The sequence below is a fragment of the Salvia splendens genome, chromosome 14 (assembly GCF_004379255.2).
Source record: "Salvia splendens isolate huo1 chromosome 14, SspV2, whole genome shotgun sequence".
NCBI lineage: Eukaryota > Viridiplantae > Streptophyta > Magnoliopsida > Lamiales > Lamiaceae > Salvia > Salvia splendens.
In genome coordinates, this window is record NC_056045.1 from 25,387,813 (window position 1) to 25,456,428 (window position 68,616).

General features: G+C 39.6%; 7 protein-coding genes and 2 pseudogenes across 13 annotated transcripts; 4 read left to right on the forward strand and 5 right to left on the reverse strand.

The window, feature by feature from the left end:
* Positions 1-4,035: 4,035 nt before the first annotated feature.
* On the reverse strand, positions 4,036-7,032 carry LOC121763909 (HIPL1 protein-like). 2 transcript variants are annotated; one of them, XM_042160001.1, is made up of 7 exons: positions 6,668-7,032; positions 6,436-6,593; positions 5,469-6,257; positions 5,189-5,399; positions 4,908-5,086; positions 4,575-4,801; positions 4,036-4,508 (listed from the first exon to the last, which is right to left on the reverse strand). In XM_042160001.1, exons 1-7 carry the CDS (start codon positions 6,765-6,767, stop codon positions 4,109-4,111), a joined length of 2,064 nt encoding a protein of 687 aa, XP_042015935.1. In that variant the 5' UTR covers positions 6,768-7,032; the 3' UTR covers positions 4,036-4,108. The 2 variants fall into 2 exon arrangements, with proteins under 2 accessions (XP_042015935.1, XP_042015936.1); XM_042160002.1 differs by having other exon boundaries at positions 4,250-4,508; positions 4,579-4,801.
* Positions 7,033-7,469: 437 nt separating this feature from the next.
* On the reverse strand, positions 7,470-11,895 carry LOC121763570 (protein EARLY FLOWERING 5-like). 2 transcript variants are annotated; one of them, XM_042159613.1, is made up of 9 exons: positions 11,617-11,895; positions 11,313-11,406; positions 10,162-10,247; positions 9,879-9,928; positions 9,708-9,777; positions 9,536-9,617; positions 9,021-9,406; positions 8,340-8,864; positions 7,470-8,000 (listed from the first exon to the last, which is right to left on the reverse strand). In XM_042159613.1, exons 1-9 carry the CDS (start codon positions 11,698-11,700, stop codon positions 7,779-7,781), a joined length of 1,599 nt encoding a protein of 532 aa, XP_042015547.1. In that variant the 5' UTR covers positions 11,701-11,895; the 3' UTR covers positions 7,470-7,778. The 2 variants fall into 2 exon arrangements, with proteins under 2 accessions (XP_042015547.1, XP_042015548.1); XM_042159614.1 differs by having other exon boundaries at positions 10,137-10,247; positions 11,617-11,661.
* Positions 11,896-24,141: 12,246 nt separating this feature from the next.
* On the forward strand, positions 24,142-31,807 carry LOC121765253 (zinc finger protein BRUTUS-like At1g74770). 3 transcript variants are annotated; one of them, XM_042161328.1, is made up of 13 exons: positions 24,142-24,520; positions 25,063-25,281; positions 26,708-26,902; positions 26,970-27,316; positions 27,387-27,615; positions 27,982-28,914; positions 29,089-29,552; positions 29,647-29,862; positions 29,945-30,082; positions 30,291-30,525; positions 30,622-30,681; positions 31,320-31,388; positions 31,473-31,807. In XM_042161328.1, the coding sequence occupies exons 1-13, from the start codon at positions 24,281-24,283 to the stop codon at positions 31,572-31,574; spliced, it is 3,447 nt and encodes a 1,148-aa protein (XP_042017262.1). In that variant the 5' UTR covers positions 24,142-24,280; the 3' UTR covers positions 31,575-31,807. The 3 variants fall into 3 exon arrangements, with proteins under 3 accessions (XP_042017262.1, XP_042017261.1, XP_042017263.1); XM_042161327.1 differs by having other exon boundaries at positions 27,982-29,552; XM_042161329.1 differs by having other exon boundaries at positions 24,385-24,520; positions 25,012-25,281; positions 27,982-29,552.
* Positions 31,808-32,595: 788 nt separating this feature from the next.
* LOC121765021 lies at positions 32,596-33,523 on the reverse strand (annotated as a pseudogene).
* Positions 33,524-35,416: 1,893 nt separating this feature from the next.
* On the reverse strand, positions 35,417-38,422 carry LOC121764649 (annotated as a pseudogene).
* Positions 38,423-39,136: 714 nt separating this feature from the next.
* Positions 39,137-40,133, reverse strand: LOC121763834 (putative germin-like protein 2-1). The gene is made up of 2 exons (XM_042159920.1): positions 39,982-40,133; positions 39,137-39,884 (listed from the first exon to the last, which is right to left on the reverse strand). The coding sequence occupies exons 1-2, from the start codon at positions 40,100-40,102 to the stop codon at positions 39,319-39,321; spliced, it is 687 nt and encodes a 228-aa protein (XP_042015854.1). The 5' UTR covers positions 40,103-40,133; the 3' UTR covers positions 39,137-39,318.
* Positions 40,134-46,819: 6,686 nt separating this feature from the next.
* On the forward strand, positions 46,820-52,176 carry LOC121764753 (altered inheritance rate of mitochondria protein 25-like). Of its 3 annotated transcripts, XM_042160773.1 has the most exons (13): positions 46,820-47,100; positions 48,069-48,593; positions 48,795-48,881; positions 49,484-49,525; positions 49,641-49,685; positions 50,418-50,483; positions 50,590-50,646; positions 50,774-50,835; positions 50,927-51,047; positions 51,247-51,318; positions 51,394-51,500; positions 51,680-51,746; positions 51,910-52,176. In XM_042160773.1, the coding sequence occupies exons 2-12, from the start codon at positions 48,078-48,080 to the stop codon at positions 51,708-51,710; spliced, it is 1,206 nt and encodes a 401-aa protein (XP_042016707.1). In that variant the 5' UTR covers positions 46,820-47,100; positions 48,069-48,077; the 3' UTR covers positions 51,711-51,746; positions 51,910-52,176. The 3 variants fall into 3 exon arrangements, with proteins under 3 accessions (XP_042016707.1, XP_042016706.1, XP_042016708.1); XM_042160772.1 differs by having other exon boundaries at positions 51,680-52,176; XM_042160774.1 differs by having other exon boundaries at positions 48,078-48,593; positions 51,680-52,176.
* Positions 52,177-55,774: 3,598 nt separating this feature from the next.
* On the forward strand, positions 55,775-59,524 carry LOC121764752 (calcium-dependent protein kinase 10-like). Its single transcript, XM_042160771.1, has 7 exons — positions 55,775-56,564; positions 56,913-57,056; positions 57,133-57,285; positions 58,276-58,391; positions 58,506-58,673; positions 58,748-58,978; positions 59,063-59,524. Exons 1-7 carry the CDS (start codon positions 55,922-55,924, stop codon positions 59,234-59,236), a joined length of 1,629 nt encoding a protein of 542 aa, XP_042016705.1. The 5' UTR covers positions 55,775-55,921; the 3' UTR covers positions 59,237-59,524.
* Positions 59,525-60,363: 839 nt separating this feature from the next.
* LOC121763681 (dnaJ homolog subfamily B member 1-like) lies at positions 60,364-63,682 on the forward strand. The gene is made up of 2 exons (XM_042159739.1): positions 60,364-61,194; positions 62,875-63,682. The coding sequence occupies exons 1-2, from the start codon at positions 60,596-60,598 to the stop codon at positions 63,317-63,319; spliced, it is 1,044 nt and encodes a 347-aa protein (XP_042015673.1). The 5' UTR covers positions 60,364-60,595; the 3' UTR covers positions 63,320-63,682.
* The last annotated feature ends 4,934 nt before the right edge of the window (positions 63,683-68,616 follow it).

Below are 68,616 nucleotides of genomic sequence, written 5' to 3' on the forward strand. Positions count from 1 at the left end.
GTGTGTGGTGTCTCAAATTCTCTAAAACCAATTAAACGCTTGTTCAAAGTCCAACTATTGTCCACAAAGTGAACCGTAATACCCATGTATGAATGCCGGTTAAAACAATCAGTCCATACATCTGAGCAAATGTTCACTTTGTGGCCCAAGTTAAGTAAATAATGTGATAATTCAATTTTTTTTCTCTAAACATTGTCTAACGGTAGATCGTTGAATGGTCATTCGACCTACTCTTTTGATAGCTACGTTTAAACCTCTTTGCATAGTAACCTCAAATTTTGTATCATCATAAACATTAAAAGGAAAATGCTTCATTGCAGTCCATATAGTCATAACGTCAGCAAAAAATTTGTGATCATATTTAAAAAGAGGCGTACCTGACGAACCTGAGCCACCGGGTTGGAAGTTTAGTTGGGTTTGGGTAGAGGTAGTGTCACATTCTACTGGATGCTTTGTCACCAAATGACGACGGAGGGTGTCATATCCCCCACCACTCGCAAATTTGTAGACTTTATCACAATAGTTACAATATGCATGAAACGCCGATGTCTCTTCTTGTGAGTGCGGATCATGAGGACTTGGAATCACCACCGGGACCTTCTTGTAGTGTTTAACAAAAATATCAGATTTCAAAGCTTTTGTAGTGTTAGTGGGTGGAAGGGGAGGAGGCATCTCCTCATTTCCGCCGGTGCTAGACGGAATACGAGAATGAGATCTATCATCATTATTGTCTGAGTCCGACGATATAGACACGTCGTACTCGTCATCTTGTTGTTGGGAACAACCGCCCCCGCCCCACCTTGATGCATTTCAGTGAGTAGCATGACCATCCTATGATCTTCTTCTATCTATAAATATTATATAAGTTGAAGTTATAAGTAGGAACACAAAAAAATTTAAAAAATCAATCTTATGAAATTATGAATTGTAAAAATAATTTTTTAGAACTTACTTGCATGCGTTCAGCCGTCACTCGGGAAACCTCTTCCATAACTTCTCGACGACTAGGTCGCCTTGATTTTGAGGGACGACTACTTTGATCTTGGGCAATTCCTTTGCCCCGATCACCACGTCCCGGTCTACCACGAGAAGAAGACATGGTGATAAATGAAAGTAGTATGGATAAAATATGGAGTATTGAATAAATGGTAAATTACGAACAAAAAAATAGTAGTAAGTAGTAACTAGTAAACAACTTGAGCAATTAGAGAGAATGATGAGAGAATAGATAAATGAAGATTAGAAGGAAATCCTTGTTAACACAAGAAAGAGGTGAGTAAAAATGATGGGGGAAGTGGAGTATTTATAGGAGTAAAATTGAAAGAAATAAAAAAAATCAAATTTCAAATTCAACCTGTTTACTGCCTGAACCGGCGGTTCAGTCCACAGTTTCTGACGGAAACCGGCAGTTTCTGGCCGAAAACTGGCGGTTTCTGGCCGGTTTTCAGGCCTATACACTACCACCTGAAAAAGCACCGGAACCGTCGAAAACCGGTAGATCAAACCGGCGATTTCTGACGAAAACCGGTGGTTTACGTCAGAAACTGCCGGTTTTTCAGCACACCTCGCCTGCAACCCTACGCCCTAGCCGGAATCTGCCCGTTGGGACCGTTGAACAGCTGGTTACGGTTCGTCATATTCCCGAACCTGAACCGGCCCGCTTGAACCGCCGAACCGCCAGCCGGTTCCGGTGGATCCGAACCACCGTGCCAGTTTGATTTGTGCATGCTTAGATATATATGTCACATCTAGGGATCCTACTAACAATCATTTCTACAGATTGAAGGAATCCAACAATTGTGCGTGAGAACCTCGGCAAGTGGACAACCATACAACCACGCGCTGTGGAAGGATCAAAGCTAAGAGCATCCCCATCTGTGCTCTTGCCAAAGAGCACGGATGTGGGCCCGGAACTACTTTTATTACTTTTTTACTCCCTGCTCTTAGACAAGAGCACAACGCCCACATCCATACTCTTCCGCAAAGACATGTTCAAGGGTCCCACCATTCTATTATTCAATTTAAATAAAAACATTTTCACAATATTAAAATGCATTAAAAATACTCAGAATACTATTACAAATTACAAAAAAAATTAAAAATTACATAATTAAAATCCTAAAAATTAAAAAGTACATAATTAAATTCATAAAATTAAAAAAATCCACTACTCGTGGCCGAATTTCGCCCAAATGTGTTTGATTAGGTCTTCTTGTAGCTCAGTGTGGGTTCGGGTATCGCGCATTGTGTTTCTTATTTCGATCCTCTGGCCCATCGTCGTATGCATACATCGGCGTGGGGGAGACCTCGCGGTTGAGCTTCCGGCTTCATCCTCGTCGTAAAAGTTAGCCGTCCTCGGTCCTTCGTCAACTATAATCATGTTGTGCAAGATAATACACGTGTACATGATGTCGGCGATATTCTTAACGTACCACAGCCGAGACGGGGCATTCACAATGTTGAATCGGCCTTGAAGGACCCCAAAAGCTCTTTCGACGTCTTTCCGAGCAGACTCTTGACGCTGCGTAAAAAGAACATGTCTCGGGTCTTGCGGATTGCTGAACGTCTTCACGAAAGTCGACCACCTTGGGTAGATACCATCGGCGAGATAGTAACCCATGTGGTATGCATTTCCGTTGATGGTGAAGTCGATCGTCGGTGCTACCCCATTCAAAACATCATTGAAGAGTGGTGAAGAATAGGGCACGTTCAAGTCGTTGTTGGATCCAGCAATACTGAAATATGCATGCCAAATCCATAGGCGGTAGTCGGCGACCGCTTCAAGGATAAGTGTTGGGCCGCCGCCTTTGTGGCCGCTTAAGTGTTGCCCCCTCCAAGCAGTCGGGCAATTCTTCCACTTCCATTACATGCAGTCAATGCTGCCAAGCATACCGGGAAAACCGTGGACTGTTTCGTGAAGACGAAGCAACCGTTGACAATCATCGGTGGTGGGTGCCCGAAGGAATTCCTCACCGAAAGCAGAACGAACGTTGTCGCAAAAATTTTTAAGGCATAGGATTCCAGTTGACTCACCGACATGCAAATACGCGTCGAAGAGGTGAGCTGTTTGCCCAGTAGCAAGTTGTCGGATGGCACAAGGACACTTCTGCAACGCCGAGAGACTTTGTCGACCGATTGCGTCTCTACTTGATTGACAGTATTCAACACGGGCGGCCAATGTGTTGACAATACGCATAAACAACCATTTTGACATGCAAAAACGGCTCCGAAAGTAATCTTCCGGAAACCGCGGCTGGTCAGAAAAATAGTCGGCAACGAGCCTTTCGTTGGCTCCCTCCCAGTCGCGAGGGATGTAGCGGCGAATTGATCTAGTTGGTCGAGGAGTAGGGGCAGGGGTAGTGGCGGCGACATAGGCTTCATAGGCAGGACGATATTGTTCATAGTATTCTTGTTCTTCACGCTCCGCTTCCGCCATGATATCGGTGAAATCCATTTGAGTGGGTTTGAGTGGGAGAGAAAGATGTAGATGAGTTGTATGAAGAAATATGAATGAGAGATGAATGGGAGATGATTTGATGTGAAAAATGGATGATGAATGTGTGTATTTATATATGATTTTGGAAATAAAAAAAATTATAAAAAATAAAAAAAAAATTAGAAAACGGTAATAAAACGACCATATTTTTGGGAATCTGAAAATATATATATATTTTTTTAATTTTTGGTATTATTTTTTATTTTTTTAAAAAAAAATTGAATTTCCAATGGATAATCCGTTGGCCAATAGAAACGCGCCACGTAGTCTGCTTAGCGGCACGGACGTGCTCAATGCATCGAGCAGTGCCGTGCTAGCGGCAGGAGTGCAGCAGCGGCGATAGCGGTGCCGCTCCAGCGACACGGACACCGTCCGTCCCAGCGAGTACCGCTGCGGATGCTCTAAGAAGAAAGAGACAAATACCAGCAAATTAAAAAATTGTGAAAGCGTACTTGCAGGGTACAAGGTTGCGGTATTTGAATAGAGAAAAAAGACAAGATGATGAGTAACACAGCCCAAACAATCAAAGGCCAAATGCATCCCAAATCCCATCATCCACCAATGATTTAAGAATGTTGATCAATTATACTGATTTTCTCCAGCAAATATTACTCAGAAAAATTCATGCAAAACCAAGCAAAACAAAAACAACATCATCGCCACCAAAATCCCAAAAGGAGCTCTCAAAAGACCTGCTCCGGAAGGCCGGGGCGAGGAGGCCGCAGGGGGTGGAGACGCAACAGTCTTCGCGCACGCATAGTTGCAACGGCTTGGACTAACAACACGGTACACGCCGCTCTGTGTGAGGAGGTAGACATCCTTGTCGTTGTCCTCGCCAAACGAGAAGATGTAGCCCAATTCAGGGACCAAGCTCCCAGGAGCCTCCGTGCATTTCATAGGCGAGTCACCCGCGCAGCTGAAGGCGATCTTGCTGCTCGTGAACTTGCCACTGTTGACAGGGCTCTCTGTTCCGGCCCATATAGCCCCTGCATACAGATCTCCAAACAAGTACCTGCACAAGTTGGCTTAGTTAGATTTAGATATAGGTTTCACTTTCATGGAGAAATGAGTTGGTTACCTTCCTTGCATACAAGGATTTGTGGTGGCTCGGTAGAAGTAGCCACCGGTGATGGATGCTGACCCCTCGTTCGTGTTCACATCGGAGTGGTTATACCCCATCACCGGGAAGATTGTTGAGCTTTGTGAGGTGTTTGCGATGGACGAGTTGAACTTGTACTGGCCCTCGTAGGCGCTCCACCCGTAGTTTCCACCTTTGGTGATCAAGTTCACTTCCTCATAATGATCCTGTTCAACACTTGAAGAAGCTCTAACTTCTAAGGGAGAATACGGATGTTTTGGAATTACATATTGATGCATTGGAATTGGGAGTTGCTGAGATGAATGCAGTTACCTGTCCTACATCTGCACAGGCGAAATAAGAAGGCCTAGCAGAGTCGAAGCTGCAGCGCCATGGATTTCTTAGTCCAAGTGTCCATATCTCCTTCTGTAGCTCCTTGTCTTGTGTGTAGGGATTGTCTTTAGGAATGGAATAGTTTCCCCACAGACCGAGCCGGCTAGCTTCCGTTGCACCTACAACGGTTATTGCGATTGTCTTAGCCTCTTAGGCATATCCTTTTGAAGTAGATTGACACATATGAGTGTTTACAAACAGTCTGATGTTCACAAACTCACTTGTTATGGTATCAACATCAAACCTCATGATCTTCCCAAGTAGGGATTTCTTGTTCTGAGCAAAGTTGTACGGATCGCCTCCTGCGCCGCCACCATCTCCCATCATGAAGTAGAGATGGCCGTCTTGAGGTCCGAAGAGGATCTGCCCTGCGTGGTGGGACGTAAAGGGAAGCCCCATGGTGAAGATCCTCCTCACTTCAGAAGGGTTTGCCTAATGAAAAAGATCCACTCACATTGTCACTGATGCTAAAAACAATTCAACCAACTCATGTAAAATTACCAATGAAGGCTGTGATGCAGTTCCATTAGCAGTGAACTCTGCTATTACACTCTGAAACTGGCAAGGACTTGCACCGTTCTCCGGGTTCAGTTTGGATGGATCACACTTCACATCCGAGTTGCACGCGCATCTCCCTGCGCACTCTGGCCACTTGGCCTTGTCACAGTTGAACGATGCAAAGAAGCGGCCGTTCTCCGTGAATTTGGGATGGAATGCAATTCCGAGAAGTCCAAACTCAGAATCAAAATGGACTTCATCGGTTAGGTCTAGGAAAGGAGTAGCCTCATCAAGCTCCATTACCCCTCCGGAGCCCTGACTAGGGATCGTTGCCAGCCAAATCTTGCCTTGCTGGTTTGAGAAGAAGGCGCGGTTTGAGCCATCGGGATGGCCTACCATGTTGAGGTAGGCTCCATTCCCGATTTTCTCAAGGCATAGACCACTTGGAGTGGCCGGAGCCCCCGTGTCGTTGAGGGTGACAGGCGTGCCATCAAAGCAGGGTAGGCCATCATCGGATACTCCACCGAGAGCACTACAGAAGTCTGCTTGAGACGGCCAGAGATCAGCCAGTTTGCTTGAATTTGACGCCGTTGGAGCTCCAGCTCGGCCTTGTAATGAAACTGCGAAGGGTGAATGGAGGATGGAGACATTCTGGCACGTGCTCCATGTTTTTGAACAGAAGTCGACCGAAGCTTGGTTCGTCTGTGTTGAGTTTGATGAGCTGCACAGCACAGGAACATGTCGAGGTGCAGAATCGATTCGGAATAGCTCAGCTGAGAACTGATCACACCTCTGTAGATGTTAAAGCAAACTAACTTAGAGAAAGCTAACGAGTGAATAACCAAACAAGAAAATCCCATAACTGCTGCATCATAAGACTGTGATGACATAACTATGAAAGAAGCAACAATTAAAGAAACACAGCAAAATTATGAATATTGATTTAACTAAGTAGTGAAGTTGACTTTACAGAGCAAAGGATAGATTTAACAAGAGAAGCGCAGGCAGGATGTGAGATGTTCATCGATGAAAACTGCTTCTTCAAAAGCAAATCATCATATGCATTGCAGCACACGGTGCCATTGTAGGGGCACAGCTGCAGACTTGAATTTGAACTAAAAGGAGCTCCTGTAATACAATACAATACAACCACCAAATGAGCTGTATCTTTCTCTCTTTAATGAATGAAAACAAAGACTTACTTGAATTGGTGCAGAGTGGCAGAGCGATACAAGAATCAAGAAACTGCAACAAGATGAAGAACTGAATAATCCTAATAACAAAGTGGTTGCCTCCCATCATTCCTAATTTTACACCAAAAACAAAATAGGCCGCAAAGAAAAGAACAAATTTTTTGTCACTATTTGAAAGATACTTGAGAGGGACAAACCCCACTTTTCAAGAATCAAACCATCAAAACTTAAATGAAGAAACAAAAACCAGAGATTATGTTCAGAAACACATAAAATGATAAAAACTTTTCTTGGTTTCAAACAATTAGCACCACATTATTCCTTTGATCGGTTTTTGGTCTCTCACCGAAAACTGATAATTAGTGAGAAGAAATTCAAACCCTATATTTGTTTGACTCAATATCTTTATAAAGTTTTTATCCTTTTGACATTGTGAACTATGATGAGATACCAATATACCATCAACTTGCAGCTTGATGTCTGCGTAGTTGACTTTAGCTCATTAATTTATGGAATAAAAGCTGAAAATTTGCGAAGAAATCCAACTCCTCATAAATAACCAATATACTAAATTTGTGATTTAAGAAAGGATGATGATAATAACTATATATTCTAATATTTTCCATAAATGAAATTTCAAAGGGAGCAAGCCAATTGAAATCTCAACTGATTGCGACTGTTTGACCGTGGGCGATGTTGATTCCGCAGTAATTTCAAAATACACATTCTGCGTTCACAATATTTGAATGATTTGCTTCACATGACAAAAATTAGAAAATTAACTGCAAACACTTTAGGAAGTGAGAGAGAGTAATTCAATGGAATAATAGATCAATATGGTTAATGTATGTCTATAGATACAGTTTAACTTTTCATTTAGCAGATGGATACTCGTTCAGAGAAATTAAGTCCACAATGATGAGAGAAAGAGAACACAGCAGTCAAAGCTGATAACAACAGTAGCAACGGAATGGCTATCACAGGGTGCAAAAATGCACAATGGGTATTAGAGCACAGTTAATTGGCCGTGTTGAAGATCGGAGCCATACCAAAAGCCTTGAATCGCGCTGCTTCCTCTCATCACAAAATCCTACATTCAAGCATTCATAATGTATCTGGTTCAACCATCAAGAGCACCCAGTGCTTTCATGTCCTCCAGGAACGCCATATACGAGTCATCAATGCTTTGTGGTTTTGATGCAGACGACGAGCCAGTGGATGCTTGCTTTGCAACTGGTGGAGCCACAATTGGCCTGTTGGATGTAGTAGGGGTAGTTGCCTTTGGCTTTGCTTTTGGAAGGGGAAGGGCAGACTCTCTCCTGACCCGTACCGATGCAGGAACCTGCAAAGCCACAATCTTGAGGTCAGAATTTCATGCGACTGCAGATACCAGACGAAGCATTCCTGTCGATGAGGATGTAATCGAAATGAACAACCAGAAGCACTACAAAATTATTCTCTAGCCAATGAACCTTATACAGAGTAGATAATCTTTTCATATATCAAAAGTTTCCACCGATAAAAAGGTGTAATTTTTATGTTACAGAGCAAAAAGGAGATTCTCGTTAAAGAGAAAGTGTGAAATTAAAGCTGGTAAGACTCCCCTAAATTCGCATATAAATGCCAAAGAAGGAAAAGAGGACACTATAAAAAAGATTATTGCAAAAGCAGATAAACTCACCATAGCTGTAAGCTCAGGAGTGTGCTGCGCCAGAGGCCTCTTTACAACGGTGGATGCAGCTGATTTGATGTATGATGGCTTCTGAGGAACAGCTTGTCGAGCAATAAAGTCGTCTTGTGGAATAGGAGGCGGGCCAGGTGGAAGCGGTGGTCTTATCATTGATGGATAGGCAAGGGGAGGTCCAAAAGGTGGTCTTGGCATTAGTGGAGTCATGAGGCCAACATGACCAGGTTGCCCAGGTATTCCAGGGGCGGAAAATGGGGGGCGCATATCAGCTGGTGGTGGCGGTGGAAAGCGTGCGATGCCTGGAGGAAGCATATCGAGCTGCAAACTTGACCCTATGCCAGCTCCAGGCATTTGAGGCTGTAGCCTTAATGGTGGTGGAGGAGGGGCCATTTTCAGAAGTTCTTTGGGATCAATTGTAGTTTTTGCTTCAGACTCAGAAGATGAGTCTTCAGGCTGAGCATCACCCAACCTCGGGGGCATCCCAGTCAGTTGAGGCTGTGGAGGAAGGCTAGTCGGCATCTGGCAAAAAATCAGCAAGAGAAAGCCATCAGCTAAAAAGTTGAAGGACAATAGACCAATTTTATGATGATGATGATGATTTATTAAAAACATAACAAAATATCCAGACATCTAGATTTTGAAGAGCCTTCATATAAATATGAATGCAGCAAATACCGGAACTGGATGCCTGGAAGTTGAATCTTCTGAATTTGCATTCTCGCCTCCAGGAGTACCAGGGGGAGGTGGTTGGGAGGATGGCTGCATTGGTGGAGGTGGAGGAAGTGGGGGACGAACAGCAAGTAACTCCTTAGGCGGTGGGCCAGGTGGAGGTGGTGGTGGAGGCAATGATGATATAATATCTCCCCCTGCTGCATGTGGAGGCATAGGTGGAGGAGGCGGCAAAGGCAAAGATACGGGCAAAGTAGCACCTTCTCCAGAATCTAAGCTCGCACCAGGAAGAGGAGGCGGAGGAGGAGGAACAGGTAAGGTGCCATCCTCTGTTTCTAGTTGTGATGATGATGCCACGTTACTCGAGCTTTCTGGTAAAGGTATCCTTGGTCCTGCATCCCCAATGAAGCGGCAAAAACTTAAAATTGATGTGAAAGTAAATGGTGTGCAAGTAAAAAATGCATCTAAAAAGAGAATCAAGATCATGTTCTTAGAGAAGTCAAATGAGACCTATGGCATACCAATTGATGATTTAAACATTGGAGGTTTTCCAGGCGGGGGCGCTCCAGAAGGATTCAGAGTCGGGTGATAATAAACTGAGTCCTGCATGAACAAATTGCTAAATGTCTCAACAAATCAGAACAAAGCAAAGGTACAATAGAAATAAAGTTGGGAAAATTCAAGTAAACTTACTTCAGGTCTGGGATGTTTGACTCTTTCTTCCTCTTCTGCAGTAGTACGCCTTCGAACAGGTCCCAAATGACTGCAAAAAAGATTTCCCAACCAAACTTATAAAGCACAAAGTTCATATGAACATCTATAACTAATAAGGAAATTTAATTAAATAAGGTTACGCTTCTTCACCTGAACATAACTGGCGTTTCACCTTTTTCCTTCATATTTTCTTCATATTCCTATACAGCAAAAGAAAGAACACTGTTAACACCAGTCTACTTTGAAAAGGGAAAGGGCAAAAAAAGAAACTAAGAAATCAATTGTGTTCATTATCTCTTCACACGGATTTATAGCTCTTCACAATGGAAATTCCAAGTATGGTATGCATTTCGCGTGTCTCATACGTAAACAACAAAAACAAAGTAACAAACAAAATATTAAGCATACAATGCAGCTTAAAACAAGGAATTGCCTTCCTCTTTTTGAGCACGAGATTGAGTGTGTCTTCAAGTTGTCTCTTTTTGTGTTTTCTAGCTTTGTCCAGAGCACCATCTGCCTCTGCAATAATAATAAATAATGATTAAGATACTACTAGTGGACAATGTTTCTCTCCCAAAAAATAAAGTGAAAGAAAAAGAAAAAGCATAACATTTTGCATGTTTGGCAAAATGTAAAATGTACTCACTAACAGATTTATTGGGATGAATCAGCAGAACAAAGGAACAAAGTGAATTGTACATAAAGTACATTCAGGAAAACGTCACCAGGACTTTACAAATTTCATCATTTGTGCAGAAAGAGTTGGATTTTTCTTGTGCATCATTAGATAACAAAAAGGTACAACTGCAGCATGATAATGAATAGTTATAGTAAGGCCTGCGAACAGCACCAAAGACTACCAAGCCAACTTCATATATCAAGAACAGCTAGAAGGCTTAAAAGCAAGAAGTATGATTTTCAATTTCTAAGAAGTAAGAACTAAGAACTGCAATATATAAAGGAAATTTTCTTCTTCCTGATAATTAGCAACAACAAGGGATTCCGTGAATACAGTTTTTTTCGGTGTGTTTTCACTTGCTATTTAAAACAAGCTAAGCGGAGAAATGTTAACCCACGAGAAAAGAATGGGCCAAGTGATAGTGGTTTCTTATACCAAAGAACAAGAGAATTGCTTCCTCTACATTTTGCAAGTTTGAAGCCATATGTCAAAAAGCGCCACCCAGAACTTAAGGCTTTGCAGATCTATTTCAAAACCGAAGGCAAAGCTACCTTAAATCCCCGAAATAAGCAGTGACTAATGAAGCAAAGTGTTGAACTAAAAGTTGCTTCACTTTCAAGAAGGTAAAAAGGACAGAAAATATAGCTACTGCCATAGTATAAGTAGTACTATATGTCTATATCAAAACTGATCTACCTATTACAGCATATGGGATGAGAAAACAAGGGTGCATAAGTTTGATATCAATCAAAATCCCATGTTACCAGCTTCCGCCATAACCTCTTTAATCATACTAAAGAAAGTGATAAATCAGGCGTTTTATCAAATAATTCACCTTTTCATCATGTTTGTAAGAAACTAAAGCACAACCTAAATAATTCATTGATGGATTCTAGGAAACTTACTCATTGCTTCCAATTTCTGAATCTGATCTTTCAGAGTGTCGGGATCCTTCTTCAAAATCCCAACTTCCCTTACCTTCTTCCTCTCCTTCTTGTTCTGTTCAGTAACATCAAAACAAACTTCGAAGCATCAGAACAAACATCTAGCGTCCGCATTACTTAATCATGTAGCAACCCATGAAGACAAAAGCAATAAAATCACAGGGTTTCCATGCCCAATATAGCTTTTCCCAGAATATCCACCAGATATTCAGACTCAACATATACATACGAGAATTGCGCGAGAACAAAGATTGATCAAACTTACCCGCTTCAATTCTTTCTTGCGCAGCTCCTTGCGGTATGAATCGGTAGGGTTCATGGTTTTGCCTCCCTTCGTGGTCTTCACCATTTTGACGGCTTTCTAGGTAGATAGAAATAAAGAAATCCTCAATCAGAATCTCTCCTTTCCCTTCGTTAGGGTTTGCAAATGGATAGTAGCTCGCTCAGAATCGAGTAATTTGCAGAAGGTTTTGCGATTTGGGGATGAAGGAGAAGGCCTCTGTCACGATTAAAATAATTATTTCGGCGTATTTACGGGCGGGCGGGTTATTTTGCCTTATTTATACACCAACATTTTTTCTTTTCATAATTCATGCAACGATGCATATTTTTGTGAGCAAATTTTAAAAAAAAATCATCATGTCTTTTGTTATATCATCATTAAATTTAAACTACAATTCTTATAATCTATACTTCTCAACATATCTCTACTCATTTATCAATTTAACTTCAACAATTTAATATATTTTCCAATTTTGAAATTATCATTCACTTTATAACTGTAAATAACAATTTTTTCTTAAATTTTAAAATAAATTTAAAGAAATTACAAATTCTTCGTTGCACATTCATGGCCCAATGCATTCATTCAACATCACTGTCTCCCATCAATGTTTATCCTTGGCTTGTTCCATGGTTTTTGGGATTTTCTCTTTTTTCGTGTATAATATTGCTTCAAAAGCACGAGTCATCTAGATAAGATTTTTCTTGGCTATATTTACAATGGAGTATCTTAACCATTTCCACGTTTTTGAGGTCTTATGTTTCGGTGGAACACCTTGAATGGTACGAACTTGTAAAACGCACTGCCATGTATTCCTACGTTTTGTCCTTCCATGTTAGTCTATCGCTAGAGCATCATTATTGTGAAACTCAATACAATCATCAAGTTCAAGTTCACGTTCGTGACTTCTTATTTTGGATATATATTGGGGTCTTGGGGAGAAGGAGTTCATCATTCTCCAAATATTATACCATATCCAAAAACAAACTCATTGATAGTGTATAATTGGGTCTTGTGAGTCTTTAAGAGCATCTCCAATAGAAATAGTCCAACTATAGTCTAGCCACGAACTCCTCTTGTCATATCAGCAGCATTAAAAACTCCTCCTGCCACATCATCAGGACAAGCAATAGGTCAGTCATAGCCTAGCCACAATAAACAAAATTATAAAAACAAATAATTAACAATCACACAAAATACAGAATTAAATTTACGACACAGATACGGGAAAACTCAATAATAATATTGAAATTTAAAAAAGTACATTAATTAAAAAAAAGTACATTAATTTTAAAAAATTACATTAATCTAAAAGAAAACTCCTCCGCCACACACGTGCCCCCGCCTCCGCCTCACTCCTCGCCGACGTTATCGCCGCTATCCGGGACCCCCAAATCTGCGGCATCTAAGCCCCCCACCTGTGTCGCGGCGAGATTCAAATCGGCCCGCATACTCACGAGCATTGCGTGAAGAAAACTCTTCTCCTCGGGGTCAGTTGTCGCCCTCCATTCAGCTAAGATCTTGTACATCTGAGCTCGCGTTTGTTGACGCGCGAAGAAGAGGAGCTCGGCTGTCGACCCGCCAACAGGGGGACATGCCGACTGGACCTCCTGGGAGGCCTGACGAGCCCGTAGCGCCCGCCTTTGACCAACCGGGCGAGTGCAGCGAGCAAACGCGGGAGGTGACGGGAACTCCTATACATCCTCGGGGAGGTCGTGGGAATCGCCGTTGCTGCCGCCGCTGTAATCACCGGTATAGTTCAGGCGCTGCTTCTTCGGCCAGCCAGCATCGATACCTGCCCGAAACTTCTCGGAGTCCATCAGCACCTCATAGCAGTTCCAGTAGGTGAACTCCTTATAAAGCTCGGGCACGGGGAAGGCTTTCTCCACTATCCTCCTACAGCCGTCCTCAGTTTGGCCATTGGTCTGCATGCGGAGGGCGTTGGTGTACAAGCCCGAAAATTGGGAGACCTCAGCCCTGATTCGGTCCCACCCCTTCCGGCACTCCTCCCCGCTGCGTGGCCTCCCCTCCGGGCAAAATGTCTTGTAGGCTGCTGCTATTTTAGCCCACAAGGTGACGATCCTCTGATTGCTCGAGGCGAGGGGGTCATCGCAAACACTCACCCACGCCTTGGACAGCGCGACTTTCTCCGCGTTCGTCCACTTCCTCCGTGCAGGGCTGTCGTCATCAGCCGGCTGCGACGACTCGCCGACCACCCTCTTGCCCTTCCCCTTCTTCTTCTTTGGCGCGCCCTGACCCCGCCCTAATAAAAGATTTGGAGTATCTTGTCATCTTGTCATCCAAGCTGGCTGCAGATGTTGAATTTCTAACTGAGTTTGAGAAGCGTTTTGATCTTCTGCGTACCATCTATCAAATCCATAGTGACGCAGAAGATGAAATCGCTTTTCGAGCTCTGGAATCAAAGGAAGCACTTCGAAACATAAGCCACCATCGACCATAAGTTGGAATTCAAATATTTCACAAAAACTTCCATAATCCTTGAGGAGATATCTGAATTGCATGATCAGCTCGGAAGCAATGAGACTAGAGCACGGCTGGACAAGTTGTTTCTGAAAATCCATCGTAATTGCCTGTCTATGTGTAAGGTACTGTGTGATCACATGTATCGTAAAGAAGTAGAGATTTTACCTTTGTTTAGAGAATGCTTCTCGGTTGACGAAGAAGAAAAGATCATAGGCCGTATGCTTGGAACTACGGGAGCAGAGATGCTGAAGAAAGTGATAACCTGGCTAATGGCACATCTAACTACTGTTGAGCAGTAGGCCATGGTCTCAATATGGCTCAAGGTTGCTAAAAACACGTATTTCGATGAATGGCTACGAGAATGGTGGGAAGGTATGGTGGAACATACTGTATCCACAGCGGAAGAGGGATTCAGACCTCCTTATGCCCCAATGGAAATTGTTTTGGCATATCACAATGGCGATATCCCAGGTCAAATTCCTCCTTATCGAGATCCTCTTGGAGAAATTTTTGGTTGCGAGCACTATAAGAAAAAATTGTAAGCTTCTTTCTCCATGTTGCAATAAGCTCTACACATGCATACGTTGCCCTGATGAACAAACAGACCATTCAGTGGACAGGTTAGTCTAGCATAAACCAGGGTACTGTTTGAATGATTTCTTTCGCTGACTGACATGCAAAGTCATTTTACTATTTCTTGCTGCAGAAAAGCTGTAACGGAAATGATGTGCATGAAATGTATGGTGATTCAACCAATTGGGCAGAAATGTATGAGCCAATTTTGCAATGGCTTCTCCATGGGAAGTTACTATTGCAAGATTTGAAAATTGTTTGATGATGAACGGTTTGTCATGGTTTGCCTTCATTATTATGGTTGTTTATTTATTTTTAAGCATATTATATTAATTGGGCAAACTAGTCTTTTCTTACAGTGTAGTCTAAACAATGGACATTTTTATCACAAAAGATCTATTTTTTCACACCGTTAATAAAATCAGATTTACAAACATGGATGGGACCATACTATCTATTGTGAAAAGTTGGGTCATACCAATATTTTTTACACTAGTATGGTGTAACATCAAATTGGATCCATATTGTATTAAATGCTTGCTTATAAGGCTGGAAGATAAATATTTTGAATCGATATAAATAATATTGAGCATAAAATATTAATTAATGGTATTTGAGTGACTAATTTTTTTTATATAAAATTGTGTCTTGGATAGAAGCACAGCTACTGACGTCGGCGACGATCTTCTTTATTATGTCATATCCCATAAATTTTATGTTTGTCACTGGGTTCCAAGTAGTATAGGAGTAATATTTTTTGAATCCCTTAGCCCGACCACATGTATCTGCTCTATCAACTCGCAATGCTTCAGGAAACAAATTAATATTGTTCAACTTGAAAAAAAAATCATTATTAATATGTTGATAAATGTTTCTCTCTAAGAACGATTATTTTTTAAATCAGTGTAAATATACGAGTGTTTTCTTACTTGTAGCCAAAAACTAACACCTCCAACAAAATGAACAAAACATTTCAGCTATTTATATATTAAAAAAAATCAATTTATCGTGGTTTTAAAAAACTTCTTAGCGTCAAAACCGATGGAATTTTGAATAGTACACATATATATCAATGAGTTGACTATGACGTAAAATATGGAAAGCTTTGTGTTAAACCATATGATAAGTCAAATTTTGTTATTTGGATAAAAAAATTGAACACTATAAAAAAATCCTGACCCAATTTATTGCCATACCCATTTCTTAATAAAATAACTCACATGTGCTCATTCATTTACCCTCACAATCCCCATTTCTTATGCATCTCATATCAAACATATGCAACTTTAAAAACTCCAGAATCATGCTGCTCTTGAATTTTTTTTTATATCCAAATTTCAAAAGTTTCACAAGCATATTCGCATCTAGTAAAAAACAACCTCAGTATAATCACGTATATATATGACTCATGCAAAGTAGACAAATTATATGAGGTAATGAAAACATTTGATGATAGTGATAAGTTGAAACCAAAACAACAACATTATGATAAGAGTGATCATAATCATGTATCAGTGTGTATCTTGTTGATGAGGTTGAGGTGGTGGAGCTCCTACCCCGCCCATTGAATTCCACTAACAATCCTTTCCAAAGATTGAAGGAATCCGGTTATTGTGAGGGAGAAACATCGGTAAGTAGACAACCATGCCAGTAGGAAATAGAGCCAGTACACACGTTGTGGGAGGATCAAAGCCAAGAAGAAAGAGATGAATACCAACAAATTAAAATTGTGGAAACGCACTTGCAGAATACGAGGTTGAGATAATCGAATAGAGAAAAAGGACAAGAGGAGCAACACAACACAACACAACACAAACTATCGAAAACCTAGGCCATGTGTTGAAGATACCAAAGGCATCCCAAATCTCATCATCTACCAATGATTTAAGAATGTTGATTACCAACATCAAACCAAACTTTATTTCCCACGAATAAATATTTTTTGTTTACTTCTTTCTATATGGATAATGCATGGGGTTTTTATGGAAAATTGGACAGCTTTGGTATTCAATTTATCAGACTTTTTGTTGCTAAGGGCATCAGTAACCCCGTCCCCATTTCCGGCCCCAAGTCCCCTCCACGTCATCATTCCTCTACAGTTGCGGCCCAGGCCACAACTGCTGTAACCCTGCAGGCCGCAACTCGGGCCGCAACTAATAAATGACACTATTCACAACTCCAACCTATTTAACTCGAAAACGCAATTCGTTGAACAATTGAAACCGGGAAAATGCATTGTTCATTCGAAATTAACATTACATTACTAGACGAAGCAAATTTAAAATACAAGAAACCCGGGCCACGACTACTACTTCTTCATTTGGGCGCGAAGGTAGCCGATCATCTCACGGTGCAACTCGAGCTCCTCGTCCGACATCTTCGATGTATCCCTCGCTGTCAACTCCGTCAGCTGGCTCATCCGCCATGTAATATTCATCTCCGACAAAGTGTCGGACATCTTATCCAGAGACGGATTGGTCGGCGGTGGCACCATAGCGGAGTTGCTCGCAGCTGCCTTCCCCTTTGCTTTCCTCTTGGCCGCCTTTGTTCCTGTCGGGCGGCTCTGAATGCTAGGAGATGAGTAGAAGACATCGTCGTCCGTCACGTTGAGGTCGATCGCCGGACCTCCTTCGCTCGAAGAGTAGTTTCCGGAGGCGGAAACTTTGGTTCTCTTCGCCGCCCCAGTTGCCGCCGGCTCAGCACCGCTGGTGTACTTCGGGCTCTTCTAGACGAGCTTCCAAACTTCGAAGTACTTGAAGGTCTTCTTCCCGTCAGTGAAGAACGCTTCCTTTGTCTTCTCGACGAGGTCCGCCTCGCTGTGCCCGCTCGGCCACATACGGACTACGTTGGCCCACTTTCCGTTCCACTTGCTCATATCCGCCTGGACCCGGCCCCAATGCTTGCGCAGCTTCACGTAGCTACGCTCGCTCGACCCTTCCGGACGGCCAGCGTTATATTTCTGCGCAATCCGCTCCCAAAAAGCCTTGCCGGTCTGCTGGTTGCCGCTGATAGGATCCTCGGAGACGTCGATGTAGTTCCTCGCAAGCCACATTGTCTCGGGCGGAGTGTACTTCTTCGGCCCATCCTCCTCCCCGACCTTCTCCTTTCCCCGCTCTTGAGCGGGCTCCATCTCACTGACCTCGAACTCGTCGGTGTTGACCGGCGATGTAATGTCGCCGTTGCTACCGACTTCCGGACTAGGCTGTGTCTGCGATGGTTGCGATGACGATATGTACCAATTGTTCAAGTTAACGAACTCCTCCATCTCACGTTGATCGCTGTTGAACCAATCCATTGGCGCCGAAACAAAGGGTAGAATAGAGTATTGAAATGGAACGCGAGATTGAAATGGATGGAACGCAAGCTCGTATTTATAGACATCGAATTTAAAAAAAATACAAAATTGGATTTGCGTCCCGGCCCGAAGACCGTGTAATGCTGTGCCGGGACGCGGGACTTGCGGCCCGTCACCGTGCAACCCCGTCCCGGGCCGGGACGCGGGACGCTCCCCAGGTCGGTCACGCGTCACCGGGACGGGCCTGAGCCGTGCCGCCCTTCCGTGTAATGCATGGGACGGGCCGGGACTCGCGAGATGCGGCCCGGCCCCTTGCGTTACGCATGCTCTAAAGTCCTCATGACAATACATACAGAAATTATGGGCTAATTTAATGTGTTGAGGGAGACTATAAGAGATAACGGTTGGTCCGCACCTTTTTACCTTTTCAAATTTAAGGAAAATTTGGACAGCAACATGAAGGAAACAAACATACATTTTCCTACTCACAAAGTTAGGATTTTGACATTGGAAGACTCAAACTAATATTGATAATTATAGTATATTTGTGGTTGCTGATTTTTTAAAATATAATATTAATTTCCAGAAGATATAAAACGACGCCCACTCGGGGGTGAGGGGCGTCACGTCCAGCCCACAGCGCTCCACGTGGGTTGGACGAGCAGCACTCTCTGTGGCGGATCAACCCGTGCAATGGCGTTCCGATGGATGGGACGAAACAGTTCGCCCCATCTGTAGCATTGGTGATGCTGTAAGTCACCGCTCCAGTGGGAACTCAGTATCCCTGTCAATTTGTTGCACCATTAATTATGACTATGGGAGGTTTACTAGGGCCATTTTGATTTAGTTATTGCAAAATAATGGAAGCCCAACTACCCAATTAATTACTGATTCAATGTGCTGGAGAAGTCAGCAAAATATAAAGAGATTCCAATAATAAATATTCTGCCATGTTCACTTATAGCAATTTGATTACTATGTATATTTGTGCAGCACTTTTGTTCAATATCTATGTTATCTTCTAAATATTATCGCGTATAGCTACTTTATTTCTACTCTTTCTTTAGATTTTTTTATTCGACTATTTATTTCACTGTGGTGAATATAATTATATTTATGAACACGATGGTTAATCATTTTTTTGAACCCGGTTGTTAATCAATAATAATAAATGTTGCTAGTGAGAGAGAAATATTTTACAAAATAGATAGTGAGAATTTTCTTCAACAGTTTCAAAACAGGATCCAATCGAAAATAATAAATTAAATTAAATTTTAATATAGGGACATTATCAGATTAATAAGTAAAATTCTGTCAAAAATTAAAGCAATCAATCATTGGATCTTGTGATGTAACCGTTAGACTAATGTCACGTGTCATCTAATAATGTAGATTATTAGTCTAATAATATAACTTAACCAAAAATATACTACTACTATTTTTGTAAAATAACGTGGCATTTTTGTCTAATAATGTAACATCTTAGTCTAATAATGTAGCTTATCACAACCATCCAATCTAAGGATCCAAGAGCTGAGATTTGCTTTGACTTGTGACAGAATTTCACTTAGGCCATCCACAATAGGAATAGCCCAGCCATAGCCTAGCCACAAACTCCTCCTGCTACATCATCAACACTAAAAATCCTCTTGCCACATCATCAACACTAAAAATCCTCCTGCCACATCATCAAAACAAGCAAATAGCCCTGCCATAGCCTAGCCACAACACTAATAACAATTATATAAAATTAAAATAATTAACAATCACACAATATACGGAATTTAATTTACGAGACATATACGGGAAACATTAATAATACTATTAAAATTTTAAAAAGTACAATAATTTAAAAAAATTACAATAATTAAAAAAAGTACAATAATTCACTCATCGCCTTCGTCGTCGTCTCCTCCGTCGTTGTCGCCACCCTGGCCTCCGCCTCCGTCGCCACCATCGTCGCCGCCGCCTCTACTCCCGCCGGTCTCCCTCCGTGCCGCCTCCAACTCGTCCTGCATGCTCATGAGAAGAGTTTGAAGCAAACTCTTCTCCACGGGGTCCACCGCCGCCCGCCATTCGGCCATCGTCTTGACCATCTGATTGCGTGTTTGTTGACGCGCGAAGAATTTGAGATCCGCTGTGGATTGGCCAAGGGGAGATGCCGACTGGACCTCCTGTGAACCCCCGACTGCCCCCCTCGCCTCCCGTTGAGCCCGCTTGTGCCCAACCGGGCGAGTTCGGCGAGGGAACGAACGAGGGGTCGGGACCTCCTGGGCCGTCTCGGGGAGGTCATGGGAACCACAGCTGCTGCCGCTGTAATCACCGGTATAGTTCAGTCGTTGCTTCTTCGGCCAGCCAGCGTCGACACCTACTCGGAACTTCTCGGAGTCGTTCAGCACAACATAGCAGTTCCAGTAGGTGAAATCCTTATACAACCCTTTCTGAGGGAAGGCTTTCTCCGCTATCCTCCTGCAGTCTTCCTCCGTTTGGCCACTGCTCTGCATACGGAGGGCGTTGGCATACAACCCCGAAAATCGGGAGACGGCAGCCCTGATTCGGTCCCACCCCTTCCGGTAATCCTCACCGGTGCGTGGCCTCCCCTTCGGGCAAAATGTCTGGTAGGCTGCTGCTATCTTGCCCCACAAGTTGACGATCCTCTGGTTGTTCGAAACGAGAGGATCGTCGCAAACACTCACCCACGCCTTGGACAGCGCGACGTTCTCCGCATCTGTCCACCTCCTCCGTACCGAGCAGTCATCCTCACCCGGCTGCGACGACTCGCCGACCTTCTTCCCCTTGCCTTTCTTCTTTGGGGTGCCACGACCCTGCACTGCTCCCACCATTTGAATGGGCGTATTCGGAACTCCGAGAATATCAAACCCCAACTCCTCTAAGGAAAAAGCATCAAATTGCGTGAACTGCGCATCCGTTGGGGTCGATGTGTGCGAAGAAGCAGTCGAAAAATCAAAACTGGGTCGATAAACGTCCCCCTCCCCCGGCGTCCCCTGCGTCGCCGGTACCCCCCCGTCGGGTGTTGTATCGCCGTCCCCCCTCCCCCTGTCGGGGACTGCATCGCCGTTCCCCCTCCCCCCGCGGCATCATCTGCATCCCGGGCACCCCCCGGCATCATCTGCATCCCGGGCACCCACCCCGGCATCATCTGTATATCGGGTTGCATCCCCGGTACCCCCTGCCACGCCGGTATACTCCCCCTAGCTGCCATCCCGGGCATATTCCCCCCGGCTGCCATCCCGGGCATCATGCCCTGCCACGGGTACATGTTGTAGTACCCTGGCATCGGACCCCATCCACCTCCCACGGGTACCGGGGGAGTTTGAGACCCGCTCGTCACTGGAATACCTTAGTTGGTGTTCTCCATTTCTCGGTGTTGATCTTGTGCAGAAAGTAAGATAGAGAGAGTACTCGTTAAAACAAGTGGTGCGAATGAAAATGACGTGCAAACCGCGTATATATAGTGTTTCGAAAAAAAAATCCGCTCGGCGGTGCGCTAGGCGATCCGGCCGCTGCAATAGCGCCGAGCGGATCGCCCAGCGCACCGCCTAGCGCCGAGAAACCGCCGAGCGCTCGACAGTTTTTAATTCCGAAATCTGCTGGGCGGTTGCAATGGACCGCCTAGCGCCGGCGCTCGGCTAGGCGGTGCGCTAGGCGCCATTGCGAATGGCCTTATTGACCATAGTGCGCCTCCTTTAATATATTGTTTTAAAATTTCAACATCTATTTATCTAATTTCTGCTTTCGCAACTGACTAAACATGAAATTAACATGTTATAATATACTCCTTCTGTTCCTTGTTAATGGAGACAATTTCTTTTCGACACGGAGTTTAAGAATAGTGTGTTAAATGAATGGTGGAAAAAGTAAGAGAAAATAAAGTAAGAGAGATGAAGAGAGAATAAAGTAAAAGTGAGAATTACTTTTTGCCAAAAATATAAATGACTCAATTAACTTGAAACTTCCCAAAATAAAAAAATGACTCTATTAACATGGAATGGAATGAGTAACATCTTAATCAAGTAAATAACTTGTTATTAGGGATGTATTTAGATTCATAAGTTAAATAGTGTTCAAAATGAAAACATTTTTAGTCCATTGGATCTTGTGATCTAACAGTTAGATTAATGTCACGTGTCATCTAATAATGTAGCTTGACTAATAATGTACTATTTTAGTAAAACAATGTAGCATTTTAGTCTAATAATGTAGATCGGCTAATAATGTAGCATCTTAGTCTAATAATATAGCTTATCCCAACCATCCAATCTAAAGATCTAATAACGGTAATTTATTTGATACTTAACACTAAAGAGGCAGTAGAACCATAATAGACCCCTTGTTATTATATACTTCCTATGTTATAATAACACATCATGTCAGTTATTTTATCATACAACTATAGAGCCTTGCACATCTGCGTCTCATTTCAAATAACAAAATTTGAAGAAATGTCTTATGTTTAATTAATCTTTCTAAAGTTTTCACTAAGAGCATTCACATTGGAGGATTTTGAGTGAGTCGCGACGCACATAGGGGCGTGGCAGGCATCCCCCTCTGTTATGTGAGGACGGTGATGGCAGGCAGTGGCGAATCCAGGATTACCGATCTGGGGGTGCGATAAATAGTTATAACGATTTAAAGTTTCAAATTCGACCGATGCTTTAATCATTTGATATCTTTTTTTTTAATAATAAACTTCATTATATATAAAAATGAGAATTTTTATAGTATTATATGAATGATTTAATTGGAGTTTAGCAATATATATTATTTTTATGAAGAAATCATATTTTGAATTATCTAAGCAAAATTTAGTCGTTTTTCAAAATAGAAAAACTAAAAATTTGAATGCATTAGAAAGAGTAAAATATTCAAAAATGCATTAAAATAAATAAATTGTTTTGCAAAGAATCAAGAAATAATAAAAATAAAATAAATGCATGATAAGAGAATCAAACAATGTTTATAAGAGAAAATTTAATAAATGAATTGGAAGTTTTAGAATGTACAATAACAAAAAAGATAAACAAAATTAAATGCATTCAAAAAATTAAAATACTTAACAAGACAAAAAATAGAAAACTTAATTAATTAGCAAAAACATCATACTCCCTCCGTCCACGAAAAATATGACTATTCCATTTTTATCTCTCGTTTTGAAAAAATGATAATAAATAGTTAAAGTAAATAGAAAGAAAGAGAATGATATAGTGAAGTTGTCGTCCATGGGATTCAAATCCTAGCCTACCGGATGGCAAGGTAATATGTTTACCACTGCACCACTACTAGCACTTTGGTTTAGGGGTACACTCGTACCCCTTTGTTCTCACTTAAATCAGCCACTGGTGGCAGGATGTGGCGACAGGCCTGGTGAGGGGCACGCTCGTGCAACTAGTTTTTTTTAGAAGAGGAAGAATAAAGTGAATTGTGTTTCCGTTAATTCTTTTAATCCATAAATAATATTTTCTTAATTAATTCTTGCATTTCTTAATTGTTGAAAAATAATTTTCCTAATTAATGATTTTCTTAATTAACGTTTCTTCAATTAATAAAAATCGGTGGAATTTTTTTGTGAAACAATTTTGTGTTATATAGCCAATGTGAATGCCCTAACGAGCATTACATTAAATTTTGTCAACTAGGAAAATCAACTTGTCTCTACAAAAGACGACACTTGGGGGAAGACGTCAAAATCATCTGGCTTAACTAATGCCATCACATTATATTAGGCACATGGATGCATCATTGCAATTAAATTAATAACGCGAATTTAGGATTCAAATTATTTAATTTTAGATGGCATATTTAAAATAGCGTACAAGCCCTAGCAATGCCCAAAGGGACGAAAGGTCAAATACGAAAGCGAAGCGTGTAAGCGTGAAGACGGCACGTGCCAATCGTGTGCCATACACACACACGTGTCACTGGAAATTGCGTGATCCTGCACAGCGGCGGCGTGAACTGCACCTGCTGATTTGTTATTTAATCCGCTGCGAGAGTGTGGAATGGAAGCTACTCGCCTGCACCTTTTCGACATACACGTGGCAGGGGCAGATTGGCCCCACCAACCCGCCAAAAGTTGTTAGTTAAAACGTCGTGGTCAATCGAATTTTTAAAAACTAAGCGATTTAAATAATACTCTTACAATGTGTCATCAAGGTTGAATCTTGGTGATGAAAGCCATTAAATTGCAGCTGAATCAGCCGGGCACAACTCCCCCTTTTGGTCAATTGATGAAAGGTGGTGGTCTCGGCGGCGGCGGCGGCGTATTGTCGTTAAATGGGCGGCGAGGAGGAATGGCCGGAGCCTTCGGTTGCCGGAATTAGATTAGTTGACGCGCCAATTCTTTTCTTTGTCGTCACTCACAAGGCTTTCCGCGCGGAGCTCGATGCCGTCCGCCGTGTGGCGGCGGAGGCCCCCGAGGGCGGCGCTGTCAGCGGCGAAGTCATCGTTGAGCTTAGCCGGAGGCTCGAGTTTTTGAAGCTTGTGTATGATTACCACAGTGTTGCCGAAGACGAGGTTTGACTCATTTTCTAACTGATTTTGATTTTACTAAATATTAGTAACATTAATGCTTTTGAATCGAGTTAGGAAATTTTCAGTTGTTGGATATTCTCGATTTCTAAGGTTAGCAATATTTAGTATTTTGACTAAATTGTGAAGAAGAAGAAGAAGAAGAGTGAGAAATTTTATGTGTATAAAACTTGAAGATTTGCATGTAATGAATCAAACTGAGACGATTTTGTTGTGGAAACTTGGCTGCATATAACTTGTATGACACATTGACACAAACGAAAGAACTATTAGGAAAACTTAGTGACGGATTGTGATAGCAGCATCGTCTAACTTGGGCTAGACGATCCTCTGTTTTACGTTGGAGGTTTGCCTCTATGTAGATCAAGGTAGCCCCGAATTCGTATACTCATTAGTACATTTTCTTGTTATTTCCCTTTTTGGTTAAATACCTTGAGAAACTTCAGCTTTGATATTATTTCTGCTGATTTTTGCAGATTCACCGTGTGTCAATGACTCAAAATTGCAAATCTAATTCTTAAAAACAGGTTATCTTTCTGGCGTTAGATTCTCAAGTAAAGAATGTAGTACGGACATATTCCCTTGAACATAGCTCTATTGATGATGGCTTCAGTTGCATATTCAACTACTTGGATCTCTTGATGAACAAAGAAGACGATGTATCTCAGATGTTTCAAGATCTTATTTCTTCGATTGGTACTGTGCAGACCATGATTTGTCATCACATGCATAAAGAAGAGGAGCAGGTACCTATCTATTGGCGATTGAAACTAAAATAATAGTAGTATATTACAACTATCCCACGTCGGTGTTCACATAGACTTGAAACCAGTGTATAATTCTAATGGACCACTCCTCCTAGCACTAATTGATTTTAGAATAGAACCAATGGATTTCTATCATGGTATCAGAACGGGTCGCAGATTGTGAGTCAAATTTAATTGATAAGTGGCCCATTTCTAATATGGTATCAGAGCAGACCCAAGTCGATGATGGATTTTAACTGATCAGTGGCCCATTTCTAATATGGTATCAGAGCAAACCCAAGTCGATGATGAATTTTATCTCTCTATCTCTTCTCTTGCCTATCCATGTGATGGAAGTCCGATTTGTCATTCCGGCCCACATGTGAGGGGGCGTGTTAAAACTCTTAAATCTTATCCCACACTCTTGCCTATCCATGTGATGGAAGTTCGATTTGTCATTCCGGCCCACACGGGGCGTGTTAAAACTCTTAAATTTTATCCCACATCGACTTGGTGATGATCCTAGCTCATCTATATAAGTGGATAACCCTCCCCCTTGTCATGATCCTAGCTCATCTATATTAGTGTGGATAACCCCCCCCCTTGTCATTCCGGCCCACACGTGGGGGGCGTGTTAAAACTCTTAAATCTTGTTCCACATCGACTTGATCGGACCTTTTAAGAGGTGAGTGGCTCATTTCTAATATGGTATCAGAGCGGACCCAAGTCGATGACGGATTTTCTTTATCTCTTATCTACCTCACGAGTGGAAGTCCGATGTTAATTCCGGCCCACATCGATGTTGGTTCTTATCTCTTGAATTGCCTACCCATGTGATGGAAGACCGATGTTCTTTCCGATCCACACGTGCGGGAGCGTGTTAAATCTCTAATCTATATAAGCGTGGATAACCCTCCCCCTTATACGGCCTTTTAAGGGGTGAGTGACACATTTCTAATGGGTCCAACTGATCAGAAAAAAATTGGACAAGTCATCCAATCGATCAGAAAAAAGTTCAACCCTTCCAAGGTTCACCTTGAAGGATTTGAAGGATTTGAGGGAGAGTGTTGACAATTGAAACTAAAATAATATATTACAACTATCCCACATCGATGTTCACATAGACTTGAAACCACTATATAATTCTAATGGGCCACTCCTCTTATCACCATGGAACCCATGGATTTCTATCACTATCAATTATTCAACTTTTATAAAGACATATTTATTCTAGTAGTCTTCTAGTAGCTTATTTGTTATTCAAATGACTTTACGTTAATTTTCTTTAATGAAAGTGATAAAGTCTTGAGCATTAGAGAACTGCTACTGCTGAAGGCCTAAAACAAAGAATTGAATTTATAATGTTGAATGAGTTGGTAAATCTGAGTATTCATTGTTTATTTGCCTATAACTGATCTGGATTCAGGTTTTTCCTTTGCTGATTGAGAAATGCTCGGCCGAAGAGCAGTCTCACCTCGTCTGGCAGTATATGTGCAGTGTTCCCACTATACTACTGGAGGAAATTTTACCATGGACTACTTTTTATCTTAGTTCAGATGAAAAACTAGATGTCCTACATTGCATAAAGCTTATTGTGCCTAATGAAAGACTACTTCAGGAGGTATATCCCAATCTAAAATTATCAAGCAATGTCGGTAAGTATCTGAAATTTATAATGAACTCCACAGGTAATCATTTCCTGGATTCAGCAGGAGAGTTCTTCGTCGGGTGCCAACAGCATATATGGAAAGAGGCATCAACTTCTAACTAGACTATCCAATAGGGACATACAAAAGCTATATCCACTTCAGATTTCCTCTGACCAAGAACAGCAATTCAAGAAAGCATGTTCGGTCAGTAAGAGTTATGTGGAGGAACCCGTCAAAGGTATTCATATTTGGCATGCTGCTCTGAGAAGAGATCTCAATCAAATTCTTGAAGAATTGTTCCATATAATAAGCTCAAACTGTTCCTCAAGTGTGCCTTCAGTTTTTGTCCAGCTCAAATTCATTGCAGATATCTTGATCTTCTATAGGTAATCATGATTGTTAACTTTAAAATTTTCGCTTCAAGTCTCCAACTTAATTTTAAATTGTTTGATGCAGCAATTCTTTGGACAAAATATTCTGTAATTTGTCAAATCTTGAGGCCGAGAATAGCAAATCTTCGTGCAATCCACTTATAGATGAATGCCAGATTAAAGTTCTCCGAAGGTTGCTGCTCTATGAATCTCAAGGTCCGACACAACTAGAAAACTCTGTGGAGATGCTTTATCAGGAACTGAAATCCCTTGTAAGAGGGCTGGGAAAAAACTTGTTGCTTCTTGAAACTGAGGTACAATTTACAGTATGTTAATTCTCAGTTCATTATTTTTAATGATTTCATAAATCTAGTCAAAACATCATGAATAACATTCTAGCAAATGCTGATAAGATTAATTTTTTGTGTAGCACCTCGAAAGTTTTTGTAGGGAATTGTGTGAATGTAAAAGTGAAGTAAAGCACAGATATTCATAAACAAGATAAGTCTATTTAAACAGTCAAAAAGTGTGACAGCAACCAGACTGCTACAGATTTAGTCCATTGACTAGAATACAAATCAACTCTTTTAATGGCTTCTTTTGGTGGTTTTCTTTTAAGTGTCTTCCTGTTTGGAAGTGAGTTTTGTTGCTTCAGTAACTTTATCTTCAGTTTTTTCCAGGTTTTCCCATCCATTACCACAAGTTGCACCATTGAAATGCAAATGTGGTTGCTCCAGGCATGCCTTTATATGATGCCACTCGGGCTGCTAAGGTGCACTGTTACTTGGTTCTCGTCTCATTTAACTGAGAACCAGTCAAAATCTATTATAAAGAGCGTAGAGCTTGGATGTCCAGCAATAAGTAAAACCTTTACTTCTCTACTATGTGAATGGGTCCGCATTGGTTATTCAGGTAAATTCTCAGCTGAAAAATTTAGGGAAAATCTGGAAGAAATGTTCAATGGCAGAAGCTTCTACTTGGCTGAGCAAAATAGACAGAAAACTGTATTCTCTGATTGGATGTTCAACACAAATTCAACAACAAAGATAAAGATGTGTGCTGACTTCCCGTCTTCTCCTGCCTCTGAGGATACAGGAGAGCATGACACATTTAATCCAAGTGAGATGAACATCCGCATATTCTTTTCTCAGAAGTTCAAAAGAATGCCACAACTTCACAGAACTCTTGTGGAAGCTGACCATGCTACTTCCTCGACTCTCAAATCTAGGCCCATGGATGCTGTTTTTTATTTCCATAGAGGTCTAATAAAAGATCTGGAGTACCTTGTCAGCTTATCAGCTAAGCTGGCTGCAGATGTCGGATTTCTCACTGAGTTTAAGAAGCGCCTCAAGCTTTTGCGTACCATCTATCAAATTCATAGTGACTCGGAAGATGGCATTGCTTTTCCGGCTCTGGAGTCAAAGGGAGCACTTCGAAACATAAGCCACTCCTACAGCATCGACCATAAGTTGGAATTCAAATATTTCACAAAAACTTCCATAATCCTGGAGGAGGTGTCTGAATTGCATGATCAGCTCGGAAGCAATGAGACTAGAGCGCGGCTGGACAAGTTGTTTCTGGAAATCCATCATACATGCCTGTCTATGTGTAAGGTACTATGTGATCACATGTATCGTGAAGAAGTTGAGATTTTTCCTTTGTTTAGTGAAAGCTTCTCCATTGATGAAGAAGAAAAGATCATAGGCCATATGCTAGGGAGGACGAGAGCAGAGATGCTGAAGACAGTAATAACCTGGCTAATGGCTCATCTAACTTCTGTTGAACAGCATGCCATGATGTCTATATGGCTCAAGGTTGCTAGAAACACGAAGTTCGATGAATGGCTACGAGAATGGTGGGAGGGTATGACGGAACATACTGTATCCACAGTAGAAGAGGGATCCAGACCTCCCGATGACCCCCTGGAAGTTGTCTCGATGTATCTGCTGAAAGATGGTGCTCAAATGAAAATAAATCATAACAGAGAGACCAGCGGGGGGAAGGATGAATTCCAGTCTCAAGATCTAAGCCTATATCAAGATGAGACTGACAAAAAGAAACTCAATGAAACGGACGCGATATGCCATGATGTAGCAGAGGTAACTAGTACAGAATGTCACAAATTGAGCCACAAGGAGCACCCTCTAAGCATGAATCAGGAGGAGCTGGATGCAGCGCTAAGAAGGGTATCTCAGGACCCTAATCTGGATTCTCAAAAGAAAACATATTTAATGCAGAATTTGCAAGTGAGGTAATGACAAAAAAAACAAACCCTATAGTTTTAGTCGCTCAGATGATTAACTTTGCTGTTATGTACTGGGGATCTCTTGTTTTTCTAATTTCAGCCAATGGACTATAATGCAAAAGATGCACAGCCAGGATTCTGTGGGGAATCATGAGGGAGATATCCCAGGTCAAAGTCCTTCTTATCGAGATCCTCTTGGAGCAATTTTTGGTTGCAAGCACTATAAGAGAAACTGTAAGCTTCTCGCTCCATGTTGCGATAAGCTCTACACGTGCATACGTTGCCATGATGACCTAACAGACCATTCAGTGGACAGGTTAGACTAGCATAAACCACGTTGCTGCTCGAATTGTTTCTTTCTCTGACGTGGAAACTCATTTTACTATTTCTTGCTGCAGGAAAGCTATAATGAAAATGATGTGCATGAAATGTATGGTAATTCAGCCAATTGGGCAGAAATGTATGAGCCAATCTTGCAATGGCTTCTCCATGGGAAGATACTATTGCAGGATTTGCAAATTGTTTGATGATGGACGGTTAGTAGATTATGCGTATCCAATTATGAGCTTCTGAGCTTCATAGTCCTCTCCCTTGTCTTAATAAAGTTCTAAGTCCACGATCACTGTTCTCATTAAAGATCATTGGGCTTTAAGTTACATAGTTAACAAAGATGCTCTGATTTCAGAATGAAATGCAATTTCTAGGCATATCTTACTGAGTAATGCTAATAGATATTTTGGACAGGCAAATATACCATTGCCCTTTCTGCAACTTGTGCCGGGTTGGGAGGGGACTGGGTGTTGATTATTTCCACTGTATGAAATGCAATGCTTGTATGGGGAAGGGTCTCGTTGTACATATATGTAGAGAGAAGTGCCTGGAGGATAACTGTCCGATTTGCCACGAGTACATCTTTACATCAAACTCTCCAGTCAAGGCACTTCAATGTGGTCATTTGATGCATTCATCGTGTTTTAAGGTATCCCCATCCTCTAGAATTTATCATGTATTAGGACTCTGTGATTTTTTTTCCTTGCAAATTGACCTCTTATTCCTTTTTTTTCCCTGCTGTTAGGACTACACTTGCTCTCACTATACTTGCCCTATCTGTAGCAAGTCACTTGGTGACATGCAGGTTAGTTTATACTTCATATTCCTTTCTTTTTATTGTTCCAGTCGTTCCCGTGATTCTGTGAAAGTACATATTAATGTGGAGTATATATTTGTAGTTGCAAATGCACAGTTAATAGAGTTTCTGCTCTAGCTATATCACTCCCCTAATTATAAGTAACAATATGTTAGAGAAAAGAAGCAAATAGAAATTTATATTGAACTCTTTGGAAGCGAAATGCAAAATACAATAACTATAAAGATAACTCCTTCTAAAGAAGGCCCTCTTCCCTTATCGGAAAGCCTCGGCAAAGCCGTACAATACTCCCTCCTTCTAACCTTAGGACACTATATATAATGGAACAATAATTAAGACGCAACAAATGATAATTAAGACTAATAAACTAGACAATAACTGACAACAACCACTCTGCCATCCACTTATTCTGTAACTGCCATCCACTAATTCTAAGGCTTCACAATATGCAGACTTTACTTTTTTGAATCTTCCGGATAAAAAAACCTTTTTCCAAACTAATCAGAAAGGCACCTGCGATTCTCAAGCAAAATTAAGACGAGTGCCTTGTTTCACTGTTCTTGTTGTTTGAACCTATGCAAAAAATTTAGTGGTGTCCAAAGAATCTTTATCAATCTCCTGTACAGGTGTACTTCCGGATGTTAGACGCTCTGTTATCAGAACACCAAATCCCAGAAGATTCTGGTCGGACTCAGGTGTGCTAATTTATTATTCTTAAATTTGAAATAAAGATTTGCAAGTAAAAATGATTAAAACATGTCTGCCCAACGAATATGCAGCTTATATTATGCAATGACTGTGAACAAAGAGGAACGACCTCATTTCATTGGCTTCACCACAAGTGCTCATATTGTGGTTCATACAACACGAGGATTATCTGAATTGAAAACCCGGAAAGTTTGTGTGTACACCGGACTAGATGTAGATATATTTCCTTTACTATTTATGCAACTGGTAAGAAGCAATTGCAATTTTCAGAAGGTGAAGTTATTTTAAGCTACTCCATCACCATGTTCCCTCTAGTAGAGAGGTTTTGGTAAAACAACTGATTGTAGGTTTCTGTACTTAAGCTCAATCATTGAATAAATGATGATTTCCAGATGCATTACTCTGATATTTTTCAGAAAGTAGAATATCATGAGTCAAGGACATTATCTGTTGATATTTTTACTTTTCTGGCAAATATTTCTCTGAAGCCTCGAAGGATACTGTGAGACTCATGGCCAGGTCAAATAGTTGGATGTGTATATTTTATGATATAATCACATTAAAGCACATTAATGTATCTCAGAATTCGAGGTTATAGTGTAATGACTCTGATGAGGCTAGTTTTCCAAAATTGTACACAAGTTGTCTAATTTCTGTTAGCTATAAGATCTCATATTTGTATGATGAAATTTTTTTCAAATCTCATCTTATAGTACACTTTGACCGATTTTGTCGATCTGTCTGTCAAAATTATCCAAGACAGATGAAGTATTGAAGTTACCTTGCACTTTTCTCTCTCTCTTTCATTAAGGTCGCCCGTTGCACCAATTATAACGGGCTGACATGATTTCTAACATATTTTGTTGAAATACAAATCACTGGGATTTTTACAGTCTTTTACTGTATTACAGTTTTTCATCTTGTAATCAGACTGAAAAGGGTAATTCATGAGGCAGGCTAATGAGGACGTACGAGGTTACGACTCAAATCCAATTGAGATGAGAAATTATTTTTCTTGAGGAAAACTGCTACTACTTCTTCATTGCATATGAAAATGTACAATTAAGAGAATAGAGAAAACAGTAAAATGTACTACTGATGCTTACTTTATGAAAGTTGTGTTTGATTGAGAAAATAAATATGGCTTCCAATCGGCCAAGCCTCTTTCCTTGAATATCCACCATTTTGATGTTATTAGTTGAAGCTTGTAAGGCTAAAGCATGCTGCAGCATTCTTCAGTTCATTCTCTGCCATGTGCTCGACAAACTGTGTGCAATCTCTAACCGATGAATCCAAACTGCATGTTAGGTTGAAGCTTCAGTATTAGTGATAGAATATGACCAAAAAACTAGTATCAAGCTTCAGAGAATATACTGTTGAAGGTAATGAGATATCTGAATAATATGCGTTTGTCTAGGGAATAAGGTACCTGGATTCGTATACTTCCTTGGGGCCAACGTAAGATTGCCTGTCATCAATATTATCAAAAAATGAATACATCTCATTGTAGTCTTGTGGGACAGTAGGCATAATTTGTGAAGTAGTCATTTGTGATTGCATCACAATCGAATCGATATTGTTGTGGTAGTCGTTGTTATTGCTATGGCTACACGTCTTCTGCACTGACAACGAATCAACATTGACATTGTTGGAACCAGAAGAGTCTTGTGTTGCCACAAGGTTATTATACTCTGATTGGCCGTCTTGCTGGACAAGCGTGTTCCCAGTCCTAACTGCAATTGTGAGAGGTAATCGTCTCCGGGCGACGTGTCTTGTTGTTGTTGTTGCTGTCGATAGTAAAATAATTGCTGCAGGACTGCATGGAGTTCCTCCTCAGCTAGCTGAACCTGAGAAGCGAGATTCTGAACTTCGACCAAGCATCCGTAGACGGGGTTCCTCTCACGCATTGCAGCGTGGAATTTGATGGACTTGATGGCCATGAGTCTCTGATCAGGGTGGAGCTCCTTGAGCAGTTTCTGTATGTGTTTGACGCCGAACAGCCTGTGGACACCTGAGGTTGATCGGCCGGGAAGAAGGGTGCAAGGAGGCATTGGGGGGTGCACCTTCGCCTCTGGAACTTGCACGCTGCGCAAGCCTGCCCACTGCCACTTCTCAGGGTCATCGGTCCTCAGAATCGAAGCATGATTCAAGGAATGGCTATTGTATTCTGTTCTCACAGAGAGAGAGGTAGGTGGAAAGAGGAGAAGAAGAAGAAAAGGAGCAATGGCAGAGTGATGATGTGCAAGTGTATTGTGTGTTGGGAGTTTGGTGAAAGACTGAGTAAAATTTGTAGGCAAAAATGAAGGAAGTTTTTGTTTGAAATGTAGAGACAAGTGGAGGTTTATTAGGAGAATATGGATTTCCTAAAATTAAGGAGTCATGCTATTTCTAGTGGCTACGCCCGGTTTTGTTGGTTAAGTGAAAGTCAAGTGTTGTTTTAGTATATTTTGAATTTCGATCTTATGATGTTACAAAATCAAAATGTGTGTACATAATCATTTTCAAATCGTCTTATTATTGGCTATTAAATTCAAAATTCAATAACCGCTATTAGGAGTAGTTAATAACTTAATAGCCTTATAAACTCATTTGTTTACTTCTCAACCAGTTACCAATTTGAATTTTTGAATCGATTTCAGTTTTCATGCATCATCAGTCGGGGTTACTATGGTGACACCATAGATAGGGTAACATCATACGACAAATATAAGCCGTTAGATTGAGTGCATATCACAATCCGGGACGGATCTAGTATAGAATGAGAAGGGGCAAATGTCCCCACCTCAATTTTTCATAAGTATGTAAGTATTTATATTATATTACCTTAATTTATGTAAATTCATACTATTTGCCCCCTTACATTTAAGAAAATAATAATTTATTTGCCCCTCTCCTAAAAACACACCACCTTGTACCTTTACATGAGTAATATAATATATTTTGTTTTATTTTAATATTTATTTATTTATATATTAATATTTTTGCCCCTCATGTTATAATTTTTTGGCTCCGTCCCTGGTCGCAATCTACCTTATTCGAAATTGTAGGCGTGGGCATTTTTGTCATTTCTAAAAATTTTAAGTTGAATCAAATTTGGAATATCATTCAAATTTAGCGCGAATCTCTATCCCTAAAAAAATAGAGTAATATGTAAATTGCAAAATCGTCGTGGTAACATGAAACTATGCCAGGAACATGAAATCCTGATTTTGCCCCTTAGCATTTTAAAATAATTTAACTTAATTAAAATTAGTTGTCACATGGCAGCATGACAATCATCCAATTTCTAGATCCTACAACTGAAAATGGTGATATGATGTCATAATAAAAGGTGTTGTCATTTTAATACATTCACGTGTTATTAGAAGACGAAATATTTTGATTTAATATACAATAACATCCACTGAAATTTTACAAGGTAGGAGAAGTCTTGTATAAACTTAATTAAGGGTGATTTTCAATTATCATTTGCATCATTATAAATTTTAACATAATATTAAATCTATTTCATAGTAATATTCAATTTACGATATTTTAATATTGAATTTACTTCATTATAACGATAGTTAGCAGAGATATTTACGTATATATTTTTTCTTGCAACTTTCTCCATATGAACATAGATGCAAGAGTGGAATTTGTTAAAATTCTAAAAAAAATATTAAAAAATATAGATAAGCATAACATTTTTACTTCTGCATAGTATAGAATTTAGACCATGACAAGCATAACATTTTTACCCTTGACCCAAATTATATGAATTAGGTGAAATCTCATAATTATCCTTAATTGTCATAATCTTTGTAGTCATTTATGTATTGTTCTGTAATGTAAACAGTCGAGAAATGAGGATCAATCTTGACAAAATTTGAAGCTGGGGAAGAAGAATTACAAAAACTCCACAACTTCATCTAAGAAATTGCAGCAATTCGATCAAGATTCAAGACCTTAGAGAAAGCTAACCAAAAAAAGCAACACAAACAACAGCATATATACAAATCAAAATGGTGGCAAAGATTGAGGTGTAACTTGGCCAAATAAAAACATACATCCATCCATCCAAGTTCAGCTACGCAGCAAAAAACCTGACAATCGGGAAACACACCAAACCCTGCTGGCTGCACTACAACAGATGCATTCGCTCGACATAAGACTGCATCAGCCATTGGTTGAGAGGCTCTCCACACCCAACAAACCACCCGGAGTTCCCATTTTCCGTAAAGAATGGAAACCTGCCTCACTCACCATCGAGGCCCCTGTCACCCTCTCCCCCAACCAGTCACAATATCGATCCGGAGGCGAGCATTTCCTTGCGAAACCAAGCTAGAGTTCTCGATAGTGCAGTCACAGCAGTGCCATGGAGGTTTATGAGCCAATAACACGAGCTCCTCTGCCTTAACGCATCCGGATAGACATTCTTCTGTGCTGCAACCTCCCAAACGAAGCCGGCTTCCTCCTTTAGCCCTGTCTTGTGGAAGAAATCGATCACAGCATCCACTAGTCCACGTTTACTTTCCCTGTCTTCGCTGTGCATCATGTCGAGGAAGTTGCTGGAGTATGCAATGAATGCAGGAACTTATGCGCCAGGTGGCCAGACGCGGTCATCAGGTCACAGCAAAACGCCATGTCGTATAGTGTTTGGGCATCCGTACAGCAACTGAGGAGGAGAGTGTAGGTCTGCAGAGAAGGATTCAGACCCAAACTCACCATGCTCTGAAGCAAGTCGTATGCATCACGGAGGCTGAGGAAAGCGCTGAGAAGAGAATTGCAAGTTGGAACGTTAGGGCATAATCCCACGGTAAGCATGGCTTGGTACCACTCCCAAGCCTTCTCAACGTTGCCAGATTTTCCCCACAAGAAGGCCATACACGGGCTCATCGGGGATCCAGTTCTTTCTTTTCATCTCGGCGAAAACAGCCTCGGCTTCATCCAGATGGCCACAATGGCCAAGAACCTCCATAATGATACTGTAAGTCACTTTGTCGGGTTCAAAGCCAGAGCTCTGCATGCCGCGATAGAGCTGCAACGAACACTGGTATTTTCTAGCTTTCGCGTGTAAAGCAATCATGATATTGTAGGTCACCAGGTTAGGCACACAGCCCTGACTAACCATCTCACAGAACAGTTTGTGGGCGGCAGTCAAATGGCCGGCTTTCCCCAGGCAATTAATGATTAAACTGTACGTAAACGTATCAGGAGAGAGTCCAGCTTCTTGCATCCGCTGGTACAGATTAATTGCAACGTCGAGATAACCTGATTTCGCATGGATGTCGATGAGCGCACGGTAAGTCACACGGTCAGGTACACAGCGCACCTTCTGCATCTGGTTGAAAACACCCACGGCTTCGTTCAAGTAATTAGCTCTGCCATAACTGTGAATGAGACGATTATATGTAGCAATATTTGGCTTGCAGCCATCAGTGATCATCTGGCCGAACAATTTGTTGATGGCACCAAACTCTCTGGCACGGCCAAGGATGCCAACCATAGTGGTATATGTGTGCCCGTCGTGCTTGAATCCAGGTCTTTGTTTTAGCCAGTAGAAAAATCCAACAGCCACTCTATAATCTTGAAGCTGCTTAAGTATTTGATTCGCCTGGTATGGATCCAACGCACAATTGAGCTTCTCAAGAGCTTCCTCTGAAGCAGGACTCCATTTCAACTGATGCAAAATGCGACACACACTTTCAACAACCGAAAACTGCCTGGTGCCCGGGACTGCTCCCGTCATAACTTTAGTCTGTATCATTGGCCTAGTAAACCCGTCCAAGTTGTTATCGCCAAACTTTTGAGTGTTTGGCGTGAACTGGCCTGAATAAGATCTTGATATTTGAGGGATTGGCTTTTTCCTATCACAGGGATCAGAGGACCTACTGCTACTGGAGCTTTTGACAGCAACGAGGATGGTGCTTGCAAGTGTTGCACGTTTGCTCTCAGAGGCCTTCTAGAAATACAAGTCTCTTCATCCGAGCAAGTGCATGAACTTCCATCTGCCGCACTACATCTTTGTCCACCAAAGAAAAAGGACCTAGCAGTCTGGGATAAGTTACCCAGATGCTTTGCTCGGATCATTGTCTGCAGAATCGGGCAAAAAATACACCGTGAATCTCAAAACAATTACATATAGTGTCCGAACAAATAAGATGATAAAACTCTGAGAATTCTATGCAGAAAAAAAGTTACTCATTTAATCCTATGAAGAAGTGAAAATGCATCAAAATCACTACAATGCATCCACACTGATGAAGATCAAGGGGGAAAATGCTTACCAAAACCACTAATATGAGAAGAGCAGCCTTTTAATGACACCATGGGAACATCCACTACCCGGTTAAGCAGAAAAGTTGAATCTGGAAAGGAACTGAAATCTCTTTAGCCAACTAATCAAATACAACTCTGTACAAAAAGTAAAATAATTTAGAGCTCAATTTGAAGACAATTTAGCTACGATAGCCAGTGAAGTACTTCAAGAAATCATCATTCACAAAAACCAATATCCAAAACTACACAAGTTACAATCTTTACCAAATCTAATCAAACAAAGAGTACATTTCACCCCAAAAAAACTAAAAATGCAAGCTTTGAACTAACAGTTTCAAAAATCGCAACACGGAAGAACCAAAACAATGTGAAAAACACAATCACTGAATAACACAGGAGTATCAAAACCAACACAAACCCACATTACAAAACATGACAAAAGAACCAAGAAACTCCTCACACCATGAGTAACCCACCATTGAAACCGAGAAACACCCACTTACAAAATCAAAGATGCAAGCTTTAACATTTCAAATAAAGAAAAAAAATCAATGAATGAGAATAAAACTTACCTAAATACAGCGTCCTTTAACTCAGAAGAATCAACCCACCACTCAACACTATGAGGAGGGGAATAAATCAAGAATCAGACATTTCAATCAGGAAATAGAATTTAAGAAAATAAAGTATGGAACAGAAGAAAGTTTAAAAAAGGCGGCTGATTGAATCTATTGCATTCCAATCAACTTGGGCAGCTCTGTTACTGTCACCTTTTCCTTAAGTTATTTTTTGTCCCTATTCTCGATGTAGATAAATAGATTTCTTGTGCGACAATCCACTTATTGATTTCCAAGAAATAAAAGATCTGTGGATATATATTTGATTCTTATGATCAATTAATTTGGTAAATTAATGACATCAAGAGATAGTGAAATATTCATCTTACTTGAGCATCTTAAGTTTACTCCATCTTTAGCGTTATTTATTTTATTTAAGTATTGAATTTAGTTCTAATATTACAAAAAAATTATTTGTAAAAAATAAACAATTGAGCTTAGATTATGTACTAAACGAAAATTAATGAGAATGATATTCATAAAAGATGCTCACATGAATTATGTACATAACAGCTTTATATAATAATACTAGGAGAAATGTACTAACTATCTCAAAATAATATGCCAAACACATTTATAAGTCTTTGTTTCATTTGTACAATAATTATTTTGGTTCATTGCGTCATTTTATAACTCTTGCATTTTAATAACTTCTTGTACATATATTTTCTATCTTAGTGAGTCCTTATTTAACGATTCTCTTAACTTTTCCACCTAATAAGTTGTTGCTAACGAAGAGTTGTTTTCTTCGATTTTGTGTGAGTCGGAGGTTGTCTATTCAAATGAATAAAAATGTAAAGCAAAACTAAATAAATGGAAAGGAAATAACCAGATTCAATGTAGATTTCATTACAAAATAAAAAGATGATATATGAAGAATTTTATTTATTACTTAAGTCAAACATTTGCACCATCACATGATAGTATATAATACTCGGAAACACAAAGTGTTCCAAGTCAAGCAGATATATAACAAGTAAATATTTTAATTTATTGAATTAAAAAGACACAATATATGTTGTTTGATGCGTAAGTTTTACTAGTTATTATTGGACCAAAATTGAGCTTGAAGGTAATCGATAATGTTCTTCTCAACTTGGAAAGCTTTAGCCAACACATCCGGGTTAATTTTGGGGTCCGACCCAAACACCGCATTGGCAATGGTGATGGTACCCGGATTCTGGCTGCCGAAACCGGCAAATGCAACCGCGTTGGTTTTGCCGACGTTGAACTGAAAGTGGATGAGACCTTGTGGGAAGACGAAGACGTCTCCAGGGTACAAATACTTGGTGAAGAGCTTGTTCTTCTGGGCCGGATCGGCCGGGTTGGAAGTGACGAACCCCACGTAGAGAGTGCCTTCCATCAAGAGGAACGCTTCGGTGGCACGTGGGTGGGTGTGGGGTGGGTTGATCCCATAAGGGGCAAAGTCGAGACGAGCCAGGGAAACACCCAGTGTGTTGAGCCCGGGGAGTTGGTTGACGTTGACTGCAGTCACGGCCGATCCAAGCTGATTGGATGTGTTTCCGGCATTGTTTAGACCCTGTCTGAGGAAATCATCCGCGACCACCATGTTCGGGTCCTTGCAGAACTTCCCGTTCACAAAAACTGCATGCAAGTAAGTGTTTCCTAACTTCATTAGTACTATGAGATATTTTGAGAAATAAAAATGTGAAAATTTAACCCAAAGCGGATAATATTATACCTGCTGAACTGGAATCAGGAACAGCAACACAGAAATCCTGAAGTTGGCCTGGATCCGATGCATAGGCGATCGAAGCCCATGAAACAAGCAAAATGGCGCACAAACCAAAACCCATCTTCATTTTGTTAGCTAATTAATGATATTGGCTTGTATATTTGTTTTGTGTGATGGGAAGCTAAGCATGAGAAGCATTCCTTTTTTTATAGGAGAAAATTCATGACCTTTTCAAATTTATTTTATTTGAAAAAACAACTGAGTTTGATACCGTCAAGATAAGTTTTTAACTTTTAATCAGATACCTGTACTTTCATAGTATAACCTAAATTACCTAATACATTTCATATTTTAATATGTAATCATATTTAGACTTCTTCTATGATAAAGTTAATTGACTCACCTGCTTTGAATTTGCAAGTCAATGCTGTTGATCTTTCATTTTCACCGTAGCCAACAAAATAATATGCAAATCCATAGTGGTTCAAATGAAGAAATAAGCTGCATTTGTGCACTAAAATAATTAGAACTACTAGAACAGAAGCATATGCTGTTTTAACCTTCTCTACATATGATTAATACCGTGCGGAATATATATAAACTTAATTTATATGGATTAATTCAGTCCAATTTGCATTAGTTTTACAATTACCTGCCATATGTGTCCCAAACTATTAAAACAGTAATGATGGATTATCATGGATCTAGGAATTGAAACGTAATTTGTCAAGATTTGGCAGCTGAAATTATATAAATTAAACTAACGTGCTTCTCGACGAATTATGCTGCTTACTATGGAAGAACTAGTCTCTACACAGCAAATTAAGTGTGACATCTACACAAATTAAGTCTGAAGTACTTTTTTCTAGCCAAATGATGTAACCACGAGAGAAGTCTTTGTGTCAAAACTCAATGGGAGAAAGGTATTATTCTTTTTTATTTTTTTATTCACAAAGATGATACACGGTTAAATAGGCTTAGGTATTTACAAATAAGGTCAACTTAAATTATCATTATTGCTATATTCTACTTGTAGCCTAATATTCTCTCAAATAATCTCCCTTGATTTGGTGTTGATTCCGTGTGATCTTCTAACACTTCCCCTCAAGCTAGGTAGTGGGATTTCCAATACTTAGCTTGCATAGTACTCCATGGAACAACTTCGAGTTCACTGCCTTTGTTAAGATATCTGCCAGTTGATCTTCCGACTTAACATAAGGCATTTCCACTATCTTGGCTTCAATGTTCTCCTTTATGAAGTGTCTGTCCATCTCCACATGTTTGGTTCTATCATGTTGCACTGGGTTTTCGGAGATACTTATGGCCGCCTTATTATCGCAGAACAACCTGCACGGAGGAGCTGGTTGGAGATCCAATTCTGTCATCAATTTCCGTAACCACAATATCTATGTCAGTCCACTCTTAATTCCTCTGAATTCTGCCTCTGTGCTGGATAGAGCTACTACTTTCTGCTTCTTACTCCTCCATGTTACAAGGTTCCCCCCCCTACAAAGGTAAAGTATCCGGCAGTGGATTTTCTGTCATTTGGGTTTCCTGCCCAATCTGCGTCGGTAAAGCCATGTATTTCCATGTGTCCATGTTTTGCAAACATAAGCCCGTGTTCTGCCGTTCCCTTCAAGTATCGGACAATCCTCACGACTGCCTCCCAATGTTCTTCTTGAGGTGCGTGCATAAACTGGCTTACTACTCCTACTGCATATGCAATATTAGGCCTCGTGTGGGATAAATAGATGAGTTTTCCCACTAGTCGTTGATATCTCCCCCTGTCGGTTTGTCTTGCGCCCTCCCTTATCTGTAGTCCATGATTCTGCACCATTGAGGTATCTGCGGGTTTGCAGTCGACCATTCCAAGTTCTGTCAACAGATCGAGTACATATTTTTTCTGACTTATAAAGATCCCCTTCTTTGACCTTAGTACCTCAATTCCCAGGAAATATTTGAGAGGACTGAGATCCTTCATCTCGAACTCATGAAACAGATTTTTCCTCAACTCGACTATCTCTTTCTCGTCATCTCCGGTAATAATCATGTCATCCACGTATATAATCAAACACGTGATCTTGCCATTCTTCTTCTTGATGAACAACGTATGGTCTGAGTTGCTCTGTTCATAGTCGTACTTTTTCATCACTTCCGTAAACCTACCAAACCATGCCCTTGGAGATTGCTTTAATCCATACAGTGTCTTCTTTAACTGGCACACTTCCCCATCGAGGAAATCTTCAGAGAAACCAGGATGAGGTTCCATGTATACGGGTTTTGGCAACTCCCCATGGAGGAAAGCATTGGTCACGTCAAACTGATGAAGTGGCCAATCCTTATTAGCAGTAACCGAGAATAGCACCCTTACAGTGTTGATTTTTGCCACTGGTGAGAATGTCTCATCATAGTCTACACCATGAGTCTGGGTATATCCTTTTGCCACGAGGCGGGCTTTGTATCTGTCGACAGTACCATCTGGTTTCCTCTTTATTGTGAATACCCATCTGCATCCAACTGTTTTCGTTCCTTCAGGCAGCTTGCTTCGTACCCATGTACTATTCTTTTTCAATGCCTTCATTTCCACCATCATTGCGTCCTTCCATTGCTTATGTCTCATTGCTTATTCGGCCGACTGTGGGATTTCCTTTTCTTCGTACAGCGCAGCCTCAAATGCCCGAGCCATCTTAGTTAGATTCCCTTGCACGAAATTTTCCACGGCATAGCGGCTCTTTTTTCAAACCTTCTCTGGGGAATATCGTTTCGGTGGAACTCCCCTTGTACTTCGACAGGGGAGAACATATTTCCCTGTATCCCCGTCGACTGTGTTGTCTTGAGTCTCTGTATCAGGAAGGTCAGTGGTAACTGTGATTTCGATAGGACTCGGATCAGATATTACCTCGGATATCATCGGAGGAGGATCACTGGGGCTTGGTTGAGGAGACTCTTGTGGTAAGACCTGCTCGGCGGAAGTGACCACTGGATCTGTTGGTTCCTCAATCGAGGAGCTTGGAACTGGCACAACCCAACTTAGATAGTCTATGGTACTATCTGGATCACTCACCCCCTGACTACTAAGGTGGGTGTGGTAGAAAAGTTCGGTTTCCAAGAAGTTGCAGTTCATGGTGGTAATGATTTTTTTGTGTTGGGATCGTAGCATCGATATCCCTTCTGGTTCACCCCATACCCTACAAAGACACATTTTATTGCACACGGAGAGAGTTTCGTTCTTTCATGTTTAGGGATGTGGGCATAGACGGTATACCCAAAGACTTTCGGGGAGAGGCTGAGGTAGTTTGAGATCTTGGCTTGTTTAGATAAGACATCGAGTAGGGTTTTCATGTTCAGGATCTTGGTAGGAAGACGATTTATAAGGTAGACAGATGTGGCGACGGCTTCGGGCCAAAAAAATTTCGGGACTTTGGATTCAGTCATAAGGGCTCGGGTCATTTCTAGAATTATTCTGTGTTTCCTTTCTGCTAGCCCATTCTGTTCGGGTGTATAGGCACAAGAAGTTTGGTGAACTACCCCATTATTTTCACAAAACTTGGTCATTGAGTTATTAACAAATTCCCTCTCATTGTCTGATCTAAGGTTTTGTATCGTGGTGTGGAATTGTGTTTGAATTAGTTTGAAAAAGGATACAAATTTATCAAAGACTTCTGATTTGTGTTTCAAAAAATAAACCCATGTCATCCTAGTACAGTCATCCACAAAGATCACAAAATATCGAAAACGGTTTCCACCAACAAAAGGGGCTGGGCCCCAAACATTAGAGTGTACTAGAGAAAACATAGATTGCATGCGAGTGTTTGAAGGTTTAAAACTCTGTCTGTGGCTCTTGGCCAAAACACACGTTTCACAAGAAAAATCTGAAGAAATAGAAAGGCTCGGATAAAGTAATTTAAAGTAACCAGGAGATGGGTGTCCTAGTCTTCGGTGCCAGAGCCAAGTTTCCTGTTTCGTGGATCCGTGAGCCCGCATTGCACTCCCATGTTGAGCTATCTCGTCCACGTAATAGAGCCCCTGCTTCTCAGTGCCACGAAAGAATCCTCCTCGCCTGAATATCCTGCAGAATGCAAAAATCAGGATGCATTAGGAGAGTGCAATTTAACTCCTTCGCCACATGACTTATAGACATCAGTCTTTGAGACAATGTAGGAACATAAGGACAATTCTTAAGCCGAAGTGTAGGTGATATCTCAATAGTGCCAGAACCCACAACAGTAATTAATTCCCCATTTACAGTTCGAATATAAGATTTATCCGTATCCTCACTATACTCAATAAAATCATTTTTATCTGGAGTCATTGTGTCGGTTGCCCCACAATCAAATATCCAACCTTTTGATTTCTTCTCGGTGATGTCACAAACACGAAATGCAAAAGTGGGATAATTTTCAATTTTTTTAGCAACTGGGGGTTTTTTCATAATTTCAGCTAAACTGGGGGTTCTGTGTAAATATGGATGGGGTTATGTTTTATGTTTTCGGAACTTGGAGGGGGGCAAATCATATTTAGCAAAAAAAATTTAGGGTTTGGATTTAATCCAAACCCTTTACCTCCTTTGACGCCGCCTCCACCGATCTCTGTCCATTCGGCGAAATTCCCGGCTCCCTCACGTTGCCGCCGGCCGATGGAGACTCTTGTCGCACCCCGGTTCCGGTTCCAGTTGTTTCCCCATGATTCCCGGCTTCCATTCGCCGAGGGGTTCCTTCTCCGTTCACTCCAATGGCGAGTTTCACCTGGGCCGGGAAACCCTTGGCTTTTTGTCGTTCTTCCCACCACTTCGGATATCCGATCCGTTTGAAGCAATTTTCCCAAGTGTGCTTCTGTCTTCCTCAATGGGAGCACCAAAGTTTTGATGTGTCGACCCTGTTTCCCGGTCGGCTGGTGGCTGAGGGTCGTGTCGGTGTCGCGTTACTCCATTGCGACGGTCGTTGGTTATGTGTGATAAGCCCCTGTCCGATTCCGCCAAATGATGATTCGGTTCCGCCGTTGGCTTCGTCGGTGGGTGAGGACGACGTCGGTGGCATGATTCTCCGTCGAGCAGCCTCCGCCTTCACCCACCCATACGCCGCTTCCACTGATGGCGCAGGATCCTCCTTCAGAATTTCCCGTCGGATCGAATCGTATTCTTGGTTCAATCCGGTCAGGAACTTGATGAGTCTCTTGGAGCTTGAGTAATTTCTGAATTGCTCAATCCCCTTGTCACAGCAGCTTATTGGTTGTTTCTGGCTTCGGTCTATGTTAATCCACAATCCGTGGATCTTTTTGTAGTATGTTTCAAGGTCCATATTACCTTGTTTGATGTTGATTGCCTTCTCCTCCAGTCATAGATGACATATCGGTCGGCCTTGCTTTCGAACGTCACGGCGAGGTTGTCCCACAATGCTTTCGCCGTTTGGTGGTGTGCGAAGTCCGCAATTATGTCGTTTTCAATGTTATCGACAATCCATGAGAACACCACGAGGTCGTTCTCTTCCCATTCATCATATCCTTTGCTCCCCAATTCTAGGGGATCGTTTTTTATGTATGGGTATGCACATCTGCCTCCAATCTTCACTTTGATTAGTCGTGCCCACAACGGATAGTTCCTGCCGTTCAACTTGAACGGTACCGTGATACTATTGCTATTCCTGAGGTTCACGGTCTGATCTGTGTCCTTTGTATCACCATTCTTGGTATCTTCTGTGTTTGACATATTTGATGTAGGTCGGAATTCTGGCTTGATTCTGGTTGAAGGAAAAAAAGGTCGGGAAAGGTATTTCAGGTGGCTAAATTTTGGCAAAAAAAAAAGGGTCGGGAAAGGTATTATCGGCTATGATGAGACTTCTCTGAGCCAAGTCGACAACTTGCTCTGATGCCATGTCAAAACTCAATGGGAGAAAGGTATTATTCTTTTGTATTTTTTTATTCACAAAGATGATACACGGTTAAATAAGCTAAAGTATTTACAAATAAGGTAAACCTAAATTATCATTATATTCTAATTGTAGCCTAATATTCTCCCAAATAATCTCCCTTGATTTGGTGCCGATTCCGTGTGATCTTCTAACACTTTGTAATACTATTAAATTCAAGAACAAGATGCATATTCTGCATATCGATAAGTTATAGTATTAATTGGTTATTTATTTTTAGCTAACTGACTCGATCGTAATTTTATGTTAATCAGAAAATATATCAGTTAAAATTTTGGTTTGCTTCATGCACCTTATTTAGTCTTTTCTAACAAAAAAAAAATCGTTGGATCAAATAAACTGACTACTATAAAGGATATCATGAGGTATCGGGGCTCATATATTGAAATTGACACAAAATCCGTTATAGGGTATATCCCGTTTGATGATGATTACTCGATAAATTGCTAGATTTAGGTTTTATTACAACATTTTAATTCATAATTAAATTGAGAGACTACCACCCTGCCCATACCTTCCCAAATCGTGAGTCACCTCCAAGTCCAACACCGACCCTCTCCTTACAATTGGCCTAGCCCGTGTAAGCTTTCGACTTATGCGCTAGCCAAGAGTAATGTTGATGGTTAAACGATAAATTAATTGTTTGCTTTCGAGGTCGGATGTAAGTACGGAAGTACCTACGAGTGTCGGGTGCAGGTACCTGACGTAAATCGGGTGCAGGCACCTGCGTCTGATTTTACACCCATCTATGCTCTAATATTTGAATATACACTCTTCTCTAATTGTTCAAAAAATTAGGACTAAATCGATAAATTAACTATTACGTGGGTCAAAGTGTAATAAAGACAGTTATGAGGGTATATTGACTCTATTGACGTATATTTTATGGGTCAAATCGTAATAAAGCATATTATCTGGGTCAATAACCCCTGAACACGTGAAGACGCAGTAGCTGCTGCTTCTAGACTCCACCGCCGCTCGCCGCCGCCGGTCGAAATCACAACCATTTGTTCATTCCATTGCCCAGACCTCTATTTCCAGAAGAAATTTTGCCCAATTTCACCCCTATCATTAAATTAACTAGCGTATGAACGACCGGCTGCTGTCCACTCACCCTAACTCACCATTTCCGTGAACCACCATTGTTTCCGGCGCGATCATCATTTCTCCGGTCTCCGCCCTAATCTTTTTTCCGCTTGAGGTTAGATTTTGAGGCGAATTTCTTATCATTAAGAAATACGGAATGCTGATCATTACTGATTTCCCTTTATCATCTAAAGTAGTATGTTTTAATATGATTAATGTTTTTTTAATGTCAATAAAATGCATTCAGAAAATTCTTTACCACGAACAAATGGCTAAAGTCGTGTTTGTCTCATTACGCTTGAGTTTTTTGCTTAGTTGCTTCTACGTTGCTCTCAAAGAGTGGCTCGCTCAGTATTAGCATGTTTTTAGGCCAAAACAGTTTCTTGTCATTCCTAGATGTACTCATGGGGAAACGATTATCTGTTGTGTTGGACAAAGTCATGGCATTTCGACAATATTTTGAAACTGACTATATAATGACGAAGCAGAACTAACCCATGTGTCATCAAAAACTAGGCTTCTTCAGGTCACACAGATATGAAGCCTCAACATATGTTTGCATTTGGATATCATTTACTTCAATCTACTCTGTTATAGTGTCATCATCTTCACTCACTCACTCACTTATGTTTCTGCTGCCATCCAATATACTTAACATGCATTCTTTCATCGTCAATTCGTCATCCATAGGCTCATTTATAATTGAGGATGATGTTGTCATAAACTTTAACATGTACTTAATTCATAATTTTCTTACTGGTAATGGTTCAACCTAAAATGAAGCCTGAATCAGGCTCAAATTACCCAAGAGTCTGCTTCCACTGTCAGGCTTCTATGTGTATGGAAGTGAATGTCGATTCTGTCCAACATATATATTCTATGTGTCTGTGAGAAGTGCTTATGCATATTATTTATACTCAGTACTTGAAATCATGGCAGTAAAATTTATCCTTACATGTGTAACCATTGGAACTGGGTGCTGGAGAAAAATGATATGCCTTACAATAAAGATAAGACTTGAAATAGGAATATTGCTTGATCTAATGTAAATGTGTATGGTGTAAATGAAATTCATATTTCCAGTTTGTTTAGATGAACTGGACAAAGGTGTGGGGGTGTGTTAAGGACCATTCTAGGTGCACCAGACCACTGTGTCGTACAGTGAGGGATCAGAATGGAATTATGTCTCTTGGAAAGAGGTTCTATTCTCCACAGGAAGAAGGACGATACCACGTGCAAAGAAAGACATCATGGATGTTCAATCTTCCCTGTATTCAAGTGGACACAGTGTTTGGGAGTAAAAATACATCACATCGATATGTGCATAGCATGCAAAATGATCCAGACTTGAGTAGGGACTTTTTTGTACGACTCTGGCTTGCTGATAAAAAGAAGACAGGGCCTACTGCGAAACGAAGGCATAAAGTTCTTAAATCCTATAGCAGTGGTGAAACGATAGCTGATGGCCGAACTTTTCCCGGACTTATTGAAAGAATGCTTTCTGGTGCTTTAGATAAGAAGTCTTATGACAAGGTGAAGTCAGGTCTTAAGCAACCACCTACCAGCCAATCAATCACTGGTACATTGGAACCAATGTCTTTGGAAGAGGTAATGCTATCATGTGCCCTTCTTTGGAGAACACACACTTATTTTCTTTGGAGTTTTACATGATATATGTCTGTTGGACATTAGTTGCATTTTTGGAGTTATTATATCACTGCAATTCCGGTACCAGTAATTTATTTAGGTCAAACATTTTGATGCTTAATGCTTCTGTGTAAATTGACTTGACCAAAAACTTCATTTCAGTCCAAGGTAGCACCTCTTCTTGCAAGATCCAATCTACTGATTACCAGGGATATAGAATGGGCCAACTTGGTTCTTGGTTTTGAGCAGGTAAGCTGTAGATTTTAGAACTCTTCACACATCAGCAAAATTCTTGACATCTTGTCTTTTTTGCTTTAATGCTATATTAATAATATGATATCGAGGGAAAACTAAGTTTGTGTTTCCACCATTTTCATGGTGACACTATCATAATTTGGATGCTAGTGGACAAAGTTGCTTATCAACCAGTATATGCTGTTAGCATTGGTGGCTCAACAATCAACATGACATCTCAGTTGGAAGAAAGAAGCAACTCTATTCATCTCACTATGATAAATACTGAGAAAGTTGATATTTTGATTTTTTTTTAAGTTTTGATAGCTGAATGACTTGCTGTTCTATTATACTTTCTGTTTTGATAGGACGCCATTTCTGATGATTATCTTACAATTGCTTTATTTTTTTTTTCAAAAATCTGACTAGGTCTTAACTAGATGAAGCTGGTTTTTACCAGATAGTTACATAAATAAATTGGACAATAAAATGCTATACGAAGTATCTAGAGCTTCTTCAGTTCCATAGCATTCGATGCCTTTCTGATGTAGTATATTTTTTCGTGTACAAATGCATTGCTCTAGTATTCTTTTCTAATCAGGTGTGTCTTTGTGCAGGAAAACCGATATGCAATGGTTGATGTCTGCTACCCTCAAGCAGTACGTCTGTTCTTGGTTTTACTCCCTTGTGGTTTACCATTCAATTGGTGCTGGTTTAAGGAAACTTACTGATATTGGATTCAGTCATAGTAATTACTTAACATTTTAATTGTAGCCTGTAGGTTTCATACGCGAGCAGAGCAATGTGATTGCAAGACAGGTATTACTTTGTGTCCTGACATCCATAGTTTCTTTATTTCGTACTCCCTCCGTTCCATAGTAATGGAGGCGTTTCTTTTCAGTACGGAGATTAAGAAAAATTGTGTTAGGTGAGTTGAGTAAAGGGAGAATAAAGTGGAAAATGAAAAAGGTAGAGAGATGAAGAGAGAAAAAAGTTGAAGAGAGTAAAGTAGGTGTGGAAAAATGTGTTGACTTTTACTAAAAAGGGAAATGACTCGATTACTATGGAACGAACCAAAATGGCAAAATGCCTCTATTACTATGGAATGGAGGGAGTACAAAATTTCTGAACATTGTTTTTTCTTGTGTTGCTGTTAATTCCTTACCTCTGAAAAGCATATTCATCTTTAGTTGTTGAAATTGTTGAATACCATCATCAACTCAATTTAAACACATAGAACAACAGTTTGTTCCAAATATTTTCTTGCCCCAACCAATATCTGGTGTGGCATGATTGGGATATGGAAATAGAAAATTAAATATTTGTTAGAGGTTAGTACGAAACTGAATTTCTTTATTTCTTGCTTTGTTTGTGTTATGATGAAGATTGCAAACCTCTATTAAGAAACTTAGTAAAATGGACTTAGTCTAGATGTTTTCCCCCTTCTTGATCATTTCTTCAGTTTTACACTTTTTCTCGATAAATGCCGTTTAACTTGTCATTATTGCTTTTACGCTTTATGTTTGATGATTGCAACACTTTTTCCTGCAGTTGCTTCGCTTAAGACGCCCTTTCATTGCATACATTACTGATGGATCGGGCAACGAGCTCTTTAGGGTAATAACTTTTTAATGTTCTCATTACTTTAACCTGCACTTGGATGCCTCTTTTGGGTGTACAATGGGCACTAATTATTTTCCTTTGTATAACTGCTTCCAAGTAGGTTCGAAGGCCCTTTTGGTGGATCACCAGTTCAATATACGCAGAGATAAATGGAAAAGTACGGTTCTCATCATGTTTTGTTTTGGGTCTTTAACCTAACAATTGAGCCTAATTCCAAGCTTTTAGAACTAGCAGAGATTTTCTTGGACTTAATGTCATTTATTATTTTACTTCTTTCCTGTCAGGAAATTGGTGTTGTTCACAGAAGATGGCATCTGTGGAGGAGAATTTATGACTTGTACTTGGGGTTTGTAATTTTAGTTCCAAACCCCATATATTCACGGAATCTCCCAAACATGTGATGTTGATCTGCTGCCTCTCTCTCTCTTCTCTTTCAGGGATAAGCAATTTGCAGTTGTTGAGAACCCTGGGTTGTGGAATTGGACTTTCACTTTGAAGGACATTGATGGAAATGTGTTGGCAGAGATAGACCGTGACTGGAGGGGTTTTGGATTTGAGGTTATTGAATTCTTATTTGATTCATGTAGTCAAGGGGATTGACTGGATGTTTTTCACTTAGCACAAAATGGAAAGCTAGATTTGCCCTTTATGCTAATCAGTTAATATGGTGTGACTGGATAATAAGGGATATGGTCATATATTGTCTATGTTGGTGATTGATCTGCTGATTAGAAGAACAATCACATCTGTTGTGCAGATTTTTACAGATGCGGGTCAGTATGTGATCCGGTTTGGGAGCTCCGATTCAGGTGTTGCGCCTGCAGCAGAGGTAAACTCGCTGCATAAGTAGCATATTTGTTTTATTTAAATAGTGAATTTCTGAATCATGTTTCTGCGTTTGTAGGTGCAAGAGTTGAGCGTTGCTCGTTCCTTGACTCTGTCAGAGAGAGCAGTAGCTGTTGCCCTGGCTGTTTCACTTGATAATGACTACTTCTCCAGACACGGAGGCTGGTAAGATACTGGTTTCCGTATATTTTTAGACATTCATTATCATTCTTTAGTAAAGAAGGTTCAGTTTTAGTCTAGTTGGGTGTGCATATCCACTTTCTTGAAGTACTAGCAGCACTCGCCACTTGATTTCAGCTGATACATGCTGAATAGTTGTAGTATAACTTTCTTGTTCTTATCAGGGGATTTCCCTTTATGGTGGTCGATGATTGAGAATTGGCTGGCAAGAGGAATTGAGCACCGAATTCGGTTAGTTTTGCAACTTGGCCATTGGTTGAACATATTCTTTTGATGCTTTTCCCTGCCAATGAAAAAAAAATGTACTACTGGCTGTTCACAAAATCTTAAGTTTTCGAGCTTGAACCTTAACTGAATGCTTTATTTATGGCCTTTCCATTTTCATCCGAAGCAGCAAAAAGTTATCATGGCCGCCATCATGTGTCGGTGTCGGTGTCGAAGTCTCTGATAATCAAAGCTGTGCACCTCTGTTGTTTGCATCTTGCTATTTACTTGTTGTTTAGTCGATTCTGAGCTACTTGGGATTTTATTTATATTTTATACATGTGTCCAAGACTTGTTACAAGTTTTTCTTCAGAAGGTAGTTGGGCCAACTCCAACGGTCACCTAAATATTGAAATTGACATACCTAATAATAACTCAGTTCATTCCCTCTTCTTAACCATCATACCTTTAATTTTTTTTTTCTTATTTGTTGAGATCCGATTTATGTTGCAGTCAACTTCTTATTTGCATGGGATTATATATTTCCCCAATGTTAGTCTTACAAGTATTTTATTCATGTAGATAGAGTACTTTGTAGCCTTTTTAGCCCTATAATGATACTCACTAGATATTAAGAACTCAATAAATGATGTATTATCCCATTTTTCTAAATAGTCAAGTCATTCGAGATTAGGGGGAGAAGACACCCTCTTTAGTTATTTTTTAAATATAATATCGAATGCAAATTACAATGGTCAATGGGTATGTATAAATATATGAATTAAAATTTGCAAGAATGCATAACGTAGTTTATTGCTCGTGTAATTACAATGGCAACAAACAAATTAAATTTACTAAAGACTAAAGTCCCAAAATAGTCCCTAACATTTGGCGTTTTTTTTATTTTGGTCCAAAACATTATCTTTTGAATTATTCGGTCCCTCACATTTGAAATCGGACCGCATTTGGTCCTAAATTGACGGAATGGTTAAAATTTGACGGAATTTAACAGTCGAACTCGATTTTAATCAATTTTGACGTGATTATTAGTTATAATTATGTTTTATGAATGGCTAATACCTAATTAACCTAATTAACCTAAAACTTAAAAATGTAAAATTTAAAGCGTGAAAATAAAAAAAACAACGTAGTTGCAGGAGACGATACCGAGGAAGCACGCCCCGCCGTCGAACTCTCGTCAGCTGAAAACTTCATCGCCGGAAATTTCTACTCGTTATTCAAAGACCACCACCGCAAGAACCCCAATTTAGCCTTAAACCCCGTAAACCCTAACGTGGTGCTGCCATCTCTCTCTTTTGAGTTTTCGAATATCTCCATGCCACGGTATTCCCTTCTCCCAAACTAATGGTCGATCTCAATTGAATGTAAAGCTCCACGCCACGGTGTTCCCTTCTCCCAAACTCTCGCCTTCTTCAACTGGGCCGCGCTGGCGCTGGAGCCTTCGCAATCTCTCGAGCTGTTCAATGAAATGGTCGATCTCTCCGGAAAGGTACTCCAATTCGATGTCGCTTGGAGCTTAATTGATTCGATGAAAGCTCAAAATATGAAGATTCCGATTGGAACATTTTCGATTTTGATTCGGCGGTATATTCGTGATGGTATGGCTGCAGAGGCGGTGGTATATTCGATTCGGCGGTATATTCGATTTTGATTCGGCGGTATATTCAATTTCGATTTCAATTTCAATATCTAAAACTAATTAACAATGGCAAAAACCCACCCGAATCTATCGGCAAACACTTGTTCATCATCATCTTAGGGTTTGGATGGTGGGAGGGCTTCAAATGGAGCGATTCGAATGTTATGACGGAGAAGGTGTGTTTTCGAGTGAGGAGAGATCAGAAGAGATGGGTGTGTTGTGTGGTGAGTGTTGATGGTTGCTGCAATTACACATTGAAGGGTTTGAGGGGAAATCAAGTTTGAAGATTAGAGATTTTGAGGGAAGGGTTATGGCGGAGGCAACACAAAATTTCCATTCCGTCATAACAAATCGAGTTTGACTGTTAAATTTAACCATTCCGTCAATTTAGGACCAAATGCGGTCCGATTTCAAATATGAGGGACCGAATAATTCAAAAGATAATGTTTTGGACCAAAATAAAAAAAAAACGCCAAATGTTAGGAACTATTTTGGGACTTTAGTCTTTACTAAAACGAGCAAACGTAGAATTTTGTTAACTTTTACGACTTCGTACGTAAATCTGACCTAGTTATAAACTTCTAGTCCTAGATACCAACATCAATAATTTGTTTTATTCCTTTTCTGTACTCTATTTATTGCATTATGGGTCAGCCTTATTTGATAATTGAAGATAATGACAATGTTTCATTTTAATTTATTTTCATGCTTCCATCAAAAGCCAATCCATCGTAAATTCTAAATGAATTCCGATCGAGGGGAATAATATGTACTCCTATTAAATTGAGCAAAAAACATACATTAGCCATTTAGATTTTATACCACTTAAGGTCATTTGCTACATAAATTTTTTTGGCAATTTTCAGTTACAAAAGGCTGAAGTAGATTGCTATTCTATAGTGAGACGATGTCACATTCTTAGTAATCCTTCTTAATCAATAAACTTATATGTGCATATGCATGTTAAAGAGCTTTTAAAAAATGAAATAAAATAGTAGTATTCCACAAGATAAGATTTGGGAGAATGGATTTTCCATTGTTAGGTAGGTTATATAGACCAAAATGTCGTCAGAAACGAATAAAGTGTAACTGGTTAACGACCTAATTCAACAACTATTATTCCATTTCATCAATTCCTAATCTCTCATTACTAGTATATTGAAAGAAACACCATTCCCTACATTTTTACTAAAAAAAACCCACAAAATGATAATGTTTTCTAGTAGCTCTTAATTTTATTTAGCTTCCGTTGATAATTAGTGTTTAGCCTTATATAGTTATTTTAGTTCCATTTTTACCATCTAAATGTTATGAGAGGATTCAAGTGCAAAGTTGCGATTGAGTATTCCTCTCATAAAATGACGCTGCAAGTTCTGTAACCACAAATTATGTATAATATTTACAATATACTACTACTTAAATAGTGGAGTATTTCAAAAAAAATTAATAAACTTGAATAACATAGAATTAATCATAACCAAATATAAAAATCCAATAAACTATGGAAAATGAAAAACGGGAAAATTAATCTATGTTGATGATTGTGTTTGAACGAATCATGCATCTGGTTGGTAGGTGTCATTATTGGGATGACTCGGTTATCAAAGCCACCATGTAAACAATGTTTAATTTACATACAATTTCATTAGTCTTTATTTAATTATTTGCCTTTTCATCCATCAAAGTGAAATGCAAATGCTGACTTCTTACACCACCCACCTATCTTCCATCTCAAGATAATTTCATAATAACCATAAAAAAAGAAGATAATTTCATTATCATAGTCTATCATCACATAATTCCCTCTCTCTCATCAATAATCATTTATGCACTGGCTTTCCCCCCTAATAGTCCTTGCCTCGTATAGTAATTGAAAATTTGCACATTTCTCTAAAAATTCAAGGGTAATTGGTCAAAAAAATTACTATGAATTAATGTCAAAATTTAGTATTTTTCACAATATTTAAAATTGATCGGATAAATCAGGAATTTTAACAACTGTGTGAATTTCCTACGGTGATTATTGCTAAAGCTGACGTGAATTGTTTAATCTCATGTTGCTGCACATGTGTTATTTCTTAAATAGACATGTATTAAAAAAAATCTAATGTAGACTCTATTAATTTTCAAGTAAAAATCCATAGTGATATTTAGCCTCTAATTTTAAAGTAATAATCGCTATGGAAAATTCGCACAATTGTTAAAGATCATGATTATATGACCAATTACTGATGATTCAATAAAATGTCAATTACTGATGTTTCAATAAAATGTTACTCTAATTTATAAGCAAATTCATAGAAAACTTCAAACTAATTTATAAATTTGGCCTTTGCTTAGTATCACTAGAAACAAAAAATATTTTAAATTATGTGACATTTTTTATTTATGTTTTTTCAAATGCAAAAAATTCTTCAATTTGACCCGCGTTTTCTCATCGAAGACTTGTCTTCTGTTTTTATCTCTTTCTTCTTCGCCGTGCTCTCTTCCTCCGCCACCTCCGACCACCGCTAACGGCGGCGCCACCACTTCCACCACAACCATGGGAAACTGCAACGCGTGCATCCGAGCCCCCGACGCGGCTCCCCCGACGCCAACACCCTCCACCCCAAGAGGCAACAAAAAAGCGCGCGAGCGCCACCCGAATCCCTACGCCCAATCCCCGTCGCCGGTGCGCGTGCTGAAGGACTTCATCCCGCGCACGAGGATCTCCGACAAGTACATCCTGGGGCGCGAGCTCGGCCGCGGCGAGTTCGGCGTGACCTACCTCTGCACCGACCGCGAGACGCGCGAGGCGCTCGCGTGCAAGTCCATCTCGAAGAAGAAGCTGCGCACCGCCGTCGACGTCGAGGACGTCCGCCGCGAGGTCGCCATCATGTCCAGCCTGCCGGACCACCTCAACGTGGTCAAGCTGCGTGCCACCTACGAGGACAGCGAAGCCGTGCACCTCGTCATGGAGCTCTGCGAGGGCGGTGAGCTCTTCGACCGGATCGTCGCGCGCGGCCACTACAGCGAGCGCGCGGCGGCCGGCGTCGCCAGGACGGTCGCAGAGGTGGTCAGGATGTGCCACCAGCATGGGGTTATGCATCGCGATTTGAAGCCGGAGAACTTCCTCTTCGCGAATAAGAAGGAGAATTCGGCTCTCAAAGCCATCGATTTTGGCTTGTCGGTCTTCTTCAAGCCTGGTGAGAGAGCTTCCATCTCTATTTTCTTACCCTTCTCCAAATCCGAAAAAATCACGAAGCAGTTTTATTTTTCCCCCTTTCAATTTAGGGTTATTACTGCTCTTTCAATTTGGTGTGAGTTCTAATTTTTTAAATCCCCAATCCTGATTTTTGAGTTTTTGTAGCCCAATTTTCTATCATTTCACTGATTTTGGAATTCTGTTATTTACTGTTTGATAATTGAATGGTTTATCTTCAATCTACAGTTCGTAATAGCTTACAAAAATCTTTCTCTTGAATCCAAAAGGCAACGATCTCTTCTATGAAGTCTTTGTCTATTTATTTAATGAAGAAATGAATTTGAATCAGGTGAGAAGTTCTCTGAGATCGTGGGAAGTCCTTATTACATGGCACCGGAGGTGCTGAAGAGAAATTATGGACCCGAAGTTGATATATGGAGTGCTGGTGTCATTCTTTACATTTTGTTATGTGGGGTTCCCCCTTTCTGGGCAGGTACTTCTTCTTCCTCGATCGGTTTAATGTGTTTTGCCGAGTTTATATGTAGTTTTATACCATAACTGTGCTTCAGAATCTGAGCAAGGTGTTGCACTGGCAATCTTGAGAGGAGTGATTGATTTCAAGAGGGAACCATGGCCTCAAGTTTCTGAGACTGCAAAGAGTCTTGTTAGGCAGATGTTGGAGCCGGATCCGAAAAAGCGCCTGACAGCTCAGCAAGTTCTTGGTGAGTATCGGTTACTGTTTGAAAAGTTTTGATGATGGAAAAGGGTGGTGGTGCTGGCGTGATTGATCTATGTTGCATGTGATTGTCTTCTCTTGCAAATGATGATGGGTTTGTGCTGAGAGAGGAAAAGATGCATTAAGCGTGCAAAAATGTTAACTTTCTGTAAAGATTTAGGATGTGGAAAAGCAAGTGTTAAAGTGGCAATTACATTAAAGAAAAGAAAGGTGTTTGAAGATGATAGTTTGCATAGCCATGTACAGCCTGTATGCTGATCATGATGTTTTAGGAAGGAGTTTTGGTGATTTTAGAGATTGCAGCAAGGTGTTTGCCGTTCTCGACTATCCAGTAGCTGATAGGCGTGTGGCCATGGTTAGTGCTTGAGGGAGCAATTTTTGAAATCAGATCAATGACTGCCTCTTGCACAGTCAAAAGGGAAAAGTCCTTTTTCTGGCTTTAAAGTGTTCAAAATTTCTAGTGTTTTGATGATGCAACCATCCTGGTCCAATACACTAGTTCGAGATTTAGAACGCTAGAGAAGACCTATATAATTTCTTGTGCTACGTTTTCTTATTAAAAGCAATTTTAGAAAACTACTGTATTGATCAAGTCCAGTGTGTCTCCGACTCTCTAACTGGTGATTCGTAAACTATTAGATTGGGACTACTAGTATTACTTCTTTACTGACAGCCTGACACTGGTAGGAAGTACTATAAAGAACTGGCCTTTGGGTAATCTGAAATTCCAATTTGGTGGTAAACTAACTAAATACCGTATCATGTTGAGTTGGGTTCTGTTTTTCGTAGCTAATTCCATGTTTAGAGTTTACTGGGCACTACTACGCTGCACCAGAGTCCACTGAGTTGCCCTGTAACCTATAGTTAACCAATTATTGAATGGAGACGAGAGAGTATACAAGACTTGATCTATTTGCTGCATTTGGTTCATGTGACGCCTCTGACTTATACTTTTCTCGTTTATTGTCTTTGTTAGATCACCCATGGATACAGAACGCAAAGAAAGCTTCGAATGTTCCACTTGGAGATGTAGTAAGGGCAAGACTCAAGCAATTCTCAGTCATGAATAGATTCAAAAAGAGAGCATTGAGGGTAAGCATAGCATTCTCATAAATTTGTGCTCATATATAATGACCAAATAGAAAGAGTCTTGGTATATAGATGATGTATCTTAAAATTTACTAGTTTTTTTATATGACTGAATAGGTGATAGCAGAACATTTGTCCGTTGAAGAGATAGAAGTAATTAGAGACATGTTCGCTTTAATGGATACTGACAATGATGGGAAGGTTACGTTTGATGAACTAAAAACTGGTTTAAGGAAAGTTGGTTCTCAGCTGGCTGAGCCTGAGATGAGGTTGCTGATGGATGTGGTAAGTGTACTGCTCTTGTTATGCAGTCCTAGGATTATAACCGTTAGCAAGGCCTAATAGAATGATATTCATAGGCTGATGTGGACGGAAATGGAGTATTGGACTACGGTGAGTTTGTTGCTGTTACCATCCACTTACAGAGGATGGAGAACGACGAACACTTTCGCAGAGCATTTATGTTCTTTGACAAAGACGGGAGTGGGTACATAGAATTAGACGAACTACGAGAAGCTTTAGTTGATGAGTCAGGAGAGACGGATGTTGAGGTACTCAATGACATCATGCGGGAAGTTGACACTGACAAGGTTCGACAACTCTTACTTAAATACATGATTGAAGCCTTAAAAGCATGTGGAGGATTAGTTTTGAAATGTATCTACTTGTTTCAGGACGGGAAAATTAGCTATGAGGAGTTTGTTGCAATGATGAAGACGGGAACGGACTGGAGAAAGGCTTCGCGACAATATTCAAGAGAAAGGTTCAAGAGCTTAAGCCTTAACCTGATGAAAGATGGGTCTCTGCTGCTCCAGGATGGGTTCACTGGTCAAACGGTTGTAGTCTAAAAGGTTTTGATCACACTATTCTTACTCGACTCAATATCTGGCGTCGCTTGAAAACACGAAGCTTCTCAAGTGCTGGAGCTTCAGGTAACTCAGTTTGGTCCTTTGAGGTGATGATGCATCTTAGTTTGTTTGTGTTGTTGTTAGGGTATGTTATTGATAAAGATGTCTTTTTTATTATGATTTTATCGTCTTCCTTGTATATGCAGTGTGCCTTTTGTTAACCACCATAGTTGATTTTTTTGTTGATTGGAAATGTTATACATTCATGATATTGGAGCTTCCCTACTACCCTTAATGGTGCAAGTGCAATGCTCTTTCTGTACATATTTTTACTTATACATAGTGTCATGTGATGATCAATAATAGTTACCGTGATAACTAAAACTTGAGTTATTGATTAATGGCAACTGCTTACCGACTAAGTTGCTATTCCTCGTTTTAACGTATCACATCTTTTACGTGAATTATTGTGTTGGTTTATTTCCCACACAGATCGACAATTAGTGAATTTGGACCGGTCATTATATTATATGATGCATTATTTTTTAAAGAAAATATTCCATGGTCTTGGCATATCAAGTTGGTTATATGATTTGATTGATCACATCTTATTACACATAGTTATTGATTACACTTGTCAAAAAAACTATTAGTTCATCACACCAAATCACATAGCCAACTTGATATGTCAAGACCATGGAATATTTTCTCTATTTTTAAATTAAGAAAATCTTGATACAGATCTTTTTTCTTTAATCAAACATTGAGATCTATTTTGAGTACAGATTTTACGCTATTCAACACTTTCAAACAATGATTTGAAAACAACATTAGCATATTTTTTTGGCCCAATATTATCAGATTTGTTTTGTTTTGGCATCAAACTTTTGAAGGGTCATATTATTATTTCAATATTTATATTAGCTAAGCGCGACTTAGATAATTCCATTTTAATGCATCAAAAATAAAGTTTTGGCGTAGAGTATAACATAATAAAAATTTGAGGGTTGGACAGAGAAATAGTCAAGAACTCATGGGCCAAGATATAAATTTTGCAAAACTCAATCGACATCGGAAATGACAAAAATACCCTTGTCTGGCACAAAAGATATGGTCCCGACTAAATCCCACGCCTGCCCCAGCTCCCCCAAATCTCACGTTGTCCTCTTCGTTTCCACTTTTTTCCATTAAAAAAACCCCAAAATTCAACCCCCCCCCCCACCGCCGATTCTCTCTCCGCCGCCGGAGTGATCACACCTTTCCTTAATCCTTCTTCCATCCAATTGCCTCGGGCACACATCCCCAATCGCACAGTGCGACTAACAGAAAAAGGCGTAGCGCCAAAATTGGAGCCCTACAATGGGGGTGGATTACTACAACATCCTCAAAGTCAACCGCCACGCCAGTGTCGAAGATTTGAAGCGAGCCTACCGCCGCTTGGCGATGATTTGGCATCCCGATAAGAATGCGAACAAGCAGGAAGCCGAGGCCAAATTCAAGCAGATTTCCGAGGCCTACGATGTCCTCAGCGACCCGCAGAAGCGCCAGATCTACGATCTATACGGTGAGGAGGGGCTCAAATCGGGCCAATGTCCGCCTCCGCCGCGCAGTACGCGGGCAAACAACCAGGGGTTTCAGTACAATAACCATCAGCAGCATCCCAACCCTAATTTCAGATTTAATCCCAGGAATGCGGATGATATTTATGCCGAGTTTTTTGGAGAGAGCAGTAATGGGAATGCCGGCGCTGGTGGAACTAGTAGTAGTAGTGGTGCCGGGAGGAGAGATGCGTTTTTTAGAAGCACGACGATGAATGGTGGGGCTAGGGAGACTTCGGGTGGTGGAGGATTGAGAAAGGCGTCGCCTGTGGAGAATACGCTGATGTGTAGCTTGGATGAGTTGTATACTGGCTCGACGAGGAAGATGAAGATTTCAAGAACTGTTCTTGATTCTCATGGGTATGTGCATTTGTTTTAAATTTAATATCGGTTATCCAGTTATTAGAATTGTTTTGTTAGAAAAGTTGTATAAATTCATTTGCTTAAATTAAATAATTTAGCTGTGCACTGAGGTTGAGTGGCTCGATCTGAGAGTGAATTAGTTTCACTTACAATTGTCTGTGTATTGCGAGTATCTGCTTGTGTTGCATTTATTTTAACCTACCTGCTCACCTGGAGCTAAAAATTATTAACATTTTGTTAATGTAGCTTGCCGCCCCCTTAATTGCGTTTGCGAAAAGTAGAACGCTCACAATTAATATAAATCCTTGTCTGGAAAAATTATGAACATCATAGATTCACTTATCCTTCAACCCATTATTTACATTAGACTCTATGAACTTGATTCTCCATAATTAATTACATGTGTAGTTTTGTTTTATTTTCATTTGTTACATTCCCAGTCATGAAACCAGTTTTACAACAATAAATTGTACTAGTGCCATTGTCACGTCTCAGGTTTCATTCCTTGTAAATCTTGGCTGTCACATTCTTGTACTATATATTGGCATCGTATTATTGGATCCTGTTGATAAATGAGTAGAACTTCTTTACTAGTGAAGGAGGCTTTTGAGATAACAACAATAATAATAGGATTTGTTGAAGTGCTCGATGTATGTTGAAACTTTGTTTGCTTTAAAACGCTAGGTGCAAGTAGCTTAAATGATCTATCCAGCATCTGTCATTTCACTTAGTGGTTTATGCTTCAAGATGAGATGGTGATTTGTGAATCTGTGATGAATGTCTGTCAGTTGTGATAGATGCCTTCACACTCTCGGAGAATACCTCAATGGATTTGTGTTTCTATAATTTTTTATTTAGCCTTTTTTTGAAGGAAGAGTTACCAGGAGGTTACTTGTGTTGGCTATGATGTTTTCTGGGAAGTTATCTGTCATGGCACCCTTGTGTTCATGAAATTATTGCCTGCGCCTCTGATCTCATTGATAGTAGTACCCTTTGGCACATATAAGTTAAGAACTCCCAACTTTCGAACTTCACAATCTAACGCAAAACACTTATTAAAGCGATTCCATTTCGAGTCAGTTGTCTTACTGTGTTGTAAGATACATACAATAATGCATAATGAATAATGAATAATGATTTATCACTGGATTCTATATCATTAATTGCTCAGCACTTGCAGAATTATTAGCAAGATGGTATATACTGCATATATATGCAAGAAAACAAATTTAGGGAGGATAAATAGCTCCAGCTAAGATGATCTTGTTTTCTTAATGCTGATTCTTGCCTAGCTCGTCTTCAACTATCTGATGGCATGTGCTTTATTTTTATCCATGGGCCTATTGTGGCTCTGTCCCCAGTAGTTTAGGTAGCATAACCATGTAGTAGCTGCACAGGTAATTTGAATGCAAATGAGTGGAGACATGATATATTTACAGTTCAAAAATATCTCCTACTAAGTACTTGCCATTACATCCATGTGTTTGCAGAAGCAACTGAATTACTACTACAATGATGTTTGGCTCATTGCTATTCTAATAATTGCATATGGGTCGTTAGTATCTTTGAAATTGTTTCAGTTTTAAGATGTTCCTCATTGATCTCTTTCTCTTTGAGAAAATTAATATAGATCAACTCACAATGTCTGTTTGCTGTATCTTTCTTCCTGTTTTGTAGTAGGACTCGTATGTTGGATGAGATCCTGACTATTGACATAAAACCTGGTTGGAAGAAGGGCACGAAGATTACTTTCCCAGAGAAGGGCAATGAAGAACCTGGCGTGATTCCTGCAGATCTCATTTTCGTAGTAGATGAAAAACCTCACTCGGTTTATGCAAGGGAAGGGAATGACTTGGTGGCGAAGCAGGAGATAACTCTCCTCGAGTCCCTCACTGGGAAGAGTTTTGAGCTTACCACACTGGATGGCCGTACCCTAACAGTCCCTTTAACGGAGATTGTGAAACCTGGACATGAGATTTCTGTCCCTAATGAAGGGATGCCCGTATCGAAGGATCCTAGGAAAAGGGGATGTCTGAGGATTCAAATTGACGTGAGATACCCCAAAAGGCTGACCGAAGCCCAAAAATATGAACTGAGGAAGGTTTTGGGAGGAAACTCGTGATATCATCTCCTGAATCATACGAGTCGCACTATTAGTACAGGCAAATGGTGCAGCGTTCAGGTGTAAATACCGAAAAAGGTTGCTGCTATTGAAGTATGTGAATATTAGAAAGATGTTGAAAATTCCATTCCATGCCTCTTGCTGAAGTAAGCAGATACCAATTATGAGTGTTGGTGGGATAAGAAGATGTTCATTATTCGTTTCTTGCTTATTTTTTTTCCTCCTTGGAGGTTAATGGCTTTCTTTCTACTTGTGGACTAGATTTAATTGTGCTTAGCAGAGATGATTGAGATTTTTTGTTGCTGAACAGATTTAAGTTTCTTATATAGGGTATCATCCAGCTAATAAAAATTTGATCCATCCCTCTCCGTCTCCCTCCCTCTCTCTCTCTCTCTCTCTCTCTCTCTCACACACACACACACACACACACACACACACACACACACACACTTGATATTCATATATTAGCACATTGATGTGTCCCAACTCCAAAGAAAGAACTGCAGATAGAATTTGTGAAAGTGAGATCAAGTTATAACTACCATCTATTTAGTTGGGCTGTCTCATTTCATGTCATTAACTTTCCTATCAAAAAATGTTGTCAGTAGGTGGGAAAAGATGGATAGTTGAACAGTTGAACTAAACAAATAAAAAAAATTAAAAACTTTCATGGTCAGCGTGGACGATAGGTTTCTTGAAATTTTAATTGTTGATCTTATGCTTTAAAATATAATTATTTTTATTAGTATATTGCATTTATAAATTCCAACTAATTATCTTGGCCTACTTATTTTCTAGGAATTAAGCGCCCCTAATTTGTGTAGCTACAAGTCCAGGCCCTAGGCATAGGCACCACCAGCCCATACTACGGGTTATTTGGATTTGGGTAATTCCCTCTTCATTTTTTCTTCTTATTTCCGCCCAAAACTCAATATTGTTAGTATTTCAATTGAATCGTCTCCCTTTTTATTTTGACTACTAATCAAATATATATTGTCCGCAAGGGCAGCACAATTAGTTTTGGAGGGGCAGATTTGTACGAATGACCAAGGATCAAATCTCACTACCGTCGTATAGTTGCAACACCTCTTAGGCACAAGTGTGAGGCATTGAGAGGTGGGCTTCTGGCAGAGATAGTGGGTTAGGTCCTCCTCTTAGCGGGTCACTGCGTAACCTGATTTAACATCCCGCACAATACTGTCAGACCGGAATGCGGGGGCCTTGGGAGGGGACTTCTGGTAGATAGTGGGTTAGACCCTCCCCTTAGTGGGTCACTGCGTAACCTGATTTAACACCCCCTCACAATACTGTCGGACCGGGATGTGGGGGCCCTTAGGTTTGGGATTTCAAACTTTTTTGTATGAACTATTGCAATAATGCTAATTTTTTAATGTTGCAATAATGCAAAATAAATACCACTGACAAAGATAAACGGGTTCGATTAGAATTTAGAAGGTTGTAATGTCCTGAAATTAGTATGGCTCCAAACATACAAAAATTATACGTTAAGACATAAATTTACGATAAAGAAAGGAATTAACTTTCCATTTCTAGAATAAGTAAAATGAAAGTTAATTAGCTTTTCTAGACCCTTTAAAGAATTCACACAAAAAGAGAAAAGCTGCATAACTTAAAGAGATAATACAAAGGCCTCTTTTATTTTTCATTTCAAGGGATCTTTCATTTTATTGTACCCTCTTTAATTAAGTTCAAAATCCAACGTTAGTACGTTACAATGGTTTTTGGTCAAATGTACTATATTGCGTCATAGAATGAAAGGTAAAAAGTTCTGAAACTCTGCAAAGAATTATTTTACGAAACTTGATATTTGAGATTTGATGATTATTGAATAGCTAAATGGGTACATGTAACACATTGGAATAGCTGTCCTATTTACGTCTTTATAAAAAATTAGAATATTATACAAAAAGACATTTTGTAAGAGTATAATGTGGCATAAATGCACATAGTAATGAAGCAACTATCATACCAAACATAAGTAGATATTGTTAAATTCTAACCTATAAATTGAGTAGCCAACCAACCTTTAAATAATATACTCACTACTATATATGATTAGGGAGGAGATAATAATACACCCTCCCCACTAGCAAATTATCAATAACAAAAATGGTACACCCTATTTACAGCTATTTATTATGCTTCCACCATTTAGGAATAATTAAATAGTAGTAGTCATTAATAGCGTTGCAATTGGTATATTTAGTTGTTAATTATTCAAGTATTTAAGCCGCCGGTATATGCAAGATAAGTAGTGCATGTTTTCATCTTTTATTTTATTTTCAATTTCAATAGTTTAGAAATTCATTACACATGAAATAATAACGACATGTATATATCAACTTCGTGTTTATTTAAATATTGTGATTTTATTAATTTACCAACTAATTAGCATATATGGCTCTCTATTATACTGTACTGGAGTATTTAAAACCAGCAAGTCACATGCCAATTTCTCTCAATTACTTCCATTCTCTTTTCTATCTTATTTTTCCTTTCTTTCATTCTTTGTTTATGGTTGCTTTCTCCTTTTATTTTGCTTGAGGGAAACTTTCCTTTGTTGGGGAAATCAAAGTGATGGCACTATCAAATTGACGTGTTACGGTCTAGTACGTACGGATGGTACTTTCAAATTTAATACTAGTATTATATAAGTACGATTGTGACACCCCTAAAGAAGAATCAATATGCAATTTAGTGCAATTAGTGTTGAATAACAGCTTATTTTAGAAAAAAATAGTAATAATATTATTTTCATGCAATGTTAGAAGATAAAAAATAGTAAATTTATTAATTATACAAATTTTGATGGTTTTTAACATCTTAAGGTGAGCACTATAAAAAAATTATGCATATACTTCACAGTGGCGGACGCAGGAAATATTAATAGTAGGGGCTTAATCATATACTCCTTTCATTTACTAAAAATAGAAATTCTGAAAACGGTATGAGTTTTAATGCAAAATCAGTAAAGTAAAAAAAATGAAAAAAATTAAAAAAAATTGATAAAATATGATAGAGGAGGAGAAAAATATGGGGAAATTAGTGCTAGTGGATTGTGTGTCCATTTTCTAAAATGAAAAGTTTCTATTTTTAAGAAATGATTTTTAAATGAAAGAATTTTTATTTCTAGTAAATTGATGGAGTATATTTTTATTATATTATACTTCTCTGTTCCAAGGTAATTGTGTCGTATTCTTTTTTTTATTGTCTCTAAGTAGTTAAGTCATTTACTTTTTTGGCAAAAATTTTATCTTCTCTTATACTTTATTCTTTTTTCATCTCTCATATTTTATTTCATCTCTTACTTTACTCTTTCCACTCTTAACATTTAACACATCAATTTCTTAAGTATCGAGTCTAAAAAAATGCTTCACCTATCTTGAGTCGGGCTCATATTATATACTAGTATATATGAAAAAGTAATACTTGTATCGTAAAAAATCATATACACTAGTCCAACCCATCATAAATTTAAAATAGCTAAAGGAATTAAAGGAAGTGATGTGAAAGAACTTGGAAAAGTAGAAAAAATCTTTGTTATTCATTTTAGCTACTTGTATATTTGAAATAAGTTTAACAATTTATGCAACATAGCAAAAGGAATTAAGGAAGTTTTCATTGGTCAAAATTTATAACTTAGGATAAATTTCATAATCAATTTTATTTTATAAGAGAACATTAATTGGAGCTCAAAACGGTACAGTACTTTTTAAAGGTGACTTTCAATACCTAATATAGTAATATTATTTCACTAACTTCTTCCCCAAAGTTTCGTCAGCCATTTTCTTCTTTCATTATCTTTTGCAAATTTTCGATCCTCAAAATTTGTCCAACCCCTTCACATCATTCAGTTCCAGCAATTTAATCTGCAATTATATTGGCTTTGAAAGGGCTTAAAACTGTTATCATTAATTTTCATAAAATTTATAAATAGAAAAAGATGAAAAAAATCTTGTTGGGGAGGGTTTAAGCCCTTCCATCCCTCCACCTGTGTCCGCCAATGATACTTCATATGAAAAGTTAGGCTAACAAAACTAGGAAACTTATCGATTTAACGTTAGTGCTAGTAGGTAGTTCATCTTCTCCACCGACTTATTGAAAGTAACATAATATAATTAATAGTTGATGGTGTCTTTACCTAAAAGCAAAAATGAGTTGATTGATTTAGTAAAGGAAACCTTTGTAAATTAAAACAAGCTAACCCTTCTCCAATCACAAGAGCTTAACTTAAAATTAAAACGCACCATAAAATTAATGGGACCTAATGCTTCATTCTTTCATTATCGCAATCATCTAAACTACTCCTATAATGTTATACTTACTATCACAATTAATACAAGTACTTTGACTTTCACCCTTGACTAGATGCTAAAAGGATATAGTATACATTAGTACTTTTATTCACATAGATATAAGTGAATTTTCGCTTTTTGTAGCAGGTGGATTTGATTTATCACAAAATTCGTCGGTATTATAAGAAAAATTGCACTAAGTACTCTGTACTTATAACACCACTAATCATGTGACCAATAGAATTCCGACAGTTTTGATTTTTCCTTTAAACGGAATCTCAAAAAAGCATCTGAATAAAAGAGTAGTTAAAAAGCAAATAAGAATCTCTTTTTGCTCTTACATAATCTGATATCTAGGTACTATTTTAATAAAACAATTAAAAGAAATGAACATGTCATATATAAAACGTGATAGCCTTCATTTAAATAATTTAATGCTTTAAAAAAAGTTGGAATGATTTTGGCTTTTATACGACAAGAAAAAGCACTCTGATAGTGAATTTTGTTTTTAACATAAACACAAATTACATTAATGCAAATAATTGGCGCTTAAACTTGGACACGTTTCAATTAATTAATACTTCCTCCATCCCTCACTATTTCCTTTTTAGTTTATCACACAAGAATATGCACTTTTTAATTTTGGAAAGTCTTTATTTTCTAATGAAGTGAGACTCGTTCTCCACTAATAATACTTTATTTTCTTTTTTATCTTTACATCTCTCTTACTTTATCAATTCTATATTAAAATTTATGTCAACTCCAAAGTTCATATTCTTCGGGTAACGAGCGAGTAACTAGTAGTATAAGTCACTCACGGGCCACGGCTAAAATAAAAATATATAATCACTTTTCGATTAAACTAAAAATTATTCACTCATGACTAAATTAAAAACATATAATCACTTAAAAATGGGGAGCACGTATATATGCCTATTGTACATCTATCTGGAATTACATTAGGTCACCTTTTTCTTTTAA

What these genes read in the sequence shown, in the direction of transcription:
- LOC121763834 (XM_042159920.1), bottom strand. Translation starts at nt 40,102, where the DNA reads ATGAAGATGGGTTTTGGTTTGTGCGCCATTTTGCTTGTTTCATGGGCT. An exon ending in TCCTGATTCCAGTTCAGCAG is followed by an intron (nt 39,885 to 39,981) that starts GTATAATATTAT and finishes ACTTGCATGCAG; the next exon opens with TTTTTGTGAACGGGAAGTTC.
- LOC121765253 (XM_042161327.1), top strand. Translation starts at nt 24,281, where the DNA reads ATGGGCGGCGAGGAGGAATGGCCGGAGCCTTCGGTTGCCGGAATTAGA. An exon ending in TGTTGCTTCTTGAAACTGAG is followed by an intron (nt 27,616 to 27,981) that starts GTACAATTTACA and finishes AGTTTTTTCCAG; the next exon opens with GTTTTCCCATCCATTACCAC. An exon ending in AAATTGTTTGATGATGGACG is followed by an intron (nt 30,083 to 30,290) that starts GTTAGTAGATTA and finishes TATTTTGGACAG; the next exon opens with GCAAATATACCATTGCCCTT.
- LOC121763570 (XM_042159613.1), bottom strand. Translation starts at nt 11,700, where the DNA reads ATGGTGAAGACCACGAAGGGAGGCAAAACCATGAACCCTACCGATTCA. An exon ending in GCAAGAAAGAATTGAAGCGG is followed by an intron (nt 11,407 to 11,616) that starts GTAAGTTTGATC and finishes GTTACTGAACAG; the next exon opens with AACAAGAAGGAGAGGAAGAA. An exon ending in CTTCCAGGCATCCAGTTCCG is followed by an intron (nt 8,865 to 9,020) that starts GTATTTGCTGCA and finishes ATTTTTTGCCAG; the next exon opens with ATGCCGACTAGCCTTCCTCC.
- LOC121764752 (XM_042160771.1), top strand. Translation starts at nt 55,922, where the DNA reads ATGGGAAACTGCAACGCGTGCATCCGAGCCCCCGACGCGGCTCCCCCG. An exon ending in GGTTCCCCCTTTCTGGGCAG is followed by an intron (nt 57,057 to 57,132) that starts GTACTTCTTCTT and finishes ACTGTGCTTCAG; the next exon opens with AATCTGAGCAAGGTGTTGCA. An exon ending in GACAGCTCAGCAAGTTCTTG is followed by an intron (nt 57,286 to 58,275) that starts GTGAGTATCGGT and finishes TGTCTTTGTTAG; the next exon opens with ATCACCCATGGATACAGAAC.
- LOC121764753 (XM_042160772.1), top strand. Translation starts at nt 48,078, where the DNA reads ATGAACTGGACAAAGGTGTGGGGGTGTGTTAAGGACCATTCTAGGTGC. An exon ending in GCAATGTGATTGCAAGACAG is followed by an intron (nt 49,686 to 50,417) that starts GTATTACTTTGT and finishes TTTTTCCTGCAG; the next exon opens with TTGCTTCGCTTAAGACGCCC. An exon ending in TTCTCCAGACACGGAGGCTG is followed by an intron (nt 51,501 to 51,679) that starts GTAAGATACTGG and finishes TGTTCTTATCAG; the next exon opens with GGGATTTCCCTTTATGGTGG.
- LOC121763681 (XM_042159739.1), top strand. Translation starts at nt 60,596, where the DNA reads ATGGGGGTGGATTACTACAACATCCTCAAAGTCAACCGCCACGCCAGT. An exon ending in ACTGTTCTTGATTCTCATGG is followed by an intron (nt 61,195 to 62,874) that starts GTATGTGCATTT and finishes CCTGTTTTGTAG; the next exon opens with TAGGACTCGTATGTTGGATG.
- LOC121763909 (XM_042160001.1), bottom strand. Translation starts at nt 6,767, where the DNA reads ATGATGGGAGGCAACCACTTTGTTATTAGGATTATTCAGTTCTTCATC. An exon ending in CTGCATCACAGCCTTCATTG is followed by an intron (nt 5,400 to 5,468) that starts GTAATTTTACAT and finishes CTTTTTCATTAG; the next exon opens with GCAAACCCTTCTGAAGTGAG. An exon ending in TGATGTTGATACCATAACAA is followed by an intron (nt 5,087 to 5,188) that starts GTGAGTTTGTGA and finishes TAACCGTTGTAG; the next exon opens with GTGCAACGGAAGCTAGCCGG.